The 72089-nt window shown below is 38.8% G+C and overlaps 1 protein-coding gene across 1 annotated transcript; it reads right to left on the bottom strand.

The window, feature by feature from the left end:
* Window positions 1-27322: 27322 nt before the first annotated feature.
* Window positions 27323-40797, bottom strand: LOC141647838 (peroxisomal ATPase PEX6). Its single transcript, XM_074456187.1, has 18 exons — window positions 40758-40797; window positions 40058-40394; window positions 39035-39673; window positions 38700-38943; window positions 36911-37052; window positions 36288-36471; window positions 35869-36060; window positions 34947-35225; window positions 33229-33300; window positions 32243-32329; window positions 32019-32141; window positions 31813-31923; window positions 31674-31712; window positions 31146-31267; window positions 30909-31053; window positions 30729-30809; window positions 27660-27758; window positions 27323-27543 (listed from the first exon to the last, which is right to left on the bottom strand). Exons 2-17 carry the CDS (start codon window positions 40295-40297, stop codon window positions 27669-27671), a joined length of 2790 nt encoding a protein of 929 aa, XP_074312288.1. The 5' UTR covers window positions 40298-40394; window positions 40758-40797; the 3' UTR covers window positions 27323-27543; window positions 27660-27668.
* Between the last annotated feature and the right edge of the window lie 31292 nt (window positions 40798-72089).

Consider the following 72089-nt stretch of genomic DNA (forward strand, 5'->3'; position numbering starts at 1 on the left):
TTCATGGGAACGAAATGGGCTGACTTGGTTAACCGATCAACGATCACCCAAATCATGTTGTTACCTTGCTGTGACCTAGGCAACCCCACAATGAAGTCCATGGAGATCGACTCCCACTTCTACTCGGGTACTTCCAAAGACTGTATCTTACCTTGTGGTCTCCTTTGTTCACCCTTGACCCTTTGACAGATCAAACATCTGGCTACAAACTCAGCTAAATCTCTCTTCATGTTTGGCCACCGAAAAGTCTTCTTAAGGTCTTTGTAAAGCTTGTCACCACCCGGGTGAACTGAATAAGGAGTGCAATGAGCCTCCGTCAAGATCACTCTTCGCAACTCTCCATCCTCAGAAACACACCATCTCCCATCAAAACGAACACTCCCATCTGTATGGATAGAAAACCTGGAAACCGTTCCACTCTCTACCCTTGACTTCCACTCCTGAATCTTAGGATCAAGCTCTTGCTTACTCTTGATGTTCTCATACAACTCTGGCTCGATCGTCAAATCCCCGATGGTATCTCCCTTTCGTATCATAAAGATTCCCATCCTAGACATCTCATCCCTCAACTTCAGCAAAGACATGGCTGTATATAGCGAATGAACGCTCTTCCTACTCAGTGCATCTGCAACAACATTAGCCTTACCCTCGTGATAGATGATCTCCATATCGTAATCTCCGATCAGCTCCATCCACCTTCTCTGTCGCATGTTAAGCTCCTTCTGAGTGTAGATATATTTTAGACTCTTATGATCAGAGAACACCTTAAAAGTTACTCCATAAAGGTAGTGCCTCCAAATCTTAAGAGCGAAAACAACTGCACCCAGCTCCAGGTCATGAGTAGGGTAGTTCTCCTCATATTGCTTCAGTTGCCTCGAAGCATAAGCTATGACTTTCCCTTCCTGCATCAAAACACAACCAAGACCATTCTTTAAAGCATCGGTATATACCTCAAAGCTCTCACATCCCTCTGGCAAGGCTAGGATAGGGGCTGTGGTCAAGCGTTCCTTTAAGTTCTGAAACGCCGTCTCACAACTCTCATCCCAAACAAATCTGAATTCCTTCCTCATCAAAGATGTCATAGGCCGCGCTATGGTAGAGAAATCTTTCACAAATCTCCTGTAGTAGCCAGCAAGGCCTAAGAAACTCCGAATCTCAGCAACATTCTTCGGCGATTCCCACTTGGTTACGGCCTCAATATTACTAGGATCCACAAAGACCCCCTTCTTAGATATCACATGGCCTAGAAAAGCCACCTCCTCTAACCAGAACTCGCACTTAGATAGCTTGGCTTATAGTTGATTCTCTCTCAAAGTCTGCAAGACTATCCTCAAGTGCTCCTCATGCTCTTCCTTAGTCTTAGAATAGACTAAGATATCGTCGATGAAAACAACCACAAACCTATCCAAGAACGGTGTAAAGATCCGATTCATCAAATCCATAAAAGCTGCTGGTGCATTGGTCAACCCAAAAGGCATCACCACGTACTCGTAATGACCATATCGAGATCGGAACGCTGTCTTAGGAATATCCTCATCTCGCTATCCCGAATGGTGATATCCCGACCTCAAATCAATCTTGGAAAACACACCTGCTCCACTTAGCCGATCAAACAAGTCATCAATCCTAGGCAACGGATACTTGTTCTTCACTGTGACACGATTGAGCTCTCTGTAATCAATGCACAGTCTCATACTCCCATCTTTCTTCTTTACAAAAAGAACTGGGGCTCCCCACGGTGACACACTAGGCCTGATATAACCCTTGCCTAGCAACTCATGTATCTGCTTTTTCAACTCTGCCAATTCTTTAGGTGCCATACGGTAAGGTGCTTTAGATATAGGACCTGTTCCTGGTTTAAGCTCCACGCTGAAATCAACATCCCTCTTGGGAGGCAAACTCGGTATCTCCTCCGGAAAACGTCTCGAACTCTCGCACCACGGATATCTCGAAGGCGTCGGCGGCTCTACTCGGTGGTCTCTCACATGACAGAGAACCAAGGGACACTTCTTCCTCAAACATGACTTTAAAGTCATCACAGCTATGAACCTACACTTAGGCTTTACCACAAACCCTCTATAGGACAACCTAACACCCTTGGGACCCCTTAAGGACACTCTCTTTTACCGACAATCTATCTTGGCATCATACTTACCCAGCCAATCCATCCCGACAATCACCTCGAACCCATCCATAGGAAACTCTAACAGGTCTACTGGTAAATCTACCCCTCCAACTACCATAGATACTCCCTTATACAACTTGAGACACGACACAGACTCTCCCGAAGGTATGAACACGTCATCTTTAACAACCTCAAACTTTCCCAAACCCATAGACACAAAGATGACTCTTAGACACAAAAGAGTGTGTAGCCCCGAATCAAACAAAACAAAGGACGGTACGTTATGAACAAGAAAGGTACCGGTAACTACATGAGCATCATCCCGTGCTTCCTGCTTGTCCATCATGAAAAGTTTCCCACTGTTTTTCTGTCCTCCACCCTGAACTGAAGCATTGGAGGTACTTGGCTTGGCTGCCGAATCCTGGGTGGTGCTGTTGTTATGGCGCTGATATGATCCACTACCACCGCGGTTGTAACTGCCCTGGTTGCCCTGTCCACCTCTGTTGCCCCATGAACCTCCCGGTCGGTTACTAGCAAAACTCTGAGTTGGCCCCTGAGAAAAATTCTCTGGTCGGGCTCTGAACCGATCTTCGGGCTTGTAGCTCGTGCATTCCCGTCTTTTATGACCTATCCCACCACAGTTGAAGCATGTAAGGTTGGAGTTGTCACTCACACTCCGACCTCCATTCTTTCCCCAGCCACGAGATCCTCCCGAGAAACCAGCTCCACCAGAAAAAGCCTTAGCATGGTTGAAGTTCCCTTTCTTGTTGGCCGACTGACTGTTGCTTCCACTGTCATCCTTCCTCTTTTCCGCAGCAGTCCTCTCATCGATCTCTCTTGAGAGATCCACCATTCTCTCAGCTTGAACCGCTCTCAGATACACTTCCTTGAGGTCAGTAGCAACCCCGGCTGGCATACGACTCACGATCTTAGCAGATAAACCCCTCTCTAAACGGAGAGCCAAACCTCTCTGTCCTAGCTGCATGTCCTCAACATAACGAGATAGCTCCAGGAACCGATGATAGTAGTCAGTGACTGTCATCTCTTCAGTCATGGTAAAGGAATCAAAGTCGGATCTCATCTTGTATCGGATATGCTCCGGCACAAACTGCTCCCTCGTAGCACTCTTCAACCCAGACCAAGGAATATCTCCCTCAGCCTGGTAAAAAGCTCTAGCATCTTCCTTGACGTTTTGCCACCAAACTGCAGCTTCACCTCTTAGGTAGTACACTACCTGCTCGACGATCATGTCCTCGGGGCACTTAACCATTTCCATGAGAGCTTCGATCTCACGGTGCCACTTCGCGAGTAGCTTTGGTTCACCTACCCCATCATATGTGGGAGGGTTGAAGCGAGCAATGATGATGCTGAGCTGAGTAGCATCCATCGACTTCTCATTCCCCTTTCCCACATTTTTGAGAGCTTCAAGGATAGCCTCTTGTTGCTCAATCATGCGAGCAACCTCATCAAGAGTCATCTCAGAAGCTTGGATCTGCGCGGGAGTTCTTTTGGGCGGCATTTTGAGCTGACAAGAAATAAGGAAACGTAAGCACAAAAGCCTACGGCTCAAAACGTAACAATATTCCGCCAAAGGAACACTCGGCCGAGTATACAACCATACTCGGTCGAGTAAAGACTACTCGATCGAGTATTCGACTCCAGAAGCAAACGTCAAAAACTCAGAAACTACACTCGGTCGAGTAAAACAACACTCGGTCGAGTAGTCACTACTCGGTCGAGTATACGTACTTACTCGGTCGAGTTATCACATACAGTAGCCACTGCTACTCACTGACAAACAACACTCGGTCGAGTGCTTGGTTACTCGGCCGAGTGCTCCCTACTCGATCGAGTACCTGCCCTGCTCGGCCGAGTAACATTATAGACGGGTATACAGTATAAAGTTCTCTATCATGCTTACTATTCCCGCAGCAAACACATAACATCAAGAACTTAAATGCCACGTTATAATCATACCAACATACAATTCATGCATATTCTAAATCCAACATAACAAACATTCACAAACCCGTCACCTCCACCATTTCTCCAATCACCACACTTACAAATTTCAACACATACCCTTTCAATTACCAACTATTACCAACATGCATCTTCACATACATGTACATATAAAACCCAACTCTCATCACACTTCCCCCATGTTACCGGCTCGAGTTAATGAGGGCCAATTTGCGACTTCGGGACGTCTCCCGAGTCTTTGCGGTAGCTCCAAACAATCTCCCCGGGTTCATTTTATTTAGACTCCCTAAGTTCATTAAATTCATTTGTTTAGGTGCCGGAATCTTCGGCTCTGATACCACTTTGTAACACCCCCTCATACCAAGGTGCCTTACCAGGACCACCCTACCATGAAAGTGTGTTACCATCTCGGTTACCCGAGGTTAGTACATATCAAAAGCGTCTGAACTGAGCACATTTATTAAAGTACTGTAAAGTATAAAGTTTACATCAACCAAATCCAAAAACTGATTCAACTAAAAACAACTCCAATGTCTGACAATAAAAGAAATCAAACTAAGACTCAGACGGTGATACTATGACTGGTGATGACAATACTCCCATGACTGTCCCCAAGCTCATCACTAGCAATACCTGTCAAGCCTGCTCACCATCCCCGAATGGATCACCGCAGATTCCACAAACAACAACGGCGTCAGTATTACTCAATCAATATAAGACAAACAAACGAAGTAATCAACTGATCATCGTTCAATCCCAATCTTTCATTCTCACATCAGAATCGACTACACACCGAAGTGTGTAGCCCCGCTGCATTACCCATCGCAACAGGTAATCCTCGCCGCCAGTGGGTGACCGCAGCCGATCCCACCTAGTCCAGCTCCTCAACGAGCGACAAACAATCCCTGTCCCTTAATGTGCACATCCCCTCCCGTGGCGGGTTCCACGAAGGGCGAACTAGGGTGTGAATCCACTCCCGCAAGTGACTCCACCACAATCACAATCACACGACATCACAGTCGTCACAACACCCTCACACCAACATCGTCACAACAATATCCATACTCCGATGATCAACAGATAACAATAGTCACACACAAACATGTCTTAACAATGAACAGTAAACTGAGTAGGGAAACCCTACCTTAGCAATCAATAGAAGAATGAACTCGAACAATCAGAAAGGCTCCTCTACGAAGTCTTCTCCTATACAATAATCACATAACACAATTACACATTGCACAACCCCCATATTCCCAATTCCGTAAATGTACACAGTAACCCCAACGAATACGAATAACATAGAAATAGAACTTACCAACAGTAGAATGAGGAATTATACGCAAGAACTCCGAAGATTACACACACAACAATGCTATGGAATGATTAGGAAGTGATTAGGGAGAGATTAGGGTTAACGTAGAAATGATGAAGTTTTAAAATGATGTTTAAAAACTGACGCGGGATATAAAATAATCTTAAACACTCCCTAATCAAACCGTCAAAATAACACTCGCCAGACCGGATACTCGGTCGAGTAAAGTTATACTCGGCCGAGTATTCTCTACTCGGTCGAGTATTCACTATACTCGGCCGAGTATTCCTCGGCAGAACCAAAACAACCCACGACAACAGCACTACTCGGCCGAGTAGGCTCTACTCGGTCGAGTAGTCACCAAAGAAAATCCGTAGTATTACAGTCTTCCCCCCTTAAAAAGAACTTCGTCCCAAAGTTCACACTCCACTCTAAAACAAGGCACAACACAACGCAACAAGACTATACTAACCACATGTAACAACGCCAACTAACTACACAAGTCACTACAAAATTCACTACCCCGACATCGATCATCCCCCTACCGTCCCCAAACCAACGGAGCGGTGGAGGCAGCTAACAAAACTCTTGTCACCATTATCAAGAAAATGCAAGACAACTACCGCGATTGGCCGAGCAAGCTCCCATTTGCACTCTGGGGATATCGAACCTCCATTCGAACACCTACAGGCGCCACACCCTTCTACCTAGCATACGGTATGGAGGCGGTTCAACCGGTAGAGTTAGAGGTCCCATCTCTACGCATCCTACTGGAGAGTCAAGTCCCTGAGGCGGAATGGACCCGTCGAAGGTACGAACAACTCACTCTTCTAGACGAACGGCGACTCAACGCCTTGCACAACGTCCAGCTATACCAACGACGTATACAACGGGCATTCAACAAGAAGGTTAAATCCAGAAACTTCCAGGAGGGCGACTTGGTCCTCAAGTCAGTTCGAGCACCATTACCCGTCGATTCGAGGGGAAAATTCAAACCCAACTGGGCCGGGCCATACCTGGTCAAGAAAATACTTTCGGGGGGCGCAGTGAGACTGAGTGACCTAGATGGGGAGGACTTTACAAACACAACCAACCTAGACCAACTCAAGAAATACTACCCTTGAACCATAGAAACCAACGACCTAGCCTAGTTTTATAACTAGCAACGACCTGAACCCTTTTCAAGTCAAGTTCCTCAACGCGTTCTGATTTGAAATTGCATGTTTTATCGAGTCTAAGCTGCGGCACCTTGCCCGTTTCGAATGTCCTTTGATCTGTCAAAGGCAACATCCATCTGCACTAAAACAAACCCCCTGAACTACGAGCATGGTTTGATTTCACCTCTTCAGGTGAATACGTAGGCAGTCCCTCTTATGCCTGAGGGATACAACCACAAAACCCATTCAAAATTCACAAAACATCCTGAACTACGAGCATGGTTTGATTTCACCTCTTCGGGTGAATACGTAGGCAGTCCTTCTTTACACAAGAATGATACAACCATTCCCACAATCAAAAACAACCATCCCCATACAAAAATCCCACGTACAAAAAAACATCCCAAAAAAAAAGAGAAAAGGGGAAAACCACCTCCTTTCCCACCAAAATACAAAAATGAGCCTTTCTCCCTTTCCACAAAACTCCACTTTCCCGAGTGCAAATGTTTAGGACGATTCAAATCGAATTGCCTTTACAAAATGGATCGAAGAAACAAGCGTTCGCAATTTTTGACACAAGCAATCCTCTTATTTAATTAATAATGGGAGGGATTACAATTTCAACAACGAGTAAAACTCGACGAGTCTACAACTTGTCAAAGCTAAGGTGTCAACTAAAACACCTCACATAATAAAACTAGCACAAAACACACAAAACATAGTTAGTACAACATAATAAAAACTCACAACAATAATACAACATAATAATAAAGTGGGTAATGGAGGTCTTCACTCTTCCATTCTACCCTTGCCTTTTCCCTCAGGGTACATCTTCCCCTTGTTCTTCTTGTTGGCCCGCCTAGCATGGACTTCCTCCTCGGAACGAATCCTCAACGGATCTAAGACGGCGACGGCCTCCGGTCTAGCACAAGACCCCATATTCGACCCAAGACGAGCCAATGCACGGCCCACCATATTCTTGGGGCCGGAACTCCTCCTCTTCGGTGGTCTCATCACAGTGGGAGTAGCTCCATCAACATACTCCTCAAAGAAGGCACGGTTGGCCTTGTCAACCTCTCGATACTTCAAATCGACAACCTCATCCTTACGAAATTTGGATCTCTCTTCCAAGGACAGAGCACGTGACCACTTGACATAAGCGAGAGTCACCCATGTCGTGGCAACGTGGTTTGGTACCTCCCAAAGCGGTCGGGTGGCCCACCACCTTTCGAAGACCTCCACAAGCTCGGAGTTCCGGAAAACATTCTCTTGGACAAGAGTATCTTGAGCGGGCACCTTTTGTTGACGCCCCATTTGCCTCATGAGCCTTTCGGGATAAATGAAGGAAGCAACCTTCAAACCCACCGCCATCAAAGAACGAGGACTAACACCCGAAGCGGGCAACCCCGTGAAGGACCTCAAGTGCCACCACGGCACCACCCAACGGATATGAGGACCACCCTCCTCCGCCAATCTTGCGGCCCAATAAGTCTCGGTAGAAGCAAAACTATCCGGGTACAACTTCTTCATCATGGTAAGATGACGGAAGGAATAAGAAGAAGAATCAACCGGAGGCTCTACATACCTTAGCCTCTCCAATAGCCACACTTGAAGGATCCTCGGGGTCCGAAAGAGGGAGCTTCTCCACAAGAGCCTTCCTTGTCCAAAGCTTGGATAATCTCTCCAAGCACCAACCACGATGGATCTCTACCATGCTCCATTTGCTCAATCACATGCATGAGGGTCATGCTACCATAACATTTTGGCCCCTCCTTCTTCAAGACATCAACAAAGAGGTACACATGGACAAGGCAAAATGCAAGAGCCCTTCTCCTAGCCACTTCCGAGACATTAGCATCTAATCGGTTTGAAAAAATATTGATAAGAGCCAACATGTCCACACCATGTGGAGCAAGAAGAAAGTTGATTTGGCTTGTTGACAAGCCCAACATGGAACGGAATTTCTCCTTATAGCACAACCGAGTCGGAAGAAGCACCAGAACACAACCCGGCCACCCACCAATGGCTCCAACTTCTTCGGCAAGAGGACAAAGCTCACCTTTCGGGAAAACGAAAACATGATGTTTCGAATCCCAAAACCGAGAACATGCTTCAAGAAATTAAGGTTGCACCTTGACTTGACGAAGCACCAACAATTGACCAACTCCCATGCAAACGAGTTAATGCTTTTCGGGAGGCGACAAATCCCGGCACCATTGTCGCAATACGTTTTCGAAAGCATCCATGAAATATTTTTGTGGAAGAAGAAGAGGTTTTGTAGAGATGATTTTGTGTTTCGGATGATAAAACAATGAAGCGCAAACGTCCCTATTTATACAAAATGATCAACGCGTTTTTTTCAGAAAAAAGGGGATAGCTGGCTTCCATAGCCAAGAGGCTCGCGCCTCTTTGAGGCTTCCCCAGGATTCCCGCTATTGACTTGTCTCTTTCAACTTGTGTTTTCTCCTAACACCTCAAACCTCCCGCCAGGAAGCTCGCGCCTCTTCGGGATGATTCAGGATATTTTATGTTTCCTCACACTCACATTTCCTTGCTTTCGCGTTTTACGAAATCCGACACGGTTTCCATGATGCAGCTTTAAACATACGGATTTTTCTTTCTTTTTTTAAGGGGAGAAGGGCTAGTCGCCCCGATCCGGGATGGATCGTTTTCATGTCAGTCGAAATTCCGAAAATTTTTCGCTTTTTCGCAATTTTCCATCAAAAATCAAAATCGGAAATTGATAACACGACATCAGTTTTCCTCAAAAATTCAAGCACTCACAAATTCGAGTCTTGACCTCAAAAAGCAAAAATCAAATATACTCGCAAAAATCGTTTTTTAAAATTCTTTCCTGACGGTTTGAGTTTGAATTTTTCGAGTCAATTTCAACGATTCCGACGCAATTTAATTCACGACACGAGTTAATTGCTCAAATTTTCAAATCATTCCCCTTTTGAATTCCGAACGTGACGACTAATCGCGGAATTTTCAAAATTCAAGTTCATTTCAAAATTTCAATTTTAACTTCAAGTCATCTTGGTTAATTTTGGTTTTCGATCAAATGTTTTACGTGTTTTCAATCAAATGCTTCTACGTATTTACATTTATGCATACATGCTACATGTTGCCTGTTTTCTACACTAACGATGCAGGAACTAGTACGAAGCAAAAGGAGAATGGACAGCCGACAGCACTCCTCCGAAACACAACACAAAAAAGCCTAAAATCACAAAATGAACCACAATCCAAAAACACATATATACAAACCGCCTCACGCAAAATGTAAATATGTACAGTCAAGAGTCCAAGACACGGACAAACTACAACAACTACTCAACGTCTCCCGTTGGACCAGTCCTGGTCTCACTAGGAGTTGCCACCAACGCAGACACCACCACCTGCTCAGACTCCCTCTCCGGAGAACTCTCCAACGTCTCCTGCTCCATCACGACGCGAAGCTCCTCCGCCGCAGCCAACTGAGCCCTGAGAGAGGCAATCTCCGCGTCTCGGCTCCGCAGCTCGTCCTCACAACGCCTCAAGTCCTGGTCCCGACGGATGATCCCCAGCTCCTGACCCTCGATCGTCGACCTGGCTGCCTCCAATTCAGCACGGACCCGAGCAAGCTCCGCCGGATCCGTAGTGCCCTACAAAACACAATAACAGATCCTTAAGATCTAAAAACATGAAATACAACACAAAACACACAAAAACAGCACACAAAAAGTACCTGAGAAAGCCGAGCCTCCCTCGCAGCCAGGTCACCAGCAAGCGCCCTCCAGCGGTTAGCCATCCGCCACAAGTCCTGGTGACTAACAGTCGTCACCTACAAATCAAAATGTCCTTCAATACAATGTAAGGCAAAGTGTAATTGAGGAAAGTGTTCAAGTCAGGAACTCACCCTCAGAACGATCAACCTCCACTCCATGCCAGCATCGGTCACCTCGGCCGCCGCGGGCTCCGGTAAGCGCAACTGAAGCTCCTTGCCACCCGGTCCCTGAAAAGTGGTCTCTGTCGGGAAAGCTGGGGGCTGAGTCCTCATCAGCAGGTCGACTCCCTACCATTTGGATCCACATCAAAGATGACAAACCCTCCTATTAAGGGAGGCAATGAAAACAAAAGAACAGAGGAAAACATACCTCGATCGGGTACCAAGCAAGCCTCGACAACCGGAAGGTGTCGTAGTCGACGTCCCGCAGCAACAGCTCCTCACCTCCCTGACCGTGAAGGTGCTCCTCAACCTCATCCGGGGTCGACTCCTGGAACAACACCCTAGGCGGGTCAACCGGCACGACGAAAGTCTCGGTAAAGCATTGGAGAACTAAACGCTCGTCCAGGTACCAAACCGGCTCAATCGCCGTCTCCAAGTACAAACGCAGGGAGCTACGAGGCCGAAAACGCTCCCTGATGGCACTCGGTACACCCGTGTAGTGCTCCCAAGGCCACCCAACAAACTGCGTTCAAAACAAAGCTACTCAGCTAACTGGGGGCTTCATAAGCTACCTAATCATCCTATCTCTATCTATTTCTATAAAGGAGAAGGGGAAGAGAGCAAGAACTTACATCAGCAACCCGAAGCTTGTTCACGCGACGCCTACAGTCCTCGTAAGTCGACTTAATCGACTTCTTCCGAGCCACCGTCCAACCCCTCACAGCAGGGTAGGTCGAGGGAACACCGTCTATGGTCCCCGGACGCAGAGGAGTGAAGTAAGTATACAACCAAGCCTGTAATCAATCACAGCAAACACAAATTAGCCAATTTCTCAAAAATTTCAAAATCAAAATCAAAATCAAACTCAAAAAAAACTACCACAAAAACTACTCGTACCTCAAAGATGAGGTCGGGACCAACCAAAGCAGGAGCACTACCCTCTCCCACTGTCTCCGGACGCACCGCTGCGTGCAAGTACCGGGTGAAACTCGCCAGAGCCGGCGTAACCCAATCAAACCGACCCAAAGTGTCAAGGTCGGTAAGGAGAGGAAGCACTTTGGTCGACAAGCGCTCACCCTTGTCGCCAAAGTACGTGGCACCCAAGAAGTACCACAACCACAGCCGCGCCTCCTTCGTGTCGGCCTCAACCTCTGCCTCCGGACTCTCCAACGGCGCCGGAGTAACACCTGCCACCCTCCCAATGAAATGGTCCTTCACGTACGAACTCGCGATCAAGTACGGAGTGACGTCGGAAGGCTTCGGCAAAGCAGTATCGATCAAAGCAGTAACCGCAGGAGAGGACACTCTCTCCGGCATCTCGGTAAACTCAATGGGCAACTCGCCACAGGGAAGGCCGGATACCATGGCAAAGTCCTCTAAAGTCACGCCGACCTCCCCGAACTCCATGTGGAACGACGACGTCGTATCCCAGTACCGATCCAACATGGCGCGGATCAGACACAGGTTCGCCCTAATCGAAGACCTGTGAATGTCCCACCAGGCGGCCACCAACGGCCCAAAAGCCGAACTCTCTATCAACGCCCTCGTCCCGGCTCGGAGAACGTCGTAGAAACCCAAACAGGTAGAGAAGCCCGAAAAAGTCCTCATGGCGCCAATCTCCTGAAATCAAAAACAAATAACGTCAGAATGCCTATTCAGGCCCGACACTTCAAAAACGACAAAATTCGATCAAGGAACACGACTCGCCAAGCCCTCGTGAGCACGGTAGGAGAGGTGTCTGTCCAGTCGAAGCAACAACTGGCTGCCGTCAAAACCCTCGGCCTAAGCAGGCGCCGCCCGTAAAAGCAACCCCCGCGGGGCCGTAGCTCGCCTGGCTCTCCAACTCGCGACGTCGGCATCATCCTCGGCTGTCTCTGTTCTCCGTCTCTTATGGCCGCGGGACTTAACGTGGTGGGTAGGGGCCATCTCAACGACCCTGGTGACGTTCTGTAACGTCCGCCTAGTCGCACGAGGACGACGCGGCCTCATAGAAATCCTCCTACCGGAGGTACCAGCCTCAGACCCACTCTGAGCTCTCCCAGTGACAGTGGCCCCAACAACGGGCACCTCACGCTCCTTAACGGCCCCCGCGGCCCCAACACCCTGCTCAGGACGTCTCTCCTCCTCGGTAACGTCCTCCACAACCACGGCGGGTGTGCTAGCCGAAGTACTAACCGGCCCCGCCCCGAATAACTCATCTAGAGTCGCAGCAAGGGACCCGGTCTGTCCCGAACACTCTCCTACAAATAAAAAACGTCAGCCGAAATTTCGGCATCACGACGGCATGAAATGGATAAATCCAAAAAACACAACCTGCAATACAAAACAAGGGCAATCCCACCCAAAATCCAACCAAACAAAACAATTCACAAAAAACGAGCAAAAAAAAATGACTCGCCCATCTTTTCAAGCAAAAGACGAGTCAAAACCACAAAAACGGCATTTCAAGACCCATACAGGGTCCGCTAACAAACCAAAATGCATTCCCGACACAATGGGGTATTTTTCTATGGCTCAAAAAGGCAATTCATACGCTAATTTGAGCCCAAACCGGTCAAAAATTCGAGAACGACCGCAAAAGGCAAACGTGATTTTATCACGCCTCAAGGTGACCTAAATTACCAATAAGGTCCATTTCAAGGCAAACTGACTCAATCCAAGCCCAAACAGGCACTTATTTTGTCAGACATAAGACCGTCACAAAAGGCAAAAATTCCAATTTTGCCCACAATACCCAACGAAGGTCCATAATGGCGAATACGGGTTTTCTCAACTACAATGCAACCTAGTGGGACCCACTACCCAAGTAAATAAACTTGGCATTGCGAAATGAGACGGTGTCTCACCTCACTCACGTTTTTCGAGCATAGGGAGCGGGAACGGGGACCAAAATGCAAACTAAAAGCACCCCTATACTCCTAAACAGGTTTCTAACCTAATGCAAGCATCAATTTCACTCGAAATGGGCTCAATCAAAAACGCCCAATTCGATTTTCTAGGGTAAAATTCCGCCCTAATTCAATCAAGCTAAAGATCAACAAATTTAAATGGATTCAAGCGGAAATACATACCTTGAGATGACATTGTTGATGATGGCACGAATTCAAGCGAGCTAGAAGGTCCGACAATGGCGATTTTGGTTTGTTTTGTCGAAAAATGAAGAAGACGAGATGATGAATGGGATGCAGCCTGAACTCGTCTCTTTTACAGAAAAAAGGGAAGCCCCTTTGATTCGCAAGATGGCTCGCGCCTCAATCAGGTGTCCACTTGCTTTTTTTTCAGCGAATTTTGGGCTTTAGCCCAATTTCCACATAACAAAATTCGGATTTTCATTGACGATATTAAAAATCGTCATTTTCTCAAAAAAAAAAATAGTGAAAATTTAAATTCGCTATTTTCAAAAATTTCAAGCAAAGGGCGATCAAAACCGCCAATTTCAAAAATAATGGAGAAATTAAATTCACTATTTTCCTTCAAAAATAATAGTGAAAATTCAAAATTCGCTATTTTTTCAAATCTCAAGCGACGGCAATTAAAACCGTCATTTTCAAAATAATAGCTGGAAATTGAATTCCACTATTCTCACCACACATGTCAACGGCGGCACATAAACCATCACTTCAATTAATAGTGAAGATTCCAAATTCACTATTTCTTACAAATGTCAACGGCGGCACATAAACCGTCACTTCAAACGTAATAGCAAACTTAAAATTTGCTATTTTCCTTCAAAATTCAAATGAACGGCGATCGAAACCGCCGCCCCAAATTCGAAGAAGAACGACGAATGGTGAAGATTCCAAATTCACTATTCCTTCAAATACCAGTAGGGGGCTTCCTCGTGGAACCCGCCCATTTCGAAAACAGTGATAGAGAAAATCCAAATTCACTATTTCCCCGGCGGCATCATGAGTTCGCTACTTTCAAAACAAGCCCTTTTGACGCGGCTATTCCCATGGTCCATTAATCGACCGCCTCATGGCTGGCGAGCCTTTATCCGCAAACATTCAAGGGCAGATCCCGAAGATGCCTCGGGTACATTTCCTTGTCGTGGCTGGCGAGCCTTTGTCCGCAAACATTCAAGGGCAGATCCCGAAGATGCCTCAGGTACATTTCCTTGTCGTGGCTGGCGAGCCTTTGTCAGCAAACATTCAAGGGCAGATCCCGAAGATGCCTCAGGTACATTTCCTTGTCGTGGCTGGCGAGCCTTTGTCTGCAAACACCCAAAGACAGATCCCGAAGACGCCTCGGGTACATTTCCTTGTCGTGGCTGGCGAGCCTTTGTCCGCAAACATTCAAGGGCAGATCCCGAAGATGCCTCGGGTACATTTCCTTGTCGTGGCTGGCGAGCCTTTGTCCGTAAACTTTCAAGGGCAGATCCCGAAGATACCTCGGGTACATTTCCTTGTCATGACTGGCGAGCCTTTGTCCTCAAACTTTCAAGGGAAGATCCCGAAGATGCCTCGGGTACATTTCCTTGTCATGGTTGGCGAGCCTTTGTCCGCTAACATCCAAGGACAGATCCCGAAGATGCCTCGGGTACATTTCCTTACCACAGCTGGCGAGCCTTTATCCGCAAACGTGCAAGGACGTATCCGAAGATGCCTCAGGTATGACTCTTTCTTGTGGCTGGCGAGCCTTCGTACGTAGTCTAACGGACTTTAAACGACCCGCACGGACAGTCGACAGACTCTAAACTGTTCCCGACGACAGGTCCTTGACTCGTACCCTCGAGTCGCCTTGGCGTCGCCCTTCCCGACGGCAGGTCCTTGGCCCGAATCCTTTCGAGCCGCCTCGACGTCGCTTGGGTCTCCAGGTTGTAATCTTCGATTGACCTGGGGGCTCTACTTTGACTTTCGCCCTGTCCAAGCCTCAGTCAAAGAGGGGGCTCTGTAGATACCCAGTATCTGCTGAGACTCCAACAAACACCCGATGATTATCGGACTACAACGTGTTTTGGAATCGCGGCGTTTGATCGACAGTTTGTGTACAACTTTACGTCGGAAAACTTAAAACGATTTCGAAAATAAAACATTTCAAAACATTTCAAAAATACCTGGAGTGTTTAATGCACGACGACGGGGTCGCAATGACACTAACTAGAGTCAAAACCGGCACCGGACCAAAAACCGACTCAAAAATTCAAATCCCGACTCCAACAACTAGTCAAACCGAGTCAACCACCAAAAACAAAACATTTCAAACCTTCTACCTTAAGTTTTCCCGGATTCATGTTGGTCAAGTACCAAACATGTGACTACAAAACCTAGGATAGAACAAATCATGATTGCGTTTGTTATGAAAGTGACAACACAACTCGAAGAACCGCGACGTGGCTCGCGCCTCTTTGAGCAGCCCAAGTGGCCACGTCACTCAAAACTCACACAACCACTCATTCTCCTATAAATACCCCTCAAATGCCACCCATTTGAGACTTACGCGAGTGTCGGCCCCCTCTTTTCTCCCTTAAAATTCTCGACTCGACTTTTTAAGTCACAACCCGACACGTATTTACGACCTACCGATCGTAAATACAAGCCTTACACATTGTTTGGTACCGTCATCGTGCATTAAATCACTTGACCGACCACTTCGACCATTACACCATCACTAACATTAAAACACTCTTTTTACTTACCAAAACGGTTTTAAACCGAGTTTTTTTCGATCAAACGAGTTGTTACACTTACGTCGGTCACTCGCCATAACCAAACATGTAAGTATGAGGGTGTAAAAATCCTCTTTCATTGTATCTTCATTTGTTTTATGACTATAACATGCTAAAACGTGCATAACATGAACCAAAATATGGAATAAACGAGCCAAAACTGATTTTTGGTCTGAGGCAGAAGCCCCTTAGGTCGCCAGCTTGCCCGCGCCTAAATGGGGTGTCCAGGTCAGAGATCAACCGTGTTTGTTCTCGTCATTTTCCTTTAATCCATTTTCATATTTGTAATCGGTTTTTACCATTCCAAATATTTTCGAACCCTTTTTATTTTATTTCACTTGTTTTAACCATAAAACATTTTTTCACCCTTGGTTCCTCATACCATGACGGTTAAATCCGTGTTTCGGTGATAATATTTGGTTAATAACATTTAAAAGGTATTTTAAAACCTTTTATTTCATTTCTTTACATTTCTAAAAACAAACATATTAGTCACCAACACAAAGTCATCCTTGGTTCTACATACCATGCCGGATTTTAACCCGGGTATGATGATGAGTATCGACTAATTATATTCAAATGGATTTAAAGCAATTAGTCCATAATTATTTTCAAAACTATTCATGTCAAGTTTGTCAAATCGAACCCGACACCGAATATTGTCAAAATAATGATGATTAGTCGAGTCTAGTTCTCCAAAATAACAAATGCGGTCTAAACGGCCCCTTCAAATCAAACCGGGTTTAAATACCCATTTTCAACTCGTTTTATAACGTTTTCTAAAAGGTCAGAACACGGCACATAAACCGTGGGCTAACCCGCGCCTAAACAGGCCCTCTATTTCTCATTTTCAAAACCACAGGGAGGCCCATTACACCGCCGGCTGGCTCGCGCCTCATATAGCCGTCTGGTACAGGGCCTGTTCCTTTCCAGCATTAGTCTAGGACGATCCCGACTCCGGTTAGCCCGGATATAGGACGGATCGGATGACTATTTGATTATTCAAAACCATATTTGCAAAATGCCTTACTAAGACAAATGGATCATGTTATGCACCCTAAACCTAATACGGTAAATGGATGTTTAATATCCGTCTTGCGTGCAAATGAATCATTAATCCAACTCGACATCTTATACTTGATACTTGGATTAAATCAACCGACTTAGAAAGCTCTCACATGTTAGGTTTAAATTATTGGATGCGCATTCATGCATTTAAACCGTTTTATCAACTTTTGCATTCAACCAACCAAGATCGATCAGTAGAGGCCGCTACCGCGGGCGGGATTGGGTGTCTGATTAAAGGGCTTCCCAATACGTACCTTCACCTCTTACTCAGAAACTTTGGATAGTGGACGACCTTATCCAGGGCGTACGAGAGTCATTCTAGAGATAGGATGCTAAAGAGGGACGATTTCCTTATCTTTAGTACCTATGTCAAATGCTGCTTTGTGCTTCGATTTGACCGAGGTTTAAAGTGGAATTCGAACGGGTTTCAGGCATCCCACAAATGCTTGGTGGCGATTCCGAACATCTCTAATCGTTTCGAGACCCTTACCGAGACGAAACCGACCGATCTAAAACGATCCGGTCGAAAGCATTTTTACGCCGCCGAGCGTGGCTTTCAAAAAGACCGCTGCCATTGTCCACAGATCGGCTGGGCATATGCAGGTGGGCCATGTCCACACCACCTTATGCTAAACTTTCGATGTGGGACAATTCTATTATTTATACGTAATATATTCACCACACCAAATATTTTTCAATGTGGGACAAATAACATACTTAGAAATACACCATCTTTTTCGCACATAATTTGACATCTAACCCGGGTTAATAATAATGAGCAAATACTATACTCCCTCGATTCAAGACCAAATACAACATTCTTTTTCTTACACTATTCATGAACGAATAGAATCTTTACGATTCCTTGCAATATGTAAGACAAAATATGGTCATGTGGGATCTTATTTGATTCACCTATAAAGTACAATGAGAATATCAAACTTTAAATTTTTTTATAATGTAAACTTAAAGATATTTACGTTGTAATTTGTGTCTTGGCAAGTGTGTAAATGAAAATGTTGTATTTGGTCTTGAATGGAGGGAGTACTATTTATTAATATTCGCACGTTTTTTTTTATAATACTTTTTTGGCAAATGAGATGTATAAGTTTTTATATAAAGATTATAAACATCACTTGAATATAATACATAATATAGAAAAAATATGTATATATCATACTGTGAAGATAATGATATAAACTCTTAAGAGATCTCCAAAACAATACTTAAGAGACTCAAAAGGTTTTTGGTTGGTATATAGGTTCCAATGATGACTCCTATTTATAATCATAGGATCACTCACGTTATGTTAATCTTTCGATGTGGGACAATTATATAATTTATACGTATTATAATCACCACACTAACATTGTTTTTCAATGTGGGACATATAACATATTAAAAGAAGTACACTATCTTTAATACTCGTATGTGCAAATCATATGAAATCTATACTCTAATGAAAGCATTTTTTACCACGAATCTAATTATATTATTTTCATAATTTTTATAACAACATTTTTTTGCCAGATAAAATGTCAAAATTTTTATATAAAAATTAGAAACTTCTCATGAATATAAAATAGGAAATATAGTATTATAATAATTAAAAGATTCTCTACTTTTTTTTTTATGTGGAAAATATTATTTATGAAACTTTTCTAAATTAATTTTTGATGAAGTGGACGATCTAGAATCGCTCGAAAAAACTCTCTTTTATATATATATATACTAGATTTAATGTCCGTGCATCAATTTTTAATGCTCTATTGTGTATAATGGAGTAACATAAAAATATTAAGGTGACTGAGTATTGTTCTAAACATGTGACCTCAACATACATGTTAATGTAACTTAAAAATGAATGTTTGATATCAAGTATCTAATAAAATTGAATACACGTGTTTTTTGTACTACAATTTTTTCATTAAATTCCTTAATATTTCCTTTGAAGATACTTTAACATGAACCCGTTATATGTATCTTTGCACTTTGGTCAAATTTATACTCGTGTAAAGAAATAGCAACTTCTTTTGTATATGGAGTACTTGGCTGTATGGTTTGTTTTTTTCTAGCTGAATTGAACTAAACTGAACTTATAGAAAAATGAGTATGAATTCAAGTAAAATTATTTGAACTGAATCTATAGAAGCTGGACTGAACTTACACAAGCTGAACTCGACCTGACTTAAAGGGAGTGACTTTAAGTCGAAAAGGACGGGCCTTAGTTTTTCCGAACAATTACATAAAATCCAACTTTTCCGACATACTATCTAGTGATATAATCATATCTTGTATAAACTACTTAATTTTAATTGTTCAAAGAAAAAAAAACTTAATTTTAATTACTGTAAATGATAATGAGTAATGTATACAATTGCTCTTGGAAAAGAAAATCTATATATATATATATAAAAGAGAGTTTTTTCGAGCGATCTGAGAGCGTCCACATCATCAAAAATAAATTTAGGAAAGTATAATTTTTGATGTAAAAAATAAAGTGGAAAATCTTTTAATTATTATAATATGTATATTTCCTAAATTATATTAAAGTAATATTTCTAATTTTTATATCAAATTTTTACATTTTATTTGGCAAAAAAATATCGTTAGAAAAATTATGAAAATAGTATAATTAGCTTTGTGTTAAAAAATGCTATCATTAGAGCATAAATTTCATATTATTTTCACATATTAAAGATGTTGTACTTCTTAATACGTAAAATTGTGTACTTTTTAATATATTTTGTCCCACATTAGAAAATAAGTAGGTGTGGTGAATATACTACATATAAATAGAAGAATTGTCCCACATCGAAAGATTAGTATAAGGTGATGTGATCCTATGATTATAAATAGGATGCATATTTGGAACTTATGTATCCACCCAAAAAATTTTGAGTCTCATAAATATTGTTTTATAGAGCTCTTAAGATTTTCTATCATTATCTACGATAATGATATAAAAAATAAAGTGGAAATCGTTGGGAACTACCCGGGAAAGAGTTAAGAACATGAACAAAAAAATCAAAAAATAACTAAAGGTTTTACTAATAGTAGTCTCCTGACACAATACAAAACTAAAGATTTTACTAATGGTTGTCTTCTGAATGCAGTAATAGAGCGTTAATGAGCGTTATATGTACGATGTAGAGATCCATATCTAATGATCAAGACTAAGTGGTTTTACCTTCAAAGAAAAATAATATGTATACAATAGTGGTTTTTTAAGAAGAGACATGTATTTCTTGGTATGTTATATCTTTCACATTGAAAAATAATGTAGGCATTATGAACATACTACGTCGAGATAATAATTATGTATCTCACATTGAAATAATAGTATACGGTAGGGTGATTCTATAAATATAAATAGGAGGCATCCTTGAAACTTAGATATTAATCCAAATTTTTTTGATATAAAAGATATATACTTTTTAGTATGTTATATGTCCCACATTGAAAAATAATGTAGGTGTTGTGAATATATTATGTATAATAATAGAAGTTTCCCATATTTATACATTTTCTATATTATATTAAAGTGATGTTTATAATTTTGATATAAAAACTTTATATTTCATTTGAAAAAAAAAAGTATCGTATGAAAATTATATAATTAGATTGTGACAAAAAAATGTTATCATTAGAGTGTATATTATATTGTATTTTATTTCTCATTATTAAACCGGGTTGATGTCAAAGTAAGTGCAAAAAAAAAATGGTTTATTTAGTATGTTATTTGTCCTACATTGAAAAGTAACGTAAGTGTGGTGAATATACTATGTATAAATATTAGAATTGTCCCACATCGGAAGATTACCATAAGGCATGGTGATCTTATGATTATAAATAGAAGTCATAACCCAAAATAATTTGATTCCCTTAAGTATTGTCAGAGATAACTTTTAAAAGAGTTTGTATTACTGTCTCTACAATAATGATTTCTAACATTAGTTAATGTTTGGGAAATCTTTTAGTTATTATAATATATACTATGTATTTCTTATTTTATATTCAAGTGATGTTTCTAATTTTTATATAAAGACTTTTAAATTTCATTTGACAAAATAATGTCGGTAAAAAAATTATGAAAATAATATTATTAGATTCAGGGTAAGAAATGCTATCATTAGAGTATATATAGATTTCATATAGTTTGCACATATTAAAGATGGTGTATTTCATAATATGTTATATCTCCCACATTGAAAAATAATATAGGTGTGATAAATATACTACATTAAAAAATAGGAATTTCCCACATCGAAATATAGCATAAGGTGGGTGATTCTATGAGCATCCTTGGAACTTAGACATCAACCCAAAATCTTTTGAGTCGCTTAAGTATTGTCTTGGAGAGCTCTTAAAAGTTTATATCATTATATTTTCTACCTATAGATTTTATATGTCCCATATTGAAAATAATGTAGGTGTGGTAAATATACTATGTTTAAATAATATAATTAGAATTGTGTTAAAAAATATTCTATCATTAGAGTATATATAGGTTCTTATCATTTGCACATATTTTAATTATGATAAAAAATATAGAAAACAAACGCCCATGGTAGTATGTGTAATCTATCAAAGTTCAAGGTTACCATGAGAAATTTCCAATATTATAATGATATAGTTAATTAAATTTGCATTTAAAAGAGAAATTTCTGTACCAATAAAACAATAAAGGGGTATTATTTTTTAATTGTTATTTTATTATCACGCCATCAAACTTAACGTCCATTTAACAGGCTTTACATTAGGGGGTACCATGAGCAAAAAAATGGAACCTCAAAGGTACTATAGGCAGATTTTTAAAAGTAGGGGTAACATGGAAAATCTAACAAAATTAAGGGGTACCACGGAAAATTTCCGTATCTCAATTATGTTAAAATTTTTTTGAAGAAAAACAATGTACAAGTATTAATGGAGAGTACTTGATCATATTATTAAATTTAAATATAACTATTAGATATAATGAGTAGCAATTGTCTGTATTCGGTATTCGAGATCTGGTTGGATGTCGAACTAAGTGCAAAAAAGATGGTGTCATTCTGAGTATGTTATTTGTCCCACATTGAAAAATAATGCAGGTTTGATTAATATATATTGCCTATAAATATTAGAATTGTCCCACATAAGAAAAAAAATCCAATTTTTGTGAATATATTACTTATTAATAGTAGAATTGTCCCACATCGAAAGATTAGTATAAGGTGGGGTGATTATATGATTATAAATAATCCATGTATATATTAATCTTTTATTTTTTTTGAAAGAGATATTTTAATAATATGTAAACAAATCATTAGACATATCATGTAAATATTAAACGCTTATAATTTTTTTTTTGCATTATAAATAAGCTAATTACCCCGTTGCAACGCACGGGCATTCAAACTAGTAAGTAGTAAATTGAGGATCATAAGATCATCAAGTTCAAGCTAAAATAAATATTTTACGTAAACATTAAGAAAGACCAAAATTATAGATGTACGTAATTAATGGTTTTGCTAATAGTATTTGATGACACTATTGCTTACCCAGATACCCTCAAGCGCTTTTTGCTATAAATTTTATAGTCCATCCAATTGTCGTGATATGTGTTGCTTCAATGTTTGATTTGATAAATATGAAAAAAATATCTTGAGTTTATTGATTCTAAGGACAGTAATTGTTATTTTTGTGATCCGTGTTTAACTCGCATCAGTCGAGTGAGTTGATAAGGTTTGATGAATTTCATAAGTTATACGTTATTCATCCTAATATGTGCTCCAACAAAGGACTTTGTTTTAACACAAAAACACTCAACTTAGTGTTCATTATTTTGGATCAACTCCATTATTATTATTATTATTATTATTATTATTATTATTATTAGTAGTAGTAGGAGCTGTTTTAAGAATAAAAACATCAAAGAAATTAAATAAAAATAATAGCTTTAGATAATTCTCACAACATGAATTTTCAAATACCATAATTAGACTTTCTATGACTAATGACCTACGCAAAATTTGAAGAATTTACAATAAGTATGATTTATACTCCACCCATCATGAAGTATAATAATGTATAAACAACGTGAAACAAAAAGATGCGTAAAAAGTAGAGATTTATGCATAATACTTCCTAATTGCTATCATATTTCGGATTAGCATTGAAGCTCTTGTTAGTGCACCATATCATTACAATATTGCCTCTCTGCTACTTCAAAAATAACCAAAAGACAATTTTTTTTTTGAAATAGACGAACAATTTATTAATACAATACCAAACAGCATTTACAAAAGATAAATACGAATCTATTGCTAAACATTAGATAAATTAATATATTGCTACGCATTAAAAAAATTAATCATACAAAGATATCCCCCCCCCCCCCCCCCCATCAATTATTACCTCTTTTTTCTTTATAATACTTAGGGCTTGTTTGGTTGCCTATCTAATTCATGGGAAAATTAAAATCCCATGAATTGTAAAAAATGGTGAGTGTTTGGTTGTCATTTTTTTGGCAAAATGTAGGCATTCAATTTTCCTAGGAGTTTTGAATACCTACATGATGTAGGAGTTTGATTACCTACTCCCTCCTAGGTAGTTGACAACTCCTAGGAATTCAACTCCTACATCCGCAACCAAACAAGTTTTCCGGATTCATGTGAATTTATATATGGGAAAATAATTCACGTGAATTGCATTTTCCGGTGTTAATCAAACTCCAAGATGAACCAAACGAGACCTTATTTTAATTATAGGTAAATAAATGATGAGAATGAAGGGAGTACATGGAATGACAATTTTCTTGAGCGTATCACAAGATTTTGATCTAGTAGCATTGGTGGCTGGTAGTACTTACCATTTACTTTGTATTTGTGTATGGTAAAGACCATGAAAACATCCAACTATTCCATAATTAATATAATTGTGCTGCAAAGAAAAATAAAGAGATCAAGATCAGTTCTATGATTAGATAAAAGAAATAAGTAGATTAATACCAATACTATTAAGTTTTACAATTAAAACGGCAAGCAATAACAAATAACAAAATCGTATAAAAGTATTTAACATCACAATCACAAAAAAAAAAAAACTAAAAACTTGTAATTAAGGAACATTGGATGAGAAAGATTAAAATCATTATTGACTATTTATAATACTCCCTCCGTACCAGACCAAAGGTAACACTTACTATAAACGGACGTACCACACCAAAGGTAACATTCCTTATTTGGCCCACAACATTACCAAATTATCCTTATACCCATTTCATATTTACACAAAATGTCATTACATACCCCCACCTACTAACCCACAATTAAACCCACAATTACATACCCCACCTATTTTTTCCCTCTTTACCCTTACTTTTTCTACATTTTCTTAAATACTCCACTTTTCCCTACGTTACCTTTGGTGTGGTACGGAGGGAGTAGTTATTATGCAAGAGTTTAACGTGTAACAGGAAGTTGCAAGTGTTTAAGATAGATTCCACTTTGACTTAATGATCTTATTAGATTAGATAATATCTCATGTGATGTATAGACTCAAGAATTTGGCAGGTTATAGAATTTTATATCGTATATTAACGTACAATGAAATTTTTAATAGTTGATGAAATTAGAGATTTTAATTGGTCGATAGTCATTCGGAAAATTTGGACTCTCTGTAATCGCTCGAAAAAAGTTTCCTTTAATAATATAGATAGATATAGATTATATTTCCTTACTATTAAAAGAATGAGAGATTCTATTTTTTTTTTTCCCTAAACAATCTACATAGTATAAAAGCCAGGTCTTTTCTTGGCTTCTGATTGGCTGCAGAATTTTAGAGAGTGGATTGAATGTAGGGCCCCCCATGATTGTTAAGTTAATTAATTAGTCTCTCTCCTCCTTTCCCATTGTAATTATTAGTTAATTTTGCTTTTGTCTCTCACAAATAATTTTTACAAATTATATTAATGATAAGTGCACATCAATTATGTGCTCGTAAAATTAAATTGAATAAAATCTAAATTTACCATGATATAATCTCATTTAAGAATTTATGGCAGTACAATAAGTAATACTCCCTCCTTTATTTTATATATGACGTTTTCGTTTTACGAGGTAAGCCTTTGACTTTGATTTTTATGAAAAAATACTCTCGAAAAAATTATAAAAATCATATCGTTAGATTCGTCATGAAATTTGCTTTCATAAGAGTATACGTTTCATATTAATAGCTCATATATTTTGAGAAATATTGAAGAGAGAAGTGTCTGTCTCGAAATGTGAGAATGACATACTCCCTCCGTCCCGGTGATTTGTTGTCCTTTGGTTTTGGCACAAAGACCAAGGAAATAGGATATGGCCAATTACTAAATGACAAGTGGAATGAATTGAGTGTGAATGATAAAATTACTCATCAAATTCATTTTTAAAATAGAAAGGACAACAAATGACTGAGACACCCTAAAATAGAAAAGGACAACAAATGACCAGGACAGAGGGAGTATATAAAATAATGGATGGAGTAATAACATTAAAATTTCTGTAAAAATTATTGTGTTTGTTGTGAAAAAAAGCGTAAACTTTAATTGACAGGATAATTAATGTAGAAATCTTTACATCTAACATTAGATTTAGTGAGAAAATCTTATCAATTAATCGTGAATCATAAATAAAAAAATAAAAAGTTCCAATTTTTCTTTAAAATGACTAAACAAATATTGACAAAAAGATTGCATTTAGCAATTATTTAGCTAGATTTAACAACCCTTTTTCGAAAAAAAAGGAATTATTGAATAAAAAAAATACGAATCAAACAATGCATAAATATAATGATAAAAATGATAGATCAAGCTAAAATTAATGTAAACAATACTTTAAATCATCCAACAAAATTAAAAAGAATCATGCTTAAAACATACTTACAAATTAAAGCTCTATTACTTACAAAAGAATCACTAGATTGACATGCTTGGACACATTTTTTTCGTTACAAAAACAACAATTTTGATACTTGAGAACTGAGTTTGAAGCCAAATATGTAAAGACGCTGAGACGGTAGACGAGTTAGAGAGAAGACGTAGTGGTAAGGATGAAATGAAGGTTGAGAAAATTTAATGAGAGATGTGTGGAATGACACGATTTTTTTTGGGTTCACTTTCCATAATGCAAATGAAAGATTCCAGTGTATTAATTAGACTTATTGGAGGCTTTAAGGTTTTTAATAAGGAGAGTAATAAATTGGAGAGGGTAAATTAGCTTCATGCAGTTATGCAACAAGTTGAGTGTATGGGCTTGGGTTTATGCAACGAGTTGGTGCAAATAAGGAGTTTTTATTTTTTTATTTTTTTATCATTTTAAAATTTGAAAACAAATATTTTAAAAATTAATTTATATATAACATTCATATTTAATCAATATTCATTTTTTTTGTGTTTATACATAAACACCAATAAATTTTAATTTATCGTTAAATGATAGTATAAACGTCACGCAAATTCTCATTTAATACGACATTAACCGTTTTACGGGTCAAGTATAATACCACTTGAGTATATATATAAGCCAAATATGTTTTTTTTATCCTATGCATTCTTATATACACAAGTGATATGTATTAAACCTGTCTTAAGTTTAAGACGTATAATGCCGTCTTAAGAAAGATTTATTGTAAAAGTCATATACTCTTTTCATATTACCTTTAACGTTAATTAAATTACATGTACGTTGAATCTCTAATTAAAGACTTATTTACATTGTCACGACATTCACATTTAATAACGCACATTTATATACTCCTATATCCAATGATAGCACATGTTATTACGCCGTGCATTTTTTGCACGGGTTTAAAACTAGTATTTACTCATAATTGGGCTCCTTTGTAAATGTTAAAACTATAAATAAATAATGGGTTACTAATTGATGTTCCACTATACCATCTTATAAATTATACATAAATTCTTTACTCGCATTATTAAATTAGTGTATATTTTAACAAAAATTACAATATTAGTTATACACTTCACATAAATATTTTATATGGATAAAAAAGAATCATGTGTTATTTGTGTTAATCTACAATCTTATTTATAATAAATAACTTTTTTATTAAAAAAATAGTTATATTGCAAATTTCATTCAGGCTAAAATATCTAATTTTATCCCTGTTACCTATTATTATTACACATTATTAAAATTTATTTTTACAATCGCTTTAAATGTTAGATTCTCTATGAAAAAACGATCTAAGAAACCGCGCTTTCGCGCCACTAGTTATTCAATTAATGGTAAAAAATTACAGGTCCTGATCCTGAAAAAAAAAAGGTCACGTCAGCTGTACGGATTAGGCTAAATTTTGACATATTTACTTTTAACTCATAGCAGTAGTGTCAACATTATATAAACAACAAAATCCCAAAATTTCACCCGAAAATATCAACTTGAACTTCCTCCAAATTGATCACGCAGCATCTCATACTTCCTGAGCTCGGCTAAAGAGAGAGAAGGACTCAACTCTCCTAACACCTGTCAATGCAATCAAAAATCACAAACAATAAATCTCGTGAGTAACCAAACTCGGTACCATGACGATAACCAAGTTTGGACGGAAGACAAATCTTACTACAATAACAGCATTAAGTTCCTAGCACCACTGTCACCGGCACTTCTACAGTTCTACGTACCTGAAGTTCCAGCAATGGGAAAACTAATTTTCTTTAATTTTTTATTTTATCAAATTTGTGCCAAGAAAATAAAAATACTCCCTCCCATTTTTACTGATCTTCTGAAGTGGATGACAATTAAACCATAACATGTTCAGATTAATTAACCTCTCCTCCTAAGTCTCAATCCCTGTCCCAGCAGCCCCAATGCCCATCCACCACCAAGCCTTCCCCCACAGTAGCCATTAAGCCACTCAGCAAACAACCAACAGCGACAACAAGACCACCACCAGAAAACATTAGCCTACGAACACCACTTTTTTCCCTCCACCAGACTCTACGGCCAACACCGGCCATTACCCGGACATCCACTCGTTGGAGAAGGGAGACCGAATCAAGGGAAGTTGAGAGGCAGATGGTTATGAATGTCACTAGAGATAAGGTAGTTGATACCGGGAAGTATGGTTAACAATGGACATCGAGAAGGGAGTGGACAAATGACGAAAGCAAGTACCTGACATTTCCTTTCATTGAAGACACAAAGATAATGGAAGCGGAAGAGCGTCACTAAGTTTCTACATGATAAGTGCATGGCTCATAGACTAATGGGTAAATTCTTCGGCATGGCAACTAGGCTAGTATTATTATGTGACAATGAGTGTTGGCTGTAAAACATTGTCACTTTAAAATGAATGTAGCACAAATGTGTATGCTACAATTGGTATGCGGGGAAAAAGGATTGCGAATCTGATGTATTACCTCAGACCCTCCCTTTTTAGTTTCTGAGAAAAGGTACATTTTTTTGAGCATATGTATAGTTTTTGAGCAATATTGTATATTTTTAGTTTAATGTTTAAAGTGAACGTGCTCAAAAACTTTATACTAAAACTCATAATATTCAAAGCAAAACTCAAAAACTTTATAATAGAGCTCAAAAAGTACACAATCAGATGTACTACATCTGATGTATAGTCAGTTAGATGTATTACCTCAGACCCTCCCTTTTTAGTTTCTGAGAAAAGGTACATTTTTTTGAGCATATGTATAGTTTTTGAGCAATATTGTATATTTTTAGTTTAATGTTTAAAGTGAACGTGCTCAAAAACTTTATACTAAAACTCATAATATTCAAAGCAAAACTCAAAAACTTTATAATAGAGCTCAAAAAGTACACAATCAGATGTACTACATCTGATGTATAGTCTATAAACTGATGGTATGCGGCCATACAAAGAAAGATGAACCAAGAAATGAGGTGGTTACGGAAAAAGTAAGAGTTGCGCTTATACAAGTTAAGATGATGGAGAATTGGTTACATAGTTTCGGCCATTTGAGATGGAGACTAATTGGTAACCAAGTTAGACGGTATAAAATTAGAGAATGAATAAGATTGCAAGCGGTAGGGGAAGACTCCAGAAAACATGAATAGAGATGGTTAAAACGATATGAGGTTCCTTGGAATTGAAGTATATATGGTCATGGAAGGGAGTCAAGGTCAATATAGAGTTTGATTTTTATTTATTTTATTGATATACCTTTTTTATTTTATTTTTCGTAAAAAAAAATTCAAATCCATTCACTTAAATTTCATGTGTTATCATCCTCATGTGTTGAATGACATCTTCATTTCGGTGGATTTGAATTTAATTTTTTTTTACTCTGTTCGTTTTTTACGGTTCCCAGTGTTCATTTTTTATGGCCGTGAAACATTGTCACATTCAAAAGATGAGTGTGGCGGAGATGCGTATGTTGAGGTGGATGTGCGGACATACAAGGAAAGATCGATTAAGCAATGAGGTGATTAGGGAAAAGGTAAAAGTGGGGCCAATAGAGGACAAGATAATGGAAAACCGACTAAGATGGTTTGGCCATGTGAGAAGGAGACCTATGGACGCACCAGTTAGGAGGCTGGAGGCTTGGAGAACAGAAAAGGTCCCTAGAGGTAGAGGAAGACCGAGGCAGATATGGTTGAGAGTGATAGAGCACGATATGAGATTTATGGGGCTTGAGGAGAGTATGGTGACAGAGAGGGCACAATGAAGAGAAAGGATACATGTGGATTTTTAGTATTTGATGTTTTTTTAACATATTTAGTGTTTTTATTTAATTTAAAAAAAATAAATTATTGGTTCTTCTCTCCTTTATTACACTTTTTTACCAACCACTTTCTTATATATTTTACTTGGTTTACTTTTAAGGCATTCCAGATCCTTAATTCTACTTCGATTTTCAAAATCGTTTTAATCTTTTCTCTCGATTTAAATTTTAAGTTTTTATAAAAGAAATCCGGAATTCGATTTTAAAACCTCTAAGTTTACCTTGACTTTCCATTACATTTTCGCTCTCCCTTTTGTTTTTCATTTTCCCTTTTCTATTTGCATTTTGAGGTGTGCGTTCATCCATGGACGGTTCTAAAGAATGATTCATGTCCGCCGACCCCAAATCATTTTGGGATTAAGGCTCTGATGTTGTTGTTGTTGTTATGTTCATTTTTTTGTTATTATTATAGTTAATTTTCAATAATTACAGCTAGTAATTGATTTTCTTGAATCTAAAACTAAAAAAATGAAGAGCATTTTTTCTTCATTTATGACTTCCATGGCTTGGAATTTAGATAAACTTTTTATCACAATTTTGTTCCTCTTCCCTGATTCGTTTCTTTCATTATACTTCATGTATGCAACCAGTCATTAACAGTTTCAAAGGAATGATTTATGTCCGTCAAGCCTAAATCAGTGAGTAAGGCTCTCATGTTGTTGAAAACACAAGGATAGTGTTTTTTGATGATTCATCCTGAAAGACCAGTTATTGGAATTGAATAGTTTTTTTTTACCTTGATGAAGTCATCATATTCCACCACCACTGAGTCAGCATGATTTTTGTCACTAGATGAATCTGCTTCTGAGCTTATGGCCTATAAGAAGGAGTACTTGAGAGACTAATATACATACTTGTCAGGTTTTAAATGCATGATTTCCCAACTAAATAAATAAAAATGGAGATTGCAAAATACTGTTCGTTTTGCAGCTTGAAACCAAGCATCTGCGCACAAGGCATACATATCTGCTCCTGTGAAATTCGGGGGGCATCTTTTTGCAATGGAGATAAGAGATACGTCTTCATGCAACTTGAACTTCCTGGTTAACGCTTTAAGGACTCTGCATGAAAGCAGCACCATACACTGCTAAGGTACAAAAAAACCATAGATAAGTACTCCGCAGTTTAAATTATTAATCCATAGTCCACTAACCGTTCTCTGTATGATGGATCAGAATTCACTCCGACATAAAGGAGCTTGTCAAATCGGCCTGGCCTTAGAAGTGCCGGATCAATAAGATCAGGACGATTGCTAGCCCCTATAACAAAGAGGTCCTGACACAACCAAAAAGTAAGACAGCACTATTAAACTGGAAACCAGAACATTTTTTCTATAAGTGATCAATTCTTTACTAATTTGGAATAAACTTGAATATCATATGATGCAAGTCATTTCCACATTTGATGGAACCAAAGACTCATTATTATCTGGTTTTGAATAATGGAAAATCACTCGCTAAACTATCTACATTTCTTTTTATTATTTATCACGAAGTGGTATTCATTCAGTGCAATTCTCCAGGAAATTTTCATAACGACCATTCAGAAACATTCTCCGTATGTAGTTAATACAGGGGGTAAGACTATGTACATCTAAGCCCCTCAAACTGCCATTTGTGGGAGCTTTTTGAAGCACTGGGGTAATGTTGTTATTGCAGTTTATGCAAGGGTGCAAACAAACCTGAGTTGAATCATTTAGCCCATCAATTTCGGCAAGCATCTGCACAACATAATGTTTTACAGTAAATAACAAAGGGCTTCGGAAGTAGAACTAATTACTACAGGTCCATTAATTACACAAACTTCTCCCGAATATTTACCTGGGAAACTACCCTGTCCATAACTCCACCAGAATCACCGGAAATACCTCGTGCTGGTGCAAGCGCATCGAGCTCATCAAAAAAGATGACACACGGACGTGCTGATCTCGCCTGTCAGAGTTGACAACGGTTACTCAATACTTCAGTCATTGGATTTAAGTATCAAACTAGATTTTAACTGAAAGCAAAACATTATAGTGCTTAACCTTTTTAAATATCTCCCGAACATTTTTCTCCGACTCCCCTATGTACATATTTATCAGTTCAGGTCCTTTTACACTAAGGAAATTCAGAGAGCACTCGGTCGCCACAGCTTTTGCCAGTAGAGTCTGTAATTTGTAGTGAGATGGCCAATTAGAAACAATGACCAAGTAATGAGTACTAATATCAGTCAAGCTTAAAATACAAAACTTTTCAGACAATAAAATACCTTTCCAGTTCCTGGAGGGCCATAAAAAAGAACTCCAGAACGTCTCCGCAAACCAGAAGAAAACAAGTCTTTGTGCAGGAGAGGGAGCTGCAGTGTGTAACGTCAGTAAGAAGTAAGAGCTTTGTTAAAGAAAAACAACATGAACCAATCGAATGACAGGAACAAAAATGTAAACATGCTATAGTGCAATATATATGTTGGCAAAACAACCACCTTCTCCAATACAAAATCTTGAGAAAACAGAAAGCTTTGAGAAAAATGCACTTCACAATAACTTTCCACATACTTGTATTTGTTGAAAGAAATAAAAATAAAATAGAAATAAGATCACAATCAGAGAAATTAAAATAATGGTATTAAAATTAAAAATATGTGGTATCAGTTGCAGCTGCGGTAATGGTTTGAAAATATCGACGCCAGATGTCACTTGTGTCACTTAACATGTAGCAGTCAATGCGTTAAATTTTAACTTTTCTTAGAAGCCGAAACTCAAGTAGGTTTTCAGTGTTTATAACCTATCTTTCTCTCTTCGCACCACTATTTTAGCAATTAATACATGCACTACTTTCAATTTACAAGTATATTCCCTGATATTTGCTTCCTACAATAACATGTAGTATCGATGAAGTTCAAGATATAAGGGTAAAGTAACGGAGCTATTGTAATATTTTGCCTGATGTGGCCACAATATCGGTGGTTTTCTTTGGGAAATATAGGCTAGGTAAATGGAGATATGATGTACAATAAATAACAGCGGTCTGTTAATCTGTTATGTAACGGGCTTTATGTAACGTCTTTCAATCATCTAAACCCTGAATTGAACTACCATTCAAGCAGAACACTGAGAAAATGGAAGAAAAAGGCCCCACCCAGTTTATTTTGCATAAGACCAAATGGTATCCTAACAGATATAATGAAAGCAGACTCCGAAAGTTGACAACTTATGCAGTTTGCATCGATGCAAATGTAGTGACAATTAGCAGAACCTGAACAGTATCCAGAATTGCTTTCTTCACATCTTCAAGCCCTCCGACATCTTCCCATTTCACGTCTGGAACCTAAGTAGAAATGTGGAAAACGAACAATCAGATAAAGGTGTGCTTTGCTCTGAAAGAGGAAAGATAAGCTACATGTGCCATGGACAATAATGGAGTAGCTATTAGAAACAAGCATAAGCTAGAATAGAGACCAGCATAAGCTAGAATAGAAAATGAAGAAAATTTCATCAGTGCTAATTCGCAAAATTTTGAAGCAACAGAATATAAGTATCATATATTCATATCCTCCAAAAGACCAGCAAAAATAGACAACCAGAAAAGTTAGTAAAGTACACTTTACTTGCCCAAAACAATTCTCTCATGTTCAATGTTTGATCGGAAGTGAAAAATACATGATAAACGTTTTGGAATCCTTTAGTGGCACGTTCATGGAAAAGCAAAGTGAGTCAGTAGTTTAGTATTGTCGTCGCATTAGAAGAGAATGACATGCGTGAACGAAGAAAATACTCCTTCCATACTTCTTTTTCTTCCCATAGTTGTTTGGGAATTTCTTGTTTTTTCTTTCCACTTCTCTTTCTTCATATCTATAGTTTTTTGTTCTAAAATTACTCACTTGTCCTAATGAAACCTACATTATTCCCAAACATACCATTACTTATCCACCTTTAACTCTCATAATTAAGTCTACGACTCTACTAACCCTAATCAGCCACTAATAAATCACCGAACCAAAATCATTATAATACCCCATTCTTCCACCAACTGCCATCCACCCACACTAATATCATCAGTCATATAAGGGACCAGCCCATCAACCACCTGACACCGCGCACACCTCCTCCCTCGACCCCCTGCTCTTCCTCCCTTGACTCCCCTCACTCTTAACCCCTGACCCTCTCAACCTCCAAAACCTCAACCTCACTCTCGACACCCCCTCTTCTCCGACCACTTACAACCATTCAGATATGCTTATAATCTACGTCATGGGTGGTAATTTTTTGGGCTAGGTGGTAATGTTGTCGGCTGTGGGGGTGTTGGTTGGTGTTTTGTGGGTTGGGGGTCAAGGCTAGGTTGTAGGTGGGTGGGCCGAGTGGTGGGTTGTAGGGGGTGGGTTGAGTGTATGTTGTAGGTGGTGTGTCAGGAGGTGATGGTTGTAGGATTGGTGTCGGAGGGTGGGATTGCTATGGGGCTATTGGAGGTTGGGATGGAAGGAGAAGAGAAGTGAGGTTAGTGAGAGGGGTAAGGCTAAGTTTATACCAGTATGAGGGAAGGTATGAGCATGAGTCTTAAGCTCATATTTGCACAAATTCACACGCATAAAGCAAATAGACTGTAGCAAAATCTTAGAGTGGGTCTTGGATTGAATAGTGTATTGTGTGTATAAGTGGGTCCTATTTATTGTTGTTGATACTTTTGATAGGTTTGAGGGATAAAGTGGAATAAATAAGAGAGTCTGAGTTAAGTCTTAATGATAAAGTGGGTCCTTTTTACTGTTGTTAAGACTCATATTCATTTTGTGGATAATCTTAGTCTAATTGAGTCAATCTCGGAGAGTGAAGTTCGAACAGGCAAGAAAAAAAAAAGTATAATATATTTCAATTTCTTAAACAGTTGCCCTTTGTTTAACAATTTAGTGGTATCTACATCTACAGAAGACATCAAATATACCACCATTTGCAGGCGTAATCAAATTTGTCAGATGCTACCTTTGGAGCACCCAATGCAGATCCAATCCTCTTCTTTGAACGGTCTAACGCTTTTGACAAGGCTTCTTTTCCAGGACTTTGACTAATGTTTGAAACAGGTTCAGACTGTAAATGGTTGAGTGAAGCAGATTTGTTCTCAACTGTTTCTCCAGGCCCGTCATGAAGGTTATGCTTGATATTCAAATCAGCTACAGCATCAGCAACTAACGAACGCAAATCTCTCAGTGTAAACCCTGATGTCTGAGAAACAATATCTTTCACAAAATGCTCCAGTTCATCCTGCAGCAGCTCATCAAAGTCAACAACCCAAAACATTGACTAAGAAATACTCTTCATTAGAGTAATATGAAATTGTCATGGTTCCATTAGAGGTGGCCACGGGCCTAGCCGCCTAGAGGAACGGGTTGGACGGGTCAGGGTCGACTCAAGAAGACCTGGCCTGGCATGGTACAGAGTGAGGCAGGTCTGACCGGGTTGAGGTCTGGGTCAACCATGTCGGGGATTCAGGACCTAATCGCAAGGTCCGGTAAAGCAATGTCAAGAAGCTTTTGATCAACAACCGTGTTGAAGAAATGTCCAGAAGCTTTAATTTGTTATTGCATTAAGCATGCATTCCTAAACAGATTTTTAGTGAAACAAGCTTTGTCTCCCATTTTATGTTTTTCCTCAAACATATCCCCTTCACTGGACATATTACCGAAATAAGGTTAGTCTCTCATTCTACCTCTCATCTTTCTGTCCCTCTCCGCATCCTTTCTTCCTGTGCCCTTCATGCCAGTCCTAAGATGATATAGTTTTCCAAGAATTAATGGTACTTAGGTCATAAACAGTTACAGGATAAACCGTTTCACAATTGTGACACCGCATCTATCTTATGAACATGGAGAGTCACAAAAGCGAAGAAAAATGTATTACAACATACATTAACAGAGAACTGGGATATGCTTTGCAGTGATTCGTTAATCACTTCCGCTCTTTCTTCTTCAGATAAAGGAGATAGACTGAGTTCATGGGTAAAGCAACGTCTAATTGCAAGCGGTAGACCTTCCGTATTCTCAGTTGCTGCAACTAAGAATACTCGAGAACGCCTTACTAATTCACCAGTCTTCAGTAGCTGCATCAGTGTAGAATAAACATACTAGATTACTTCATTAGAGCTTGTATTCAGGAAATTTAAACATTCGAAGTCCAAGACTTCCTCGAAATAAAAGACATGTTCCTCATTCTCAGAACATGAATGTAGCTTTGACACATTGCTTCAATATCAGCAATCAATGCAAATTGACAAAGTGCAATCTATTCAAGAAAAGCTTTCAGATTTGGAAAAGAGAATGAACTTACAGGCCTTCCATTTAAATCTTCATCGGCAAAGATTTTTCCATCTGTGCCAAGTTGTTGAGTGTATTTTCTTATAACAGACGCTACCTCAGAGGCGATACTAGCATGATCAGATTCTGCGCCCTCAGGGGAAGGCCAATTTCGAAAGACGTCAAAATGCCGCAGTAATAATATGGCTGGAGAATAACTGCAGAAATCCAAAATTTGCCAAAAGTGAACTCACAGGAATACTACTCTCCAAAAAAACATCTTTCTGCAATTTTATAGTGAACAGAGACAAACAAAGAGTGTATCCACAAATGAAAGACAACAATAACAAGTATAATCCACGGCTCAGACTAGTGCGGAATTGAGACATAAGCCAGAGTTCACAATCTAGCAAATAAAAGTGGTGCATATATAAAAGTGGTGCATATAAGACAAGTTTAGGGAATAAGACATCGATAGATGATTGCGTCTCTTTCATATTATGCGTGGACATTGTAATTCGATTGTTGCCAAATCAGCAACTATCGTATCAGATATTTGTTAATACTAACAAACAGCTAACAGAAACACGCAGAAGCAATCGAACAAGAAAGCCACATCAGTAAACGGGTTAGATTGCTTCATGCTCTAGAAAATACCTATGAGCTGCAGTGAAAGCCTCGTCTAGTAAGGACAGTGTTTTCTTTTCAGACGCAGCCATAAAAGTGTGACAGCTATATTCCACAACATGCAAGCCCAATCGCTGAGAAACATATCTGACAATTGTCCTCTTTCCAGAACCTGCCATTGCAACAAAATCAGCTCCCAGAACCACGTTGACACAAGGCCTATTACAAAAACATCACAAAATCTCACTTTAGACGGACACTATCCATCTAAAGTTGTAGACGGGTCAAATATGTCACCACTTACATAATAAGACAAACAACAAGTGGGATGGTGGGGGTTGTCTTATTATGAAATGGTAACATATTTGACCCGTCTACATCTTTGGACGGATATACCCGTCTACAATGAGACTAATTGCAAAAACATCGATTTAGCAAAAAGCATCACTGCTTCTACTCTTCTACTTTTAAATAATATCAAAGGTGAACGTAAGCAAGTTCCATGCACTTTTATGAATTACTTGAGTACCTTGATAACATTGAAATCAAGCATAACCATTAATAAACACAGACAGACGTGAATTCTGCCAAACTTGGGAATCAACATGTATATGTATTTTAATTTATTATACCCCTTCCTATTTCATATGATGTTCCCCTTTCTCTAATATATGTGAAGAGTATTTTATTGAAAAGGGAACAACATATGAAATAAGAGGAGTACTTCTTTCGTCCATAAATAAATTTCTCAGTTTCTTCTGCAAGAGAATTATAGACTTATAGAGCACACTAACATGTGGATCACCCTTAATGGAGAGATTGCTCAAGGGTTTCAACGTTTTTCATTATTTAGGATCTATTATCCAAAATAATAGAAAATGGGATGGAGATGTGACACAAAGGATCAAATCAGGATTATTGAAGTGCAAGAGTGTCACCGGGTTGGTTTCTATGTAATCTAGGTATAAAGGGTAAATTCTACTCCACGACAATTATGATTATTACATGATACTCAGTGTTGGGAGATGAAAAATGAGAGTAGTATATATGTGCATACTCCCCTGGATGTTCGGCCATACAAGTAAGGACATGGTGGTGCTGAAGAAGGCAGGAGTTGCATCTATTGAACATAAGATGAGGGGAAATCGTTTAAGGTGATTAGCCACGTTTATTTATCAAACTACTTAGCCACTTTAGTTTGCTTGAGACCAAGGCTTTTGTTTTTGTTGTTGTTGTTGTTGTTGTTGTTGTTGTTGTTCGTCATTGTAGTACTAACACTTGAATGAAAAAAGAAATTTATATTTTAGGAAAGATGTGGGGACAAAACCACAATGACCACCCCCCAAAAAGAACATTGTATTCATGGACAGAGGGAGTACCTCAATTAGGGGCAAACCCACATACGGGCTTATGGGGGCAAGTGCCCCTATAGAGCTTCTGAAAATTTATGATTAGTATTAAACACACTAATATATAGTATAAGCAAAAGTAGAGTGGTTCAGTTGTAAGGATAGAGAAATATTCTCGCAGGGGTCTTGGGTTCAAACCCCACTACAACCATAATAGTTGCTCCCTCCGTACCAATCATTTGTATAAGTGCTATGTATAAGTGTTTATCTATATATACGTGCCTGTTAGGCGGTTACTATTTCACAATGTGCCCCCACGGCCCATAATTCATGGGTCCACCACTGACCTCAATAATTACTGGATTCAAACCATTTTTCAGCAAGATCCCCTAGAAAGGTTTGTAGCATTGACAGGACCAAAATCGGATTATCAGATCGAGAAAAGGGTTAAGAGATGAAGAGTCAGACACCTGCTAAACCATGCAGTAAGATGGCAACACGACATTTGGAAGAAAGAACGGATGGACATAAAACTGGTGCAAGAATAGATCCCAAGGCCTTTATAGTAGTTGTCTGTAAAGGGGCAATCTTAAAAGGCTCTGAAATCAACAGATCGGAGGGAAGAGCAGCAGCAGTGCTTCCTCCAAGCACGAGGGCGGTTTTCTTACTATTGACACGAAGAACAATTTCATTCGGAGGATCCAAAGCTACAACCTGTTGACACTCTCACCAATTACTACAATCTTGAGCCAAGATCATTTTTAATACAATGAACAAGTATGCCACCAAATCGAGTAGACTTTACCTTAAAGTAAACAAAATCATGTTGATCATTCTTGGTTTTCAAGCGACAGCTGCCACACATGGTTGAATTGCAATTCCAATTTATTTGGACCCAAAACACATCATTCTTAGAGAGATATCTATCAATGTTAAAATAGTCCTGTAAAGCCAAATCAATCATCTGTTGGCGGTCCATAGCTTCAAAGGAGGATTTTCCTTTGAGGGATTCGATAATACCACACTCGGGTATCTTGACAAAAGAGATCCTCAAATGTGAGGCGTATCGTGGCAAACGAAGCCAAGGCTGAAGACTTAAACTGACAGTGCAATGATTAACCATTGCTTCACTTTTTTCTGCACACTCTTTGACATCAAACAAAGACGCCAGAGACTCGTTTCCATGTGAAACAAGAGATATCAAGCCTGATGTTTGCAACGCGACATTAAACGCCAGTAGAGGTGAGAGATAGGCAACATTTTGGGTTAGAATCTGGTGTTGAGTTTGAGGGAAAGTCAGCGATGGAAAAACAAGCATTATATTAGTGTCCGAATAGGTGTTGAGTTGAGCATCAGGCAGCAAGTCATGTTTGGAAGGAGGGGGGTCAACCGCTACAGCTTGTCCAACTCTCTCAACATTAGTATAGCTGTTCTTGATGAGAACCTATAACAAAGGAAACATAAAAAAGATGGAGAAAGCGTCCACAAGTGTGACACATACTACAGCACCAAATTTCAGATTCCTAAACATTCAATTATACTCCCTTCGTCTCGGTTTGTTTGGCTATTCCATTTTGGGGGTGTCCCACTCAATTGTTTGGCTTTCTATTTTAGGAATGCCTCTGACAAGCAAACAAATGACCGGGATGGAGGGAGTAACAGATTTTCGATATAGCGATAACTAGTTCAAAAGTAAGCAGCAATGAATTAATTAATTTCACATTTCACATAATAATAATAATAATAATAATAATAATAATAAGAAGAAGAAGAAGAAGAAGATAAATAAAGGATAGAAATGGTGAATGAATAATAGAGGTGTACCTACCAGGGAGCCAGAAGTGAGACCGAGACGTTTGAGTTGAGCAACTGAGAGAAAAACAAGGGAAGAATGATCAAGAGAAGCAATTCCATGTTTAGTCTTTGGAAAACGAATAATTCCAGCTTTAAACTCAACAAATTCAGCAGAAGATGATGATGGTAATTGAGTAGTTGAGTTTCTGGGGAGGAGTGAATTTATGAGGGCTTTAGTTGAAGCAAGCACTAATGGCTTCCTTCTCTCCACCATTGAAACAATTTTACTGAGATTAATATTTTGATTTCGAAATTAAATAGTGGGATGTGATGTGATGTGATGCTTTGGGATACCACCATCACTGCAACCACTAGAGCTGGACTCTAGCACGGGCTAGCCCGGCCCGCACCAACCCGGCCCGCCATCACGGGCTCTTTATTTCCCAGCCCGCCTAACCCGTATCCCAGCCCGCACAACCCGCATGACACACCGGGCCGGTCCCGGGTTGTGTGTTCCCCAGCCCACACTACCCAACCCACCCAGCCCGCTCAGCCCACCAACTTTTCAACCTACTTTACCCAACCGGGCCGGTTCAGGGTCACTACTTCCCAGCCCGGCCCGCACCCTAGCCCGCAAACCCACAGCCCGCAGTGTGGGCTCGGGCTCCCCCATCCACCAACCCAGCCCAGGTTCAACCCGGCCCGGCCCGTGCTGAACCGGCCCGAAGTCCAGCTCTAGCAACCACGAATCAAACATCATTAAACGACAAACTTGTTTTTCTCTTCAATTGCTTTTTTCTTTTTCTTTTTTTTTTTTTTTTTTAAAATGTAACTAAACCTCGCCAAGTCGCCAGTGGCAATTAGCCAATTACAAACCCACAAAATCTCATTGAAGACGCACATATCCGTCACTCCGGAGTGACGGATATCATTTTCTCTCACAAATGACCCAAATAGAGGAAAGAAGGAAGCACATGGGGTGTCCCCACCTTGTCTCCCCTATCCATTTTGTGAATGGCATTACCGTCACTTGCTCCGACCCGTCTTCAGCAAGACAAACCAACCCGACCTCATTAACCCGACTTACAAAAGGGTAACTAAATACCAAATATTGAACGGAATTGCGGCACCTAAATATAACCCGTAAACTGAATTAATCAAACCCGACCAAACTTTACTCGAGGCCCTAAATTAAAATCATCGGTTAACAATTGTCATGATTTCAAATCTTACTTTTACTAGTATTGATTCCGCGCAAATGCGCGGTTTTTAGATAAGAATATTAGAGAAATTAATAATTATACTATTGCTATTTAACTTCATTTGAAATTTAATTATAAAATTTACTATTAGTAATTTTGAGAGCTAGAAAAGAGATTGTTCAACACTTTTACTTCGTATAAGATTGTCGGTTTTACTGAAATTATTTTATTAACTTTGTTTTAAGAAACATTGTGTCTAATTATATCACTATATCCACTGAAGGCGTTATATAAACAATAAAGAATTAAAAAAAAGTAACCAAAATTTAAGTTTTCATATAGTATGGAGCAAAGATGGATATTAAGTTAAAGTGTAAAAAAATATCATAAGTAAGTTTTTCTTTTTTATAAGTAATAACAATTTATGATTACTCTCAACCGTAGTACGTTTGTATTAAAAGATAGAATAATAGAATTAATTAGAAAATATTTCCTAACAAAATATTCTTGGTGATAATGTTTAGTTTTAAAAATAATAATAGTAAAATATTTATATCACATTGTACATATAATTAGTACAATTTCATGTATGTAACAAAATAAGAATATCCCGTTAATATGTCTATGTAAGTTAAAAGAATATTATTCCCTTTTTTTAATGGCACGGAATTATTTAAGGTGTTGATTTACGTAGTACACATTTTACTCATCGTAGTACACATTTGACTAGTCTACCCCTCCCATTTAATTGTACTACTTGGAAAAGAAGAAAAAAACCAAAAAAGAAAACAAACAATACCACCGTAACCGTACCAATTAACCAACCTCTGTAACACCCCGTATTTTATAATAATATTTTCTTATAAAAGTATTTATTAAATTGATTATTTCGGAATTTAATAATATATTTTAGAAATATTTATATTTATCATATTCGTTCTCTATTTTATTATTTCTCGTTTTGACCTAGTTTTAAATGAATTAAAATGTCCGTGGACGATTTTACTATTTTAATTTTATAACTACTTTTCTAATATAAGCTCTCCTTACGTTTTAATATGGTCCAACCTGATTTGTAATCAGATAATCCATTGTATGAGCTAATGGACCCAAAGCCCATTAATTAATCTCCTTATAAATAGAATTAACCTAGCAAGCAACTAGGTCAATCCTTTTTCTTTGTCGCGTGAAACGCTAACCAAGCAGACAAGCCGCTCTCTTTGTTCTTGCGTGAAATATGCCGCACTCTCCTCTATTTCTCTCCTTCGTTCTTCTTTTCTCCCTTTGACTCCATTGTTGAATATCTTTTCTTCCTCCAAACTTATTGATAAATTATATTTTCATAATCCTTGCTCTTATCTTTACAATAATTTATTCTCTAAATATTTTTATGAGAATTATTTATATGGACCTTTAGACCTACCTCTAAGGCCTCTTATTTAAATGGGTAAAGAAGAAGGATAGCTTTTCATGGCGTTTTCAAGGGTTTTGATTTCTGCCTTTCTTCAAAGTCGATTTTTGGGATGCTGACACGTGTTGGATACAAGGATTTGTTGGTCGTTTTCTTTATGGCGGTTTTCACTAATTGCTAATGAGGTAACTAGGTGTTTCTCTTTTAATAGTGTTTATGCCAATTGATATAATTAATATGATTTAATGATTGTTTTGCATGATTGGTACATGTTTGATTATTTGTTATCATGATTAAATATGTTTCGCATGTTTGTTTATGTTTTGTGCATTAATTATGTATCATATGTTGCTTATGCATTAAATTATGGGTGTCATGAGCGCAATTAGGGTTTACGAATAAACCCTAGTGGCGGCATGATAGGCGGCCAAGAGTGCTCTGCAAAGTTATAGCTAAAGCTATTATAACCTTTTTTTTTTTGGTGAAAATGTGAATATTATATATTAAAATCAAGGAATATACAAAAGATACAAACTGATCACGGTTCAAACCCCCACATTGACAAAAACAAACATATATCAACTAAGCCTGATGTCCTTGAATTAAAGCAAGCCAATCAATGTTCACATTGGCTCCTCCTAGCTTAGCTGTTACTCTCCTGCTAACTTCTTCCTCAATTCTCCTGGCTACCACTTCAGAACGCAGCAAGCAACAGTTTAATCTTGCGTTGTTTCTTTGGAACCAAACATGGTAATGGTATGCAGTAAGACAAGCAGCTCTTGCTTTCCATAGGATTGATTTCTGATACACCGTAGCTAGATGTATCGTATCAGGGACAGTTCCTCCAAACCATTGGCTTAGCTGAGCTTTAATTCTGCAACTGTAAACACATTCAGAGAACACATGATGCACAGTCTCAGTTTGAGACTCACACATCACACATAAATCATCAAGACAAACAAGCATACTTGAACAATTTTTCCTTGACATTCATCCCATTATGCATCATCAACCAAGTAACAATGGAATGTTTAGGGACATTCCAATTGTTCCAAACCACAGTGAGTGACCGTCGTAATCTGTTCGTGAGCACAACCAGTCATATCCACTTCTAATAGTATATCCCTTAGGGTGGTGATCCCAGCTGCCATTCACAAACCCTTCCTTTAACTTCTCTTGATGATGATTCATGTGTTATAGCTGAAGTTAATACAACTTTGGGTAGCTACTCTAGTTATGGCTGGACCTACTATAACATTGAGGTGCGAGTCAAGGTTATAGCTGTAACTAATGTAACCCTGAGATTTATGGCTCAAGGTTATGGTTAATGCAAGTATAACTTTGAGTTTCGTGTCAAGGTTATAGTTGAGGTATGTATAACTTCAAGTTATATATACTAAAGTTATTGTAGAGGTTACTATAACCTCGCATCCAGAGTTTATGTTATGGTTAGGGTTACTATAACATTGAATGGTTAATGTTAAAGTTATAGCTGAGGTTACTATAACATTGAATGGTTGATACTTATTTCACATGTTATGTGGTGTTCAGTTTCATTGTGTAACGTTGTGTTTGCATATATCGTTTATTACTCTTGTTTATATAATTGTGGGATAGTCAGTTATATTATCCTATGATTTGATAGTGATGTTATTCATATGTATGTATAGTCAGTTATACTGTGTATTGTTTGTGGGCTGGTTGTATAGATGACGTGAGGTATCAGTTACATACCGAACGGAATGAACTAATGCAACCCTTCGGGTCCAGTGTGTATGGTCTATGGTCGGGGGTACTGGAGGCGGTTGTTATACGCTCTATTCCCGAGTGTCGTTCGGTGTACGATTATTGCACCGAGAGTCCGCCAGTCTTAGACATATAGGCGTGGTTATACGCTATACATAGTACCTTGGATGCGATTGTTATACGGTCCACACCGATGGAGGCGATTGTTATACGCTCCGTCGATTCGAGGCGATTGTTTATACGCTCCGCGATTAGAGCGATTGTTATACGCTCTAACGGCGTTCATTTTATACACTGTGCTTGTGGCTAGAGGCAGTTGTTATACGCTCTAGTAGGTTGTTGGTTTGGTCACATGGTACATGGTCATAATGGTTCTATGATGTGCATGATGTCGTAATGTGGTTTGTGTTATGCGTCGTCATATGCTGTTTTACTTAGAGTCAATATTTCGAATAATTATCTTCTTATGCCATTGTTTGGTAGTGAGTTGTTGTCGAGTTTTCATGAGTATAGATGATCTCACATGTTTACTGGTTTTACATTTCAATTGTTATTGATTGTTGGTTATATTCAATTGTTGTAAACATGACTGGGAGAGCATCTAGTTATTCCCGACTGATTGTCGACCCCCATTCTCAGGTTGAATGCTCGTCGCTGTTTGGATGATGTCTTTTGGGATGCATCGAGGGGCGAGCCGAATAATTAATTAGGAGTTTGTTTTTACGTTTTAGAACCTTTGAATAATTTATTAGTTTGTTTTGGATTTAGTAGCGAACCGGATTGGTCAGGTGTTTCCGCCACCTTGACCCTTTTATCATTGTTATACTCTGATAATTCATTTAATATATGTTTTTCCTTTGTTTTATAATCCGGGTTGTTACAGTTGGTATCAGAGCGAACACGCTCCCAACTCTCGCTTAGTTGATGACTAAAATAAATTGCCTAGTAAATGAGTGAGAGTAAATGGGATAGAAATAATTAAGGACTTGTTTGTTTATGTCTTGATGTTTCATATCTTTATTAATTGTATTACATGTGTTGTTCATGTACTTGGATGTTTTTGTCTTAATGTTTCATATCGTCATTAATGGTATTAATTGTTTTGTTCATGTATGTGTTTGTTTATGTCTCAATGTTTGTCGCTAATAATTGTTTTGAATGTATAGTTTATGTATTATGTTGTTTATAACTTGATATTTGGTTTGTCATTAATTGTATAGAAAGTGTTGTTCATATATGAATTTTTCGAACATGCTTTGTTGATTTTAAAGACCAACAGTTTTGAAAATGTCATTTGCATGTTATGTGTCATGCATTTTGGTTATATGTCGGTCAAAGCTTTTAATCCCTGATAACTCGAACTTTACTCTTATCGTACTTTCATCCTTTTTGGATAATTTGGTGGCGTTGTCCTTATTTGAGATGATTTCGAGGTTGATCCCCTTGTGGTTTCTTGAGGTATCAAATTTGGTTTGACTGGAAGATTGGGAGGTTGGAGTACGAAAGGAAGAGCATTTGTTATTATAAGTTGGGAAACGAATAAGTTTACTTTGGGATTAGAGATTTTTGAGATGAAGTTTACTTTGGAAATAGTGGTTGTTAAGATAAAGTCTCACTTGGGATTATAGGTGTTAGATTCTTTCATATATTTGAGGAAATCCTTATTGACGATTGAGGGTGATGATTTGTGGTATAAGATGTATGATTGTGGTTTCATAGTTTCACAAGAAGTGAGAGACATAATGAGTAGACTTATCTTATGATATCATTTGGGAAATATCGTGGCTTATGCTTTTAATGGTTCGAATTATTGATTTTTGACATGTGTTAAGGAAAAGTTATGCGAGTTATTTATGGATCGAGAGTAGAGTAATGGAAATGGAATGAATGTTATCGTGGAGTTTATATTGAGCATGTTGGGAATTTTAGGGACTATGCTCGTATTTAATGGAATACCATATTTGAGGAGTAAGGATCGTTAATGATATTAGTTAGTTATGAAAGATTTTATGGTTTATCCATTGAGGAGTTAGTTTATGATCGTGCCGTTTAAAGAATTGATTGAAAGAGACGAACTGTAATTTATGGATTTGTGAGAAGTTAATGCTAAACTGTTCTAGCGTTAACTTAGTGAACATACATGTTGACGATGTTTATAATGTATCGTGGTGTTCATCTTTTGAGGGTATAGAATTGTTATGGATTTGATTCTTTCAGTGCGATTAGATGGAGTTGTTGAGAGTGGAAGGATTTGAGAGTTGATGGTTGTGAGAGTTTGTGATCTTGAGAGTTGATAATCTGAGGAATGTAGTGATTGTAAAGAGACAGTTGTATAGGGATTTGTTGGTGCTGAGGTATTATGGAGATATGACGGAAGGATGTTACGAGACGTTTTACCTTGAGTGATGATTGTACGATATTTGTAAGACCCTGGTTATCTGCTTTATTTATTTTATCTTAAGGTATCGCCTTCAGATAGATAAACTAATTTTTGGAGTCGTCTATTCTTGTCATCCTTGCACGTGTGAACCATACCTCTTCTATTTGAGCCTTCAGATCAAAAGTTTCTTTTATCTTTGCTTCATCTCTGTTTTACCTATCGTTACTCTCTATTTGTTCTTTATTCAGCTCTAGTTTCTTCTTCTTTAAACTTTTATACTTATCCTTTTTACATTGCTCTGAGCTTATACATCCTAAAGCTATGTGTTCTTTTGCCTTGTGGTATTGCACGAAAATGTTTTGTTTTAGTTTGCAAGTTATTTATTCTTTCATGGTAACTTGAAAACGTTTAAAATATCTTTAGAGATACTTGTGATCATCTCGTAGTGGGAGCTTTGACCCTTTTGCGAGCGATGTTAGAAACCTTGAGTTTGATGTTTGGTTAATAGGGGTAGAGAACTTAGTGACATAGTTGTATGCGAGTGTTAATTGGGAATAAGATATAGAGTTTTGGAGAAGGAGTATTAAATGTCTTATACTGAGCTTAGGAAGTTTGAGGATGATATTACATTGAGAATACATAGATGTTTGTTTGTTCTATCTGGGGTTAAAGATGTTTCATTTAAAGTGTATGAGTGATTAATTAAAGGACATAGATTCATATAGTCTTATGGTGGATTTGTGATGTTGAGATGATATTCATGGATAGTAAACTGTAACTAAAAATTGAGGTTATAAGTTTGGTAGTTATATGAGCACATGGGATAATATTTATATGGTTATATGATTACGCTTTGATGGAAATGCGTTATCGATGACAAGTGTGTTGTGGTACACTAGGTACTAGCATAACAAAAGATGTATGGTTCATTGGATACTTAGGAATGTCATGATCATAAGTGTTCAAAGGAAATGATAGGTTCTTGAGTGTGCGACTAATAATTTTGTCATGAGTTTGCAGTTGCATAGAATTATGACAGTTTAGTCAGAGTTTGAGGTTTGAGATTGATGACTTTGGATACTAGATATATGTAGATAATCATCGAGATTTCATATTAAAGTCTTTTGAGCTTAAAAGTTGTGGTTGGTAGTAAGCACAACTCGCTTTGAGGATATTAGAGTAGGAGTGATTTTAATGGCACTCGTGAATGGAAGAGTTTTCTCATTGAAAGATGTTCTTTGTATAGAGATTATCTGTTTGGGGTTTTGGTTATTGCCAGATCTAGATCTTGTGGTGAATGGTAAACTAGAATTGGAGTATTTGTTAAAGCTTATGTGGATTTTGGGTAATAGTAGTGAGTTCACAGCTTTGAGAGGGCATATATGTTGTGATGGTTAATGGTAATTGGATGAGTGTTTGAAATATGAGGACTAGATGTTGGCTTAATGATCTTTATGGACTTAGAGGGTTTGAGTTTGATGTGACTTTTGAGATTTTTAAAGTGAATGGAGATGATAATACCATTGATGATTTATGATCTTTTCTTTGGTTTAAGCTTGTTGATATGGATCAGAGTGCGCAGCGGTAAGGTTTCCGAGATGAACTTTGTGATGATCCCTTGTAATTCTTACCTTCTCTTGATTTGATCTTTGAATTTCAAGTTTCGAGGGCGAAACTTCTTTTTAGGGGGTTGGATTGTAACACCCCGTATTTTATAATAATATTTTCTTATAAAAGTATTTATTAAATTGATTATTTCGGAATTTAATAATATATTTTAGAAATATTTATATTTATCATATTCGTTCTCTATTTTATTATTTCTCGTTTTGACCTAGTTTTAAATGGGTTAAAATGTCCGTGGACGATTTTACTATTTTAATTTTATAACTACTTTTCTAATATAAGCTCTCCTTACGTTTTAATATGGTCCAACCTGATTTGTAATCAGATAATCCATTGTATGAGCTAATGGACCCAAAGCCCATTAATTAATCTCCTTATAAATAGAATTAACCTAGCAAGCAACTAGGTCAATCCTTTTTCTTTGTCGCGTGAAACGCTAACCAAGCAGACAAGCCGCTCTCTTTGTTCTTGCGTGAAATATGCCGCACTCTCCTCTATTTCTCTCCTTCGTTCTTCTTTTCTCCCTTTGACTCCATTGTTGAATATCTTTTCTTCCTCCAAACTTATTGATAAATTATATTTTCATAATCCTTGCTCTTATCTTTACAATAATTTATTCTCTAAATATTTTTATGAGAATTATTTATATGGACCTTTAGACCTACCTCTAAGGCCTCTTATTTAAATGGGTAAAGAAGAAGGATAGCTTTTCATGGCGTTTTCAAGGGTTTTGATTTCTGCCTTTCTTCAAAGTCGATTTTTGGGATGCTGACACGTGTTGGATACAAGGATTTGTTGGTCGTTTTCTTTATGGCGGTTTTCACTAATTGCTAATGAGGTAACTAGGTGTTTCTCTTTTAATAGTGTTTATGCCAATTGATATAATTAATATGATTTAATGATTGTTTTGCATGATTGGTACATGTTTGATTATTTGTTATCATGATTAAATATGTTTCGCATGTTTGTTTATGTTTTGTGCATTAATTATGTATCATATGTTGCTTATGCATTAAATTATGGGTGTCATGAACGCAATTAGGGTTTACGAATAAACCCTAGTGGCGGCATGATAGGCGGCCAAGAGTGCTCTGCAAAGTTATAGCTAAAGCTAGTATAACCTTGATGATGATTCATGTGTTATAGCTGAAGTTAATACAACTTTGGGTAGCTACTCTAGTTATGGCTGGACCTACTATAACATTGAGGTGCGAGTCAAGGTTATAGCTGTAACTAATGTAACCCTGAGATTTACGGCTCAAGGTTATGGTTAATGCAAGTATAACTTTGAGTTTCGTGTCAAGGTTATAGTTGAGGTATGTATAACTTCAAGTTATATATACTAAAGTTATTGTAGAGGTTACTATAACCTCGCATCCAGAGTTTATGTTATGGTTAGGGTTACTATAACATTGAATGGTTAATGTTAAAGTTATAGCTGGGGTTACTATAACATTGAATGGTTGATACTTATTTCACATGTTATGTGGTGTTCAGTTTCATTGTGTAACGTTGTGTTTGCATATATCGTTTATTACTCTTGTTTATATAATTGTGGGATAGTCAGTTATATTATCCTATGATTTGAAAGTGATGTTATTCATATGTATGTATAGTCAGTTATACTGTGCATTGTTTGTGGGCTGGTTGTATAGATGACGTGAGGTATCGGTTACATACCGAACGGAATGAACTAATGCAACCCTTCGGGGTCTGGTGTATGGTCTATGGTCGGGGGGGTAATGGAGGCAGTTGTTATACGCTCTATTCCCCGAGTGTCGTTCGGTGCACAGTTATTGCACCGAGAGTCTGGCCAGGTCTTAGACATATAGGCAGTGGTTATACGCTATACATAGTACCTTGGATGCAGTTGTTATACGGTCCACACCGATGGAGGCAGTTGTTATACGCTCCGTCGATTCGAGGCGATTGTTATACGCTCGACGGATTAGAAGCGATTGTTATACGCTCTAACGGCGTTCATTTTATACACTGTGCTTGTGACTAGAGGCAGTTGTTATACGCTCTAGTAGGTTGTTGGTTTGGTCACATGGTACATGGTCATAATGGTTCTATGATGTGCATGATGTCGTAATGTGGTTTGTGTTATGCGTCGTCATATGCTGCTTTACTTAGAGTCAATATTTCGAATAATTATCTTCTTATGCCATTGTTTGGTAGTGAGTTGTTGTCGAGTTTTCATGAGTATAGATGATCTCACATGTTTACTGGTTTTACATTTCAATTGTTATTGATTGTTGGTTATATTCAATTGTTGTAAACATGACTGGGAGAGCATCTAGTTACTCTCGACTGATTGTCGATCCCCATTTTCAGGTTGAATGCTTGTCGCTGTTTGGATGATGTCTTTTGGGATGCATCGAGGGGCGAGCCGAATAATTAATTAGGAGTTTGTTTTTACGTTTGAGAACCTTTGAATAATTTATTAGTTTGTTTTGGATTTAGTAGCGAACCGGATTGGTCAGGTGTTTCCGCCACCTTGACCCTTTTATCATTGTTATACTCTGATAATTCATTTAATATATGTTTTTCCTTTGTTTTATAATCCGGGTTGTTACAACCTCTGCCACCACAATTGACCACCCAACCCCGCCCTCCACTTCGCACGACCACCCTTCCCCTTCCCACCCCGACTCGCTGACACCAATTTGCCCACCAACCTGCTCTTCTCCCGCTCTCCTTGCCCCACTTAAACCTCCCATCCCAGCGTTACGCCTGTATCCCTCATCCCCGGAACGACCGCCCCTGCTGCCGGTGACATCTCCTTCCTCCTCTCATTAGTGCTACCGCTACCCACCAAGTTAAACCAATGAACTATGGTTTGCAAATTGCAATTAATAATACAAACCCTTATTTTAAAAAGTCCAATAAAACAAAAGAAACAAATTATGATTCGTAAAGATCGTGTAAATAACAAATTATGAATATGTTCTAGACTCAAATTATCATCCATTGTTAGAAAAAAACGATTTAATTTGAGAGATTTTAGGTTACCAATTGAGAGAATTGACTTGGTTGGTTTTTTTGGGGGTATGGAAATGGAAAATATTGTGTAAAATGTACTGTAATGAGTAAAAATTATACTGCGAAAATAAATTACGATTATTTATTGTATGAAATTAATCAGTATGGTCCATTTGTAGATATGATATTATGAATCCCATTAATAGCTTAAGTCGAAATTAATCAGGATGGCCCAGTTGTAGAAATGATGTTATGAAGCCCATTTATAGCCTAATTCATTTAGGCAGGAAAACTTTAGAGATCTCTTATTATTTTAGTTTAAGGGGGATTAATACAAGGACATTTCTTCAACCATGAAATGATGTCATGGTGACATCACCCCACTATCTATTTTCTCATTTTTAAAACAATTAAATTTATGGGATATTTTACGGTGTACCCCCGTGTTTTTCGGTTTTCTATGTTGTACCCCTATATTTTTAAAATTCTATGGTGTACCCCTAAACTTCTTATTTATTCTCCATCATGACCTCCTTCAGATCTCCATTAACTTTATCACTATATTTTTTTTTTGATGACGAGGGGATTAAGTCCCCCCCGGGCCCATGCATTCCCGCACCACCACATGGACCATGTAAGCCATCCCCTTCGGGGGCTATAAAACAACCGTAATTTGACATTTATTTTAACTCATTAATGTTGTATCACCATGCTATATGAGAAGCATCAAAAATCACTTTATATAAGCACAAACTACTATTAAAAATCTCCGTTATGAAGCATGAAATGATAATGATGATTTGATGAATTTGAGTTAAATTCGTATCCTATTTGATGGGTTAATGGTAATTCGACGTACTATAAGTAAATGAGTAGGTTGCCGAGTAATTGTAATGGTAAATAGACGATTTAATAGATCAATTAATAAATTGAGCTAGCAAAGACAATGAATAAGGTCATTGTATAGACTTATGTATATAGTTTAGGGGTATACCATAGAATTTCAAAAATGTAGGGGTATAACATAGAAAACCAAAAAACTTAAGGATACACCGTAGAATATCCCTAAATTTATTTTTACTCTCAGATCAACAATCAAATTTTATTTTATTTTTGGGTAAAAGATCAATTTCATTAATAATAATAATAATAATAATAATAATAATAATAATATGTCATACAAGAATTGCAACAAAAATTAAAATTAACCGAATGCAAATTTGTAAAACACAAGCAAGACAAACTCTTCCTAAAACTAAGATCGTTCTTAGATAAAAGCGCATCTGCACACCACCTTCTAAAATACCGTTGTTCTTCAAACAGCCAACCGCAAGGGGATCCATAGATCTGATAATAATGTTTGGAAAGAGATGAATCTTGTCCGATCTCACAAATCGTAAGCAATAATCCAATAACCATTGCAAAACCATATGACTATAGATAAGATCATTGATCTTTCTCATAATTCTTGAACCTGCCAAATAGAGGGATGAATCTCACACAAGATGAGGACAAAACTCACACAAAGGTGAGGACAAATCTCTAATAAACGAGAGGTAAGAGTTATTTACATATAATTAATAGATATTTATTAAGAAAAATGAAAAAATTGGGGCTTAACCTCCACCAAATTGGTAGACGATAGCCCCTAATTGATGAACTTAAAGTTTAAGTTAGTGGTTTTAGAGAGAGACTTTTTTATAGAGAGATTGTGAATTTATTGACCATTATCAACAATCAAATTTTATTTAAATGTGAATTGCCAATTTTTTCATCAAATTAGATTACAAATCTTTTTCCTATTTTAATACTCCCTCCACATTCCTATCTGCTTCACATTTCCCCTTTTTGGCAAAATTATTGTGTTCTTCCCATTTCTCAACTTTCCTTTATTAGACAACCATTTTACTATATTGTTGTGGACATGGGCCACCCGCGGCGCGCCCGAAAGCGCTTGAATAAGCGTGCATTTGTGGAGTCGCCACCAATTTTTATGGGAAATTGGAATCGTTCGAATACCTCGTGTCATGTCAAGACACAAAGTAGTCACATGAACACTAAGAACTCGTTACCCTTAGCATCCTATGTCTAGAATGACTCTCGTGGATGCCAATGAACACGGATGTTCACAGAGATCTGGAGTAAGGGGTGAGGGTACGTATTAGGAAGTTCTTTTACTGAATACCTAATCCCGCCCGCCTCGACAGCGGCCTCTACTAATGATTAGGGAAATTGTTCGTATTTGATATGTCGTCGATTATATGCATGCAATGCAACATCCACAGATTAATCCTAACATGTGAATTAAACTATGTCAGTGAGCAAATAATTTAGCAAACAATTATGTCGAATTGGGAATTAGAATTAATTACATGTGAAAAACAAGTAAACAAACCATACATAAATAATAATGGTAAATAAAATACGGTAATTAAAATTACAATGAATTACAATGCATAATTGATTTACGTCAAAAATACACTCAAGACGGAAATTTGAAGAAAAAGAAGAGAAAATAAAAGGGTTAAAAATTAAAGTGACAAAAATAAGACAGATTAAGAGTGATATTACGATTAATAGTCAATTAATTACATAATTAAAAACTAGGTCAAAGCGAGAACGAAAGTTCAGGGACAGAACTCAACTCAGAACAGGCGCAACATCTGTTGCGTCCCTTAGAAGAGGCACAGCTATTTCTGCGTCTGTTCTTGAGTTGAGCTCTGGCTGTGAAGTCAGAACCGTGGGTAGTTAATGTTCTTTGGTATGTTTTACGATTGATTGTCGATATTAAACTCAAGTGAAAGTGATTTAACAGGTTTATTACATATGAAATCGTCATAAAAGCGATAAACACGGATTAAAACTAATTAAAACAAATTAAGACGAATTAAAACGAATTAGGTTTATTTACGAAGATGAAACGAACCTTGAAAGAATTTGACAAACTGAAAACAAACAATGGAAATATGTACAAAAGACAAATTTCAGAGACTTGATATGAACGAATCGAGCCTCTAAAATCCGGGTTTGATTTAATGACGAAAACCCGCAAATATCGAGTTATAAGGGATTTATGTCGGGAATAAAACATGATAATTGAAAGAAGTATTAAAACATGGTTTAATGTACAGAAGAAAGAAAGAAAATAAGAAAATAAAAGAAAAGAAACAAAAACACAGAAACCCGAGGAAGAAGAAGAAGAGCAAGAGAAGCGACAGCCTCCGGAAGAGGCGCAACAGGAGCTGTGACCCTTCGAAGAGGCACAACTGCTGCTGCGTTTCTTCTCGACGTCAGGTAACTGCTGTTTCGTAAAAATAGTTTTGAATAAAGGTTTTTGAAGTCGGTTTTGAATGTATTTTTGATGCGAATCTTATATTAATTGATCCAAAAAATAAATACAATAAAAAGATGAGATTTACACCCTCAGACTTATATGTTTGACGAAACTAGATTAACTAAGTTAACGTTTAGTGATTGCTCGACTCGAATGTATGTAGAAAGTGCCCTCGGTGGAGGATTTTAGATTAATTGATTGATTGATGTGTAGTGGTCAAATTGGTCGGTCATGCAACGTGACTGGTACTCAGAATGATCTGAGCTTACGTGGTCGATTGATCAAGCACGTAGGCGTCGAAAGCTTAGAGCAAGGTCTAGAATGCAAAGAGAGAAGAGAAGGGCGGATACTCGCATGAAAAATATGGAGACCGAAGGTCTCTATTTATACTAAAATAATGTGAAGAGTTTTGAAATGACTCAAACTTTGGAAAGAAATCACGGAAAAATTCTGTAAACAGCGAAAACAGGCTGGAGAAGAGGCGCAGCAGCTGCTGCGATCCTTCCAAGAGGCGCATCAACTGCTGCGTCATTTCCCCAGAGGTTTCCTCCTGCAGAAGAAAGATTTCCTTGTTTCTTTTATGGAATTGCGGTAGATCTCTACTTCTTTATTACGTAAAATATGGTTTATGGATGATATTTTACCAAAAGATATAAAATTATATTATGGAATAAATATCTGGAATATTCTAGAACATTCTGACTCGGCATTTTAAACGGTTTCTTAGAAAATGAAGCGGTTTTTGACCCGGATTCCAAATGAACTCTAATTACTGTCAAAACGACCGTATCGGCGCGTAGATGACGACCAAGGGGTAGATATAAGTGTTTGAGCTATCACCTGACGATAAACTTACGGACTGTCATAAATCATTCCGTGTATGTACCAAACATGCGGCCCAATCATCACTGGGTGGTTGGCGGAAGGTGTAGAAATGAGGTATCTACAGAGCCGCCACTTTTGACTGAGGCTTGGACAAGGCGAAAGTAAAAGTATAGCCATCAGGTCAATCGAATATTACACCCTGACGACTATGGCGACGCAAGGCGGCTCAAGGGGTCTGAGCCAAGGATCTGTCGTCGGGAACATTTTAGAGTATGTCGACTATCGGGGAGGGTCGTTTAAAGTCCATTAGACTGCGTAAGGAAGCTCGCCAGCCATAAGAAGAAACCATACCTGAGACTTCTTTCTCGAGATGCTTCCGGAGTTATGTAGGAGCTAAGGTTAAGACCTAACCGGAGTTGCGTAGGAGCTAAGGGTAAGACCTAAAAGATATGTAAGGATTGTGCTAGGGCGTGGGACCCTAAAGAAAAACATTGACGAGAAGGCGATCTAAGGGTAACCGTGGTTTGGGTGTAGGAACCCTGAGAAAAGGTGATCCTAAAGGATTATGGTCATATAGGTAGAGGCTAGGTGTATGAACCCGGAGAGTTTGAGAACTTAAAAGGACGGCTGGTATGAGAACTTCTGGAGAACGACACCCTTGCCGAGCTCCGAGAGGAAACAAATAGTATTGAGTGTAGCAGGACGTCGGTAGAAACTGCTGGAGAATCTGCTTGCGTCGGTCTCAAGCGAACTCTCGTTGGGGAACATATTGATGACTCTGTCTGGATTGAATCATTTCTGGGAAATTTGCTTGTATCTGCTTCCAAACAAACTCCATCTCTCGAGAAGTGCAATCGGCTGTCATGAACTCTCACTGGATGATAAATAAAATATCGATAACGGTGTGTCTTAAAACACTGTCGAGGAAAATGAATAGGCTTGACTGATAGTGGCGCGTCCTAAGCACCGCTGGAAATCCGCTCGTTGTTGCAAGCGAAATCCCGATAAGTAAAGGAATGAATTTGTGAAGTTGGTTTTAACAAAAATCCTTGCTGGGAGATAAAATGTGGTGACGGCTTTGCAGTCCGTTTAACAAAATACGGGTCCGGACGAAAATAGAACGCCCAAGGAACCAAATATATGATATAAGGCGTTAGAGAAGAGGCACACAAAACATGGGCCCACAAATAACAAACTTATAACGAACTTTCAAAAATTGAGCTGGAAAGACGTTGGAGAATAGGCGCAGCAAGAGCTGCGGTTTTTGGAAAGAGCGCAGCAGATGCTGCGTCATTTCCTGGGCTTGTCCCTGTCAGGGTAAAAACTCGTCTAAAACCGTGTATTGTTCATAATAACAAAAACACAATTTCTTCTAAACTCTCTCAAATTCCAACCAATCTTTGTGAAAACTTGATCAAATAGTGCCATTAATCATGACTAGTCGAGGTATGTATCACATTCTTGCTTTTAATTCTCGTTTTTAATCAAATTAGGGCCGAAAATTAGGGTTTATTTTTTTTGGTGAAATGTGAGTATAAAATATATTACGAGACAAAAACGTTGGATACATACAAATTCAAAGCCCCACAGACAGACCTGCTGGAGCTTAAAACCAAGAACAAAACAAACAAGAAGCCTCTATCTATCAACAATTATAATACCCCATCTATGGAGCCATCCTTGTTCTGACCCGCTGACAGTCCTCTGCTGTCCATTGCCATTTCTTCCAAGCTTATTTCTAACCCTTCTCTTCACCTCCTCTATAATATCTGTAGCTAACACAACCGGCCTGACCAAGACTGCATTAACCCGAACATTATTTCTCTGGGACCATATGTGGTAATAGCAAGCTGTCCAGATAAGTAGATGCACCTGCTTCTTCAGAGTAGATCCTGCAGTATATGCTGCCCCAACTGCAGTACTAACTTCAATCTTAAAGCTACACCATTATTCAACATTCATCAGGACCTGGTTACTGTATGAGCAAGCAAAGAATAAATGGTCCTGTGTTTCAGGGACAATGTCACAGATTCAGCATCTATTATCAGAGCAACATCCATACTCAAACAGCTTATCTTTTGTATTCAAGCCCTGATTGAAGATAATCCAGGCTATCATGGAATGTTTGGGGGTAGTTCCATCTATTCCATACGAGCTGAGTCCACTCTTTCTCAGGGTGGGATCCTCTCAACCAGGCATACCCTGCACTGATAGTATATCCTTTAGTGGTGATGACCCAGTTGTTATTGTTATAACCATTCTTCACGATTTCTTTGACTTTACAGATACTTTTCTATGCCCAGGAGGCATCAAAGGGAGGTATATAGCTGTGCTAATCTTGCTGTTTGATGTATATCTGAGTAATCCATCGAATCCATAACCTATCTGCTTTGTTATAGATCCAGTCCACTAGTTTAGCAACAGTAGCTATGTTCCAAACCTCAGCCTTCTTTATGCCTAATCCCCCTTCTTTCTTTGGTAGAGTGTGTAACACCCGCGAATTTCCCACTTTGACCTTTAAAATTTATTAAACTGTTTGCTTACTTTATTTTATATTTTTGAATTATTCGATTTAATTAATTTTATGTTAAACACGATTTTTATAAAAGTAATATATAAAAGCTCATTTATATAAAAATACGTATTAAATTATATTTTTTGAGGCATAATTTATACAAGAATTTGTGTATACATATTTTGGTCGGACAATCATAGTGACGATAATAATGACCGTAATAATAATAATTCCCGTCTTAACTTCCGTCTAGCTACAGACCGTCACATTTCCACTTGTGAGACTAATCTTTTCTCGACCTATCCTATTTCGACAACACACTCACCTACCCTCTTACACCCTACCTCTAAATATCTCCTTTATATATTATTATATATTTTATATAATTCTTTTATTATTATTATTGTTATATATTATTATATATATTATTTTTTTTTGGTGAAATGTGAGAAATATTATAAATCATAAAGAGAAATATACAAGCTAATTAGGAGTTCCAACTATGCATACAAAACTATCTCAACTGCTAAATTTCATCCTGCAATCTATTACTAGAAAAACAGAACTACAAAACTATAGTAACACCCCATTTTTGCAGCCAGGTATTATCTCCCCTTGTGTACTTTTTTTCCTTTTTTCCCCTTAGCTTCCTTTTGACATCCTCCTTGATCATTTCAGCAACCACACCAGGTTTCAGTAATTGCATATTAATCCTTGCATTATTCCTTTGATTCCAAACATAGTAGTGGTAAGCAGTCCAAATGAGTTTATGCACGATCTGCTTGAGACCTACTCCTGCAGTCCTGCCAGTCAAACTGACAAGTATCCTGAATCCACACCATTGCTCAACCAGTCTAAGAATCTGTTTGCTGTAATGACATTCAGCAAACAAGTGCTTCTGACTTTCAGTGTCACATCACATATGCGAGATCGTCGTCGGTCAACAGATTTATCTTGGTAAAGTCTTTCTTTAATCATCAGGCCATTATTCATAACCATTCAGCTGATCAGAGCATGCTTGGGATAATTCCATTTGCTCCAAACAGTCTTGTGCCATTCCTGTATAGATTGTTTAGGCCTGAGCCACTCATAACCATTCCTAATAGTGTAACCCCTAGGATCACCAGTCCACTGGTTATCTACATAAGCTGATTTCATGATTTCTTTGACCCTGCAGACACATTTCCACGCCCAAGAAGCATCTTGAGGAGGAGTATAGTGGTGCCAGTCCATATTCTTGATGTAAATTTGATTAATCCAACGAATCCATAACCTATCAGCTTTGCCATAAATCCAATCTACCAGTTTTGCAACAGAAGCAGTATTCCATATCTCAGCTTTTTTAATCCCCAAGCCACCCTCTTCTTTTGGAAGAGTCACTTTATCCCAAGCAATCAGGGGAGTTCTGTGGTAGTCAGCACTGCTACTCCACAAGTAGTTTCTGCATATGGCTTCCACTCTCTTTATCACACCCTTAGGAATTAAGAAAATGCTTGCCCAATAAGAGTATAAGGTATTCAATACGGAATTAATGAGCACAAGTCTACTTGCATATGAGAGTTTCTTTGCACCAAGGCTTCTAATTCGATTGACCATTTTTTCAGCCAATATATTGCATTCCTTCCTGGTCAGTCTTCCTGATTGTAGCCTGCTGGATATCTAGCTTTAATTCAGATGACACCCCATTATAGTAAACCTCTGATTTGGTGTTATTCATTGTGAGACCAGTAGCTTTGGAAAAAGAGGAGAATGCCCTAATCAAGAGCATTATAGAACAAACATTCCCTTTACAAAACATTAATAGGTCATCTGCAAACATAAGATGGTTAAGCTTAGGGCCTTTGCATAGGGGATGGTATTGGAACGGCCATCTTTCAGTAGCATAGTTTATCATTCTTGTGAGGTAGTCCATACATAGTGTGAAGATGAGAGGAGAGATAGGATCTCCCTGTCGTAAACCTCTCCGTCCCTTGAAGTATCCAAAAGTGATCCCATTCAAGCATAACGAAAAAGAAGTAGACCTAACACATACCATCACTTTCTGAGTGAAGCTATCAGGAAATCCCAAAGCCATGAGCATTTGTTCCACAAAAGCCCATTCCACAGTGTCATAGGCTTTTTGTAAGTCAATCTTGAAAAGGCATCTAGGGGAGGCAGCATTTCTACTATACAACTTCACAATATCCTGACAAATGAGCACATTTTCAATGATAGATCTTCCTTTTATGAATGCTCCTTGATTCTCACCCACAATATCAGGCAAAACCAAAGCAAGTCTGTTGCAAAGAAGTTTAGAGATGACTTTATAAATCATATTACAACAGGCAATGGGTCTGAAATGTTTTACTGATGTGGGCCTATCACATTTAGGGATCAGAGTGATGTTAGTAGCATTCAACTGGTTGAGAAGCTGACCAGTTGTAAAAAATTCAGATATTGCATCACAAATATCCTCTCCTACCACATCCCAGCTCTCTTTAAAGAATCCACTTGTGTAACCGTCTGGCCCAGGAGATTTATCCACAGGGGTGGCAAAAAATATGCTCTTGATCTCTGCATAAGTGACTGGAGTATTCAACAAGGAGAGATGTTCCTGACTGCAGCATTTCCCTGTATTAATGACATCTTGTGTTACTACTTCTGTAGGCTTACTACTTCCCAACAAGTGCTGATAATAGTCCAAAAATGCCTCTTGAATACTCTGACTATCTTTACATAACACACCATTCTGATCTTCAATTTGAGTAACTTTATTAATAGAGGATCTCTTTTTGATTGCACCATGAAAGTAGGCAGTGTTGCTATCCCCATGCTCCAACCACTGAGCTTTAGCCTTCTGCTTTAGGAAGCTCTCTCTTGCCACATTTAAATTCCTCACTTCAGCAGCCAATTTATTTTCCTCCCTAATAAGACTCTTATTTTGGGGATCTGTCTCAATCTGTAATTGAATAACATTCAACTTCTTCTCAGCAAGGCAGGCATTATTCTCAATGTCAGAATAACACTCCTTATTAAGCTCTTTTAATTTGGACTTCAGATGCTTCAATTTTTTAACCACAATGAACATTTTTTGACCATAAAAAGCTTCTTGCCACCCCTCCTGCACTATGTTAAGAAAAGATGGAGCTTTAGCCCACATATTGAAAAATTTGAAGCTGGCTCTTCTGGTGTCTTGCAGCATCCTATTATGCACCACACATGGACTGTGATCAAACAAACCAGCAGGGTAAAAATGAGCTACCATATCTGGGAATTGGTTAAGCCAGTCCTGATTAGCCATGAATCTGTCAATTCTGCTATAGATTCTAGTCAGAGGCTCCTGTTTATTGTTCCAGGTGTAGTAAGCACCAGTGGCGGGGATATCAATCATGCCACAATTGTCAATGCACTCAATAAACTCATCCATATCAGACTGTTTAGTATTGCCACCCAATCTCTCTGCAGGATTAATAACAATATTAAAATCACCTGCTAGTGCCCATGGTCCTATGCACTGATTACCAATCAGCTCCAGTTTCCTCCATAAGTCCCTCCTGTCAGCTCATTATATATATTATTATTATTATTAATATTAATACTTTATTGTTGTTGTTTAATACCGTAACCCCACACCCCTTCTTCTTCTTCTTCTTCTTCTTCTTCTTCTTCTTCTTCTTCTTCTTCTTCTTCTTCTTCTTCTTCTTCTTCTTCTTCTTCTTCTTCTTCTTCTTCTTCTTCTTCTTCTTCTTCTTCTTCTTCTTCTTCTTCTTCCTTTGTTACGGACAAGCAGCAGCAATAATGACATAATAGTGCCCGTACACCATTTTCGTCTCCTTCAAACCAAGATCCCTCCTCCATTTCTCAACCTTTTTCTCTAATTTTTACACCACTAGCTTCCTCTTTCCTTCCTCATTCTTTTAAGGTAAAAAAGTCTCATCCTTGTGGTGGTTTCGTCTTTCGCCGTCTTATAAAAGTTGCAGTTTTTGTCTCAATCCTTTCGTTTTCTTGCTCTTTGATGAAGGTTTCGAAGACCCAGTAGAATACTCAAGCTTTGGGGGCCATTTATTCGAAGAAATTATGAGGTAACGGTGATAGGTTACTCGACATGAGTCGATATTTCGTCCTTCTTACTGCTTGTTTTCTGGTCGGTTCATGGCTGAAATGATTAGTGCTATTTTTCCTTTGAGTCGTGCAATTTCCGTCCTAATGCTACCTTCAAATGTCAGTCTTGAGTTGGGTCGTAATTTTGAGTCGAATAGACGACTTGGGTACTCTGTTTGGAGCCGTGTTTAGCGTGGTTTCCTTAGTTTAGTCGGCTGTTGTTGGGGTTGGCTCGTGCGACTGATGTGTGGCTAAAATTGTCGATTTTGGGACAGTAGAATGCTATTGGTGGAACGGGTTTTCCTGTGGAGGTTTTGAGACAAGTACATGTCGAGGCTTGGAGACGGGTTGTATGCGTTTTAGGACTATTTGAGTTGCTTGTGCAGGTGGTCCGTATAATGTTATTTTGGGAAAGTTTTCGAGTCTGTTTTGGGGACGGGACATGGGTGGTGTGAAGGGTAGTCATGGGTAGTCGAATGGTGGCTGTTTTGGGGGTGGAATAACGGTGGTTATTGGTGTTTGTTGAGGCGGGTAAGGGGCTGCCCTTATGGCTCCCCCGAAATGTGGTGATAGGTGGTTTTGGCGCTAGTTTAGTTTGTTTGAAATTATTTAATTTCCGTCTCGTATTTTATATAGCGCAATCCGTTAATATCGTCACATATTTATTTTGTGGGCTCATTTGATTTAGTTGTTGGGTTCATTTGACTTTATGTATTGGGCTCTTGAGTTTTATTTGTCGGGCTTACTACGATTTATGGAACGGGCTTACTATATTCCTTGTTGGGCGCTAGTTTGGTTTATGTAAAATATTATTAATTCCCGTCTCGTGCTTTATATAAGGTAATCCGTTAAATATTGTTCTTTATATAAATATTTCTCTCACATGATCAAATTGTTGGGCTTCACATGATTATATGTTTGAATTTTACATGAGTATTAAGTTGGGTCTAACATATCTTGTTTGTTGGGCTTAATGTGATTTAATTGTTGGACTCCTTATAATTTGTTTATTGGGCTCATAAATGAGTCACTTGGACTTGGTCACATTTTATCCCGTGTATTTCATATAACGTAAATTATTCATTATCACTCATTATATCTTATTTAACCGGCATGTTAAATTATAAAATGGAATGTTTAGTAATATAACACAAGTATGAGATATTTATTATAAGTACTGGTAAGAGTCGTATTCTAGATAATGTCTTGTATTGTTCGATTGTGAGAGCCTTGATCCTATCGGATACTAGGGATGAGCCATAGGCCCTCTAGTTGCGATATGATCGTCGGGATTGATGTTCCCATCCGTACTTATGGTGAGATGCAAGCCATAAGTATGAATGTGATATTTATAATCCCGTCCCTGAGTCTTGGTCCTATCGGATACTAGGGGTGAGCCATAGGCCCTCTAGTTGCGGTATGATCGTCGGGAGTGATGTTCCCATCCGTACTTATGGTGATGCAGGCCATAAGTATGCATGTGATATTAATAATCCCGTCCCATGTGCTTGTTTGTTGTATTTGGCCATGTTTTAAAGGTAACCGCTGAGCCAGATACTTATTTGTTGTGCCTCGGACATGTTTTAAAGGTAACCTTTGAGTCGGGCACTTGTTTGTTGTATTTGGCCATGTTTTAAAGGTAACCACTGAGCCAGATACTTGTTTGTTGTATTTGGCCATGTTTTAAAGGTAACCGCTGAGCCAGATACTTGTTTGTTGTACCTCGTACATGTTTTAAAGGTAACCTCTGAGTCGGGTACTTGTTTGTAGTATTTGGACATGTTTTAAAGGTAACCGCTGAGCTAGATACTTTATATGTTGTGTCTCGGATATTTTTTAAAGGTAACCTCTGAGTCGGACACTTGTTTGTAGTATTTTGACATTTTTTAAAAGGTAACCTCTGAGCCAGATACTTTATGTGTTGTGCCTCGGACATATTTTAAAGGTAACCTCTAAGTCGTGCTCTTGTTTGTAGTAGTTGGACATGTTTTAAAGGTAACCGCTGAGCTAAGGTACTTAAGGACTTGTGTCTCGGACATGCTTTAAAGGTAGCCTCTGAGTCGGATGCTTTGCTTATTATGTGATGTTAGTAGTCCCATTTCGTGTATTGTATGTTATTTGGTTTTCAAAGTTCATGGCTAAGGTTTCCATTCACATGTATTATTATGTAATCTTGTTTATCCGTGACATATGATATTCTATCGCGTTTATAGTAGTATTATCATTTATGACGTGTTGGTTGAATTGTCTCATGTGTATGTAACATATGCTTTATCTATGATTGACTACGTATGTTTTGAGTGTTAGTCTCATGTCTCAATGCTTGCATCAAATGGTTGTATTTATGATGTTCTAATATGTTCATGTTTATCTGTGTTTCGACATATTGTGGCTGGGAGAACCTTGGGTTACTCCCCACTGACTGTGGCGTTCATGTTTACATGAATGACAGGTGGTGAAGATGCTTACGTGGGGAAGACGTGTGGGCTAGCGAGAACTAAACCCTTGGACCTTAGTTTGCTAGTTTAGAAACCCTTTATTTGTTTATTCATGGGATATCTTTTCCCCGCTTTCTAGACTTGGGTTATAATAACCTAAGTTTGTCTATTGTAGTATTTGTTTCATTTCTTTTTGGCACCCGCATGTTAATCTTTAACTAGAAATTTAAAAGTTTTTAAAATCTCATAAATTTCCGCTTTAATTTATTAGTTATATTTTCCGCTTTATCGCGGGGTGTCAGAGAGTGACCTTGTCCCAAGCAACCAAAGGCACTCTATGATAATCTGAAGTCCCATACCAGAGTTAGTTTATGCTGATAGCTTCTATTCTCCTAATGACACCCTTGGGGATTATGAACATACCTGCCCAGTAGGAGTATAAATTATTCAACACAGAATTAATAAGAACTAGCCTCCCTGATATGACAGCTTTTTGGCTCCTATACTTCTGATTCTGGACACCATCCTTTCAATGAGAGCATTGCATTCTTTTTTAGCTAACCTTCCTACTTGAATTGGTACACCAAGGTATCTGATTGGCATAGTACCTTCTACAAACCCTGTTGCCTGCTGAATATCCTCTTTTAGTACTGAGGAGACCCCATTGTAGTACACCTCTGATTTAGAACAATTCATAGCTAGACCTGATGCATTGGAGAAAGACGAGAAAGCCCTAATCATTAACATAATAGACTGAGTATTACCTTTACAGAACATTAGTAAATCATCTGCAAACATAAGATGATTTAGTTTTATCCCCTTTTATAGAGGATGGTACTGAAAAGGCCAGTGTCCAGTAGCAAACTTGATCATTCTTGTTAGATATTCCATACACAGAGTGAAAAGTAGACGGGACATAAGGTCTCCTTGTCTAAGTCCTCTCTTCCCTTTGAAGTAGCAAAAAATGCTTCCATTAAGACACAAGGTGAAAGATGTAGTAGTCACACATGTCAAAATTCTCTGGGAGAACTGATTAGGAAAACCAAGAGCCTCTATTAGTTGAGCCACAAAATCCCATTCAACAGTGTCATAAGCTTTTTGAAGATCAATTTTAAACAAACATCTGGGTGAGGCTGCTTTCCTGTAATACAACTTCACAATATCCTGACATATCAGGACATTTTCAATGATGGATCTCCATTTGATAAAAGCACCCTGGTTTTCACTGACAATATCAGGGAGGACCAGTGATACTCTGTTGCAAATAAGCTTAGAGATGGCCTTGTATATCATATTCTTAACATCCTCTTTAGTTAGTTCAGTCTCTTCAGTCCAGGGCCTGACAATCAGAGGTTTATTGTTAAACATAAAATGTCCCGTCTTCAAAATTTCATCTCCGTCCTTGTCTTATTTGAATCTAACCAGGAAGATATCACTTGGCAAGAACAAGACTTTATCAATGCCGTGTTTGTGCCGAATTCTATGAATAAATCCATTTAAAACCTCCCACGGAGGATTTGCTCCTAGCACAAAACAGTACACTGCATTGTTCTAGTATTCAATCTCCTCTTGCACATCCTCTTTAGTAAACTGGATCAAATCCTCTGGTTTATCATCCTCCTCATCAATAATAATAGTTTTCCTCCCACGTTTAGTAATCCAGAGGGAATTTTCAGCCAAATTTTCGTCTGTTACATCATCAAAGGGTAAACCAGGGATACCTGTCACTTCTTGCATGGGTTTTGTATGTATAACTTCATTCTCATCAGGCCCTGTTGTAATACTACGGTTTTATGAGTCTCTGGGTACTCTATCGAGTAGGCCTTACTCTGCCGAGTAAGGGTGTGTTGCATTTTAAAAACAGTTTCTAACCTGTTGGGCACTCGATCGAGTAACATTGATACTCGATCGAGTAGGGGGCACTCGATCGAGTACCTCAGCTACTCGATCGAGTAGCCGGTTTACGGGGGGGATGATTTATCGGGTTTTGTTAATAATGCGATTAAGTATATAATTACTTCTGCCACTTTTCTTTAAACACTTTTAAAACCTAATTGCTTTCAAAAGAGAAAACAAACTACGTTCTTCGCATCAATCGCATTGTTGGCAAATCCCGGAGCTTGGAAGGTCGGATTTTACCTTTCTTTATACCTTTATGATCCTTGCGTCGAGGGTAAGATCTACATACCGTTTTTATAGTGTTTCGCTAAAGTTTTTTTTGGTAAAATGTAAAAAATATATTGATGCTCAAAAACCATATACAGAAAAAATTGTTCATAACCATATTCCTATCACAAACTCATCTATATCATCTACCATACTTCAATTACATATAGTAGGTCATACTAGCTAGTGCAGCAATTTCTCAATCCAATGCTTATCTTTTCTTGACACTGTACCCTGCAACTGATGCTTAATCCCGTTCCTGATATCTGCTTGTATCATCACCACACACCTGCTAAAGTTGGTTAAACCCTAATATTGGGATTTGGGAGTTTTGTTGTATTTCGTGATTGGTAGTGATTATATGTTTGTATGTTAGGAGGAGGATTCGTAGAAGAAGCCTTTTGATATCAGCTGTTGAGACCGTCTGACTGTGTTGCTTTCCAGGTAGGGTTTCCCTACTCAGTATTAGTCCCATAATGCATTGTTGGTGTTTTGTGATTGTTGAATATTATCGTATTCGTATTGTGACGGTTGTTGGATTTGGTTGTTGATAGTAGCTGTGATTGTTTGTATCTGTCTGTGTTCTTCGGGGCGCGTCCCTGGCTGAGTGGAGTCACTTGCGAGAGTGGCTTCACGCCCATTATTCGCCTCCCGTGGAACCCGTCATAGGAGGGATGTGCACATTAAGGAATTTGGGTTTATCGCTCGACGGAGATGAGCAGGGATTTGGTGGGTACGGCTGCGGTCCCCCACTGGCGGTGTGGAGTGACCTGTTGCGATGGGCACTATGGCAGGGCTACACACTTTAGTGTGTAGTCAGGATTGAGGAGTTGGGTTTGGAGTTTGGAGAATATCTGTGATGATTGAGCTGTTTGTTTACTGTGTTGTTGGTTTATATAAATTGTGTGATTAGTACTGACCCCGTTTAATGTTCTAAAAACTGTGGTGATCCATTCGGGGATGGTGAGCAGTTATTGAGCAGGTCTGAGTCGAGTTACATGGGATAGCTGGGATATGCCACCGTCTGATGATAGAAGTCTTCCGCTATAGCATTAGTAGTTTAATAAACATTTCATTTAGCTGATTAGACAGTTGGTTTGAGAACTTATATTCATATTTTGGTATTTGGCTTTGGATTGTAACCTTTCACTAAAGTTATACTATTTAAATGTTGTTTTGTTATTGTCTTATGATTATCATTGCCTCGGGTAACCGAGATGGTAGCATCCTTATACCTGAGTGGTCCTGGTAAGGCACTTGGAGTATGGGGGTGTTACAAAATGGTATCAGAGCGACCCTGCGACCGTGTGTTGAGCTCGTGGTCGGGAGTACCCGGGTCACACACCTCGCGGGGGAGGATTCTGGGCTTGGCTGCGGTCAAGTTGGAGGCACAACGAGGATGTTGTGTTCTTTAAGTGGGGGAGATTGTAACACTCCAGTTATTGAGAGTAAGGTTGTCCCACATCGGGGAATTGAGGAGGTTGTGATATGTTTATAAGGGATTCCACCCACCACTTAGTAACAAGGCCTTGTGCTTTTGGGCTTAAGTGAGGACAATTAATGGGCCCAAAAGTGCACACCCATCTTATTGGGGTTGTGTTACGACGGTGGCGGGTCGGGATGTTATAAATGGTATCAGAGCGACGATCCTGAAACCTGTAACCAATGAATCTAATGAACGTAGGGAGTCAATTTAAATGAACCCGGGGTAAAGGTTGTAGGAGCTAATGCAAAGGCTTGGGAGACGTCCTAAACTCGCGAACTCGCCCTACAATTTTGAACCGGTCAGATGGGGGGTATATGTCAAGGTCGTATGTGATGTTTGTTAATTTGTATGTGAATGTGATGATGTATGTTGTAATTGTTGGATGTTTGGAGTAGAAGGTTGAGTTTGTGAATGAAAGGTTGGTGAAGTATATAGAACTGTTGTTTGAACAAGAAGCATGTTGGATGTTTACTATGTGGCGTTTGATAATATGATATAGTTGTTTAGTTGATCATATGAAGAGTTGGTAGAATTGCATCTTAACTATATTATAATGTTGAGTTTATAAAGTTGCATAGTATGTTGGGATATGTGAGATAACATGCGGGTAGTATATACGAGTCAGCATGACTCGATCGAGTGGGTCTGACTCGATCGAGTGGGTATTTGACGTTTTTACAACCAGAATCGTGTTTTTGGGTACTCGATCGAGTACATCGGGCACTCGATCGAGTAGGGGGTCACTCGATCGCTACTCGGTCGAGTATGTTAGAGATCAGAAGGTCTCTTTTGGGTCTGATGTCGGGGCACTCGTTCGAGTATGGTGGGCACTCGATCGAGTAGCCTCTACTCGATCGAGTAGGTTTAGGCACTCGATCGAGTGTGTTCTGGGCAGCCTGCTTTCGTGTTTTGAGGTTTTAGTGCGTATGTTTATATCTACCCTTTCTTATATAGTTTCAAGATACCGCCTAAGAGAAACGCTTTGTATGCTGAGAGCATGAACATAAATGATATCGTTAAGATGTTGGAGCATCAGGATACTCTTACGGAGGCCTTAAAGAAAGTGGGAAAGGATAAAGAGGTTGACCACTCCAAGATCAGCCTTTATATAGCGAGGTTTAACCCAAAAGAGTACAAGGGAACCGGGGAACCAAACCTTCTTGACAGCGGCACCGTGAGATGGAGAACATACTAGACTGGTTCTTTGTCCGATGAGATGAGAGTAGAACAAGCTGCGTTCTACCCGAGGGAAGCGGTGGCGAGTGGTGGGATAAGGTGAAGGTGAGTGCTAGGGAGATGTATGCGAACCGGGGCTTACCTGCTATACCTTGGGAAGAGTTTCGGAGGGCTATGAGGAAAGAGTTTGTACGAGAGCATGTGAGGAGTAAGTCGAGAGAGGAGTTTGATGGGTTTAAGATGACATCCGATATGTCGATTCTTTGAGTACTATAAGCGAGTTTAATGAGAAGTCTAGGTATCTTTGAGGATATGGGTTTGAGTGAGGAGAACTGGCCCGAGGTTTGAGAGGGGGTTGACCCCTAAGATCATGGATAAGCTACCCGTGGGAGTCCTTACTGATGTTAAGGAAGCTTATGAGAGGGCTGAGAGAGCTAAGAGATTGGTGGAGATGGCTCAGGAGAGAGTGGTTGAGAAAAGAAAGGCTGAGAGTGAGGGTGGTGGCCAATCTAGTCACAAGAAAGGCAACCACAATCAGGCTAGAGCGTTTTCTTGTGGGTCAGGGTTCAGTGCTGGGGCTTCCTTCGGACGGGGCCGTATGAGTTGTAGTGGTAGTTGAGGGATGACCTGCTATGGCTGTGGCGGTGTAGGCCACAAGAGACATGAGTGCACGAGTATGCCTGGAGCTTTTCAGAGATCGGCTCAGGAGAGCTATTCTCGGGGACCCGCACGAGTTATGCGAGCAGCATGCACCGTGCGGGTCATGGTCTAACCGGGGAAGTCAGAGCTATTAGGGTGGAGGTAACCGCAATGGCGGTAATTCTTATTAGAAACCAGCTACGAACAACAACAACAATCAGGGGTCGGGTGCTAAGCCGACCACATCAGCCAGTACTGTCCAGGGAGGTGGACAGAAGACCAGTGGAAAGTTGTTCATGATGGACAAGAAAGTAGCTGAGGATGATGCACATGTTATCACTGGTACTTTTCTTGTTAACGGTATTCATACCTTTGTTTTGTTTGATTCGGGGGCGTCTCAGTCGTTTGTATCTTCGAGTCATGTTAAACGGTTGGGTTTGAGGGTATATGAGTCTGTAAGTGAGAAGGTTTTCATACCTTCGGGTGAGTCTGTATCATGTGGGAGGTTGTTTAGAGATGTATCTATGATAGTTGGGCAAGTTGATCTACCTGTAGACTTGCTAGAGTTTCCTTTTGACGGCTTTGAGATGATAGTCGGGATGGATTGGTTGGGAAAGGATAAAGCTAAGATAGACTGTCATCAAAAGAAAGTGTCTTTGAGAGGTCCTAAGGGTGTTAGTGTGTCTTATCGTGGGTTTGTGGTCAAACCCAAAGTTAAGTTGATTGCAGCTGTGACCTTGAAGTCTTATCTGAGTAAGGGATGCCCTTTGATCTTGTGCCATGTGAGAGATGACCGGATAGAGAGTCCGACGAGTTGATCGATACCGGTGGTGGATGAGTTTGCGAGATGTCTTTTCAGAGGAGATTCCGGGGTTGCCACCGAAGAGGGGATAGATTTCACGGTTGAGTTGAAACCGGGGACGGGGCCAATCTCTAAGGCACCGTACCGGATGGGTCCTAAAGAGATGGAGGAGCTCAGGAAACAGTTAGATGATCTGATAGAGAAGGGATACATTAGACCTAGTGTATCGCCGTGGGGAGCACCGATTCTTTTTGTGAAGAAGAAAGATGGGAGTTTGAGGTTGTGCATAGACTACGGGTGGAGCCGAACCGAGTGACGGTGAAGAACAAGTATCCTTTGCCAAGGATAGATGACTTGTTTGATAAGTTGAGTGGTGCATCGGTCTTTTCAAAGATTGATTTGAGGTCGGGGTACCATCGGTGAAGATTAGAGAGGTGGACATACCAAAGACAGCTTTCACGTCGAGGTATGGCCATTATGAGTATGTGGTGATGCCGTTTGGGTTATCTAATGCACCTATTTGTATTTATGGATTTGATGAACAAAATCTTCAGACAGTTTTTGGACAAGTTTGTGGTGGTGTTTATCGATGACATCTTAGTCTACTCCAAGACTAAGGAGGAGCATGAGGAGCATCTGAGGATTGTGTTGCAGACTTTGAGGGAGCATGAGTTATATACTAAGCTGTCCAAGTGTGAGTTCTGGTTAGAGAAAGTTGCTTTTCTGGGGCATGTGATCTCTAAGGAGGGAGTAGCTGTGGATCCGGCAAAGATTGAGGTAGTGACAAAGTGGGAAGCACCAAAGAATGTTGCTGAGATCAGGAGTTTCTTGGGTTTAGCTGGATACTACAGACGGTTCGTGAAAGATTTCTCCAAGATAGCTAGACCTATGACAGCTTTTATGAGGAAAGAGAACATGTTTCGTTGGGATGAGAGTTGTGAGACGGCGTTCCAAACATTAAAGGAGCGTTTGACCACAGCTCCTATCTTAGCATTGCCTGAAGGGATCGAGAACTTTGAGGTTTATACAGATGCCTCAAAGAATGGGTTGGGATGTGTGTTGATGCAGAATGGTAAAGTGATTGCCTATGCTTCTAGGCAGTTGAAGCCTTATGAGGAGAACTATCCTACACATGATCTGGAGTTGGGTGCAGTGGTGTTTGCTCTCAAGATTTGGAGACATTACCTTTATGGGGCGACCTTTAAGGTATTTTCGGATCACAAGAGTCTCAAGTACATCTTCACTCAAAAGGAGT

The sequence above is a fragment of the Silene latifolia genome, chromosome 3, assembly GCF_048544455.1.
Source record: "Silene latifolia isolate original U9 population chromosome 3, ASM4854445v1, whole genome shotgun sequence".
NCBI classification, from domain to species: Eukaryota; Viridiplantae; Streptophyta; class Magnoliopsida; order Caryophyllales; family Caryophyllaceae; genus Silene; species Silene latifolia.

Bases quoted from the DNA above. Each gene is read 5' to 3' on its own strand.
- LOC141647838 (XM_074456187.1), bottom strand. From the start codon at position 40,297: ATGGTGGAGAGAAGGAAGCCATTAGTGCTTGCTTCAACTAAAGCCCTC. The intron at 39,674-40,057 runs GTAGGTACACCT...CCTTTGTTATAG, and splicing joins GTCTCACTTCTGGCTCCCTG to GTTCTCATCAAGAACAGCTA. The intron at 35,226-35,868 runs GTATGTTGTAAT...GAGCTGCTGCAG, and splicing joins TATCCCAGTTCTCTGTTAAT to GATGAACTGGAGCATTTTGT.